The sequence below is a fragment of the Rhipicephalus sanguineus genome, chromosome 11 (assembly GCF_013339695.2).
Source record: "Rhipicephalus sanguineus isolate Rsan-2018 chromosome 11, BIME_Rsan_1.4, whole genome shotgun sequence".
Classification (NCBI taxonomy): domain Eukaryota; kingdom Metazoa; phylum Arthropoda; class Arachnida; order Ixodida; family Ixodidae; genus Rhipicephalus; species Rhipicephalus sanguineus.
Genome location: NC_051186.1, coordinates 136799853 through 136871941, shown reverse-complemented (window position 1 = coordinate 136871941; position 72089 = coordinate 136799853). Strand labels below are relative to the sequence as shown.

The 72089-nt window shown below is 48.7% G+C and overlaps 1 protein-coding gene and 3 pseudogenes across 1 annotated transcript; 2 read left to right on the top strand and 2 right to left on the bottom strand.

Annotated features, from left to right (window-relative positions):
• Window positions 1-4618: 4618 nt before the first annotated feature.
• Window positions 4619-4791, top strand: LOC119375712 (U2 spliceosomal RNA; annotated as a pseudogene).
• Window positions 4792-14242: 9451 nt separating this feature from the next.
• Window positions 14243-23404, top strand: LOC119375451 (putative nuclease HARBI1; annotated as a pseudogene).
• A 624-nt stretch (window positions 23405-24028) lies between these two features.
• Window positions 24029-32241, bottom strand: LOC119375448 (putative nuclease HARBI1; annotated as a pseudogene).
• Window positions 32242-34051: 1810 nt separating this feature from the next.
• On the bottom strand, window positions 34052-40455 carry LOC119375447 (uncharacterized). Its single transcript, XM_037645626.2, has 6 exons — window positions 40437-40455; window positions 38756-38890; window positions 36478-37014; window positions 35861-36292; window positions 34967-35775; window positions 34052-34210 (listed from the first exon to the last, which is right to left on the bottom strand). The coding sequence occupies exons 1-6, from the start codon at window positions 40453-40455 to the stop codon at window positions 34052-34054; spliced, it is 2091 nt and encodes a 696-aa protein (XP_037501554.2).
• Window positions 40456-72089: the final 31634 nt, after the last annotated feature.

The window sequence follows — 72089 nt, the reverse complement described above, 5'->3', positions numbered from 1 at the left end:
AAGGACGCCAACACGTGGGCAACAGTCTGCGGGTCGTGCGACTGGAAATGTCAAAACCCGTTCCCAACTTTGTCTGTGCACGGACAGAGTTATGTGTGACTACAGGGGCGTGACCACAGTTTGCTCCAGATGCGCCCAAGATGTCCACGTTAGAAAGGACTCCCACACGCCGCGATGTGCGAGGTGTGAAGCGTTTGGCCATGACAGGACCGGTTGCTCAGCCACGTGCCGCCGCTGCGCCGGGGAACACGCTACGGCAGGCTGCTTACAGCAAAGGTCGTATGCCGCGGCCGCGGCGGAGAGACCAGCAGCAAGTGGGAGAGCCGTTGCTACGGAAGGCGAAGCACGCGGTCAAGACATTGCGGCGCTAGACGAAGCACACGAGGTACAAGCGAGAGAGACAGACAACTCTCCTGAAGGAGCACCCGTCAAAGACTGGAGCACGTGGGCCGACGACTCGTCCTCAAGTCTACCAGTGGAACGAGGCACGGCACTTTCTACGGATGCGGAGTCGCCGTCCGGATTGAGTCAAGTCGTGTCAGCGGAATCTGAGAGCTCAGGAGCGTCAACAAGCCACAGCGCGAAAGTGTCGCAGCCACCCTCCCCATAAGGTGCCGATTCCGTGCCCAGCAAGCCCCCGACCGTGAAGCACACTGGTAGCCAGGTGGCCGCCGGGCGAGGGCACCGCGCGCACGTGGTGGATTCCCCAATTAGGTGGACCACTACCGAACCGGCAAACACGCCACACGACCAGCAGCCGCTGAGCCCGATATCTCAGGCGGTTAAACAAGGCCGAGGCCCCAGCCTGTGAAACCCGTTGTACCAAATAACCGAAGACTTTGGACAAGGAGATGGCATGCATGTCGATAAACCGGACCTGAAACGGCCACACCACTCGTCGTCAAGTGCTGACGAGCCGGGAAACCCCCGCAAGCTGACAGCGACGGAAACGTCGCGCCCCGGGGACCACCCCCCCCCCCCGGGTGCGAGACCCAAGACCTGTAACGGACGTTGTTTGACCAGCCGTTCGCCGACGGGAAGGTATTGTTTTGGTTCTTTGTCCGCTTGACCTTCTCTAGCGTCATGGTTAACGTACTAACTTTAAATGTACAAGGCTTTTGCAAACTGAATAAGCAGACGGAAATTATGCATTACGCTGGAGAATTTTGTGTCGCCGTCAGATATAGCCGCCTTTAAGAGGCGGTTTAATATTCCATGTTTTTTTTTCCTCGCTTCCACACGCAGCAGCGGGGTCGGAGTTGTGATAATGAACACCGCCCCCTTCTTCTCTGTCTTCAACACGGTTGATAGTGATGGGCGCGTGTTAGGTTTGAAATGCGCAGTAGGAAGCCTGCGCATGCGCTTCGTTTGTGTGCATACGCCAACAAGGAAAACAGATACGAATGCATTTTTTCGATCCCTGACGCCCTATCTGATAGAAGATTGTGCCACCGTTTTCTGCGGGGATTTTAGTTGTTTTTGATAGTGTGCGAGACGTCCGAGGCCCAGGCCAGGGCAGGAATACAAGCAATACACGAGAACTCGCCACCTTAGCCTGAGACTGGCTTTCACGACGCGTGGGTCTTTAAAAAAGGCGGAACGTTTGTTCGGACGTGGAAAGAAGGAGCCTCAGAAACTAAATTGTACAGGTTCTATGTGAGCGAAGGCTTAATTCCCGTTGTAGCTCACGTGGCGGTGGGCTCGTTTCCGCCAGAATCGGGTCGCATATCCGACCACTATACCGTAATCCTCTCTATGGCTTTGCCACATCGTCGCCTAGAAGGGAAGCGTTTCTGGAAGCTTGACCTCGCTGTACTAGCAGACGACGAAGCGAAAGACATCCTACGCGCGGGAATCAGCAGAACGGTGACAAACGCGAGCAAACCATCCCTGCAGTGGAACACCCTGAAGTCGCAGTGTCAGCACTGAGCGAAGGAAAGTGGCAGGAATGCGAAAATGAGGCTCCCGCACGATCTAAATGAAACGCTGAGAAGGATAAGGATAGTCAACGCCGGAGCCCCGCTGACCCCAACCACAAGAGAGTTTTTAGGGCAATTGAGGGCAAGGTACGATAGGCTCTTCCTGAAGGCGACTAAAAAGGCGAGCTTATATGCACAGGACACCATATCCCGAGACGCTCCGGAGCTTACTCGCTTTTTGCGATCGTGGCACTCACCAGACCAGCCGAGCGGCTATGTAATGACAGTCAGCATGCCGGACGGCTCCGAGTCGGAATGTGTCGCGGATATAGACAGACGCTTCTCCGAATACTTCGAAGACTTCTTCACCGAAGGAGATATGGCCGCAGACGCGGACGCGCTCAACAGTGAGCTAGAAGGACTGTGCGCGACAGTATCAAAATTGCCGGCTGCAGCGAGCGACAGCCTTTTGAAAACAGTGTTCGTGGCCGACGTATTTGCGGTATTACGGTCGATGAAGGTGCGTTCAGCCCCGGGCCCAGCTTGCCTCCCTACTGAATTTTTAAAAGAATTGTGGCGGGAAATAGGTAAAGGCCTTGTAGGAATGATCATTGGAGTCCTAAGCACTGAAAAGCTACCGGAGTTGTTGAAAGAAGGGAAACTGATTTTGATCCCCATCGAAGCTAAAAATCACCGACAAGCCGCGTCATTGCGAACGACACAGTGCTAAATGCTGACTATAAAATATTCGCGGCGGTTCTGGTGAGCCGACTCAAACACTGGTGGCCAGAAGTGATATGCACTCAACAAGCGGGCTCGGTCATCTGTAGAAACATCTTTAACGCCCTGACGCTTACCCGTGACCTTTTAGCCTACATGGACCACACAAAGATACCAGACCTCTGCGTTTCCCTCGATCAGGAACACGCATTCGACCGAGTTCGGCACGAATACCTCTTTGCCATAATAGGAGTATACGGTTTCGAGCCAAAGGTACTCGAACAGTTCCGGAACATTTACGGTAATATGACGAGTACCCTGGCGATAAATGCTGTGGCGAAGGGGCAGATACGATTAACCAGAGGCGTTCCACATGGGTGCGCCTTGAACGCCATGCTGTTCGTCCTATGTATCGACCCCTTCATTCGTTCGATATCGGCGGTTGCGAGAATACGCGGACTTCCCCTTCCGGGAACAGAGACGGTGACAGTATCTGCGTATGCAGATGATGTAACTGTTTTCGTCAGGTGACCTAGATAGTTTGTTCCAGGCACTGAGGCGCTTTGAAGATTACGGTAATATCTCGGGACCGAAACTAAACATCAGTAAGAGCAGTGCCTTGGTACTGGGCGACCAGCGCCAGACGGGGTCATGTTCGAGCAAAAACGAGTCGCATCAGATGTCTGGGACGATTTGGTACAGGAGGTAGTGGATTCGACACAAAAAGCAAAGAGGTGCAATATCTCGTTTGCCGAAAAGGTATATCTCATTAAGTGTATCTTTTTAGCACGCGTCTTCTCGGTTGCACGTGTAATGTTGCCCCCGCCACCAGTGCTGCACGTTCTCCACCGAACCGTGTTTTCCTTGTTCTGGGACGGAAGCACGGAGCGCCTCAACAGAGACCCATTACGCCTACCTCGGTGCCTCGTAGGCTACGGTCTCCCGTGTATAGAAACGATGGCGCAGCTGCTCGCACTTAGGACAGTGCTAGGAATATTGGATGATGTAAGGGCACCCGCAAGGCCACTCGCCTTTTTTCCTAGGCCCGCTGCGCAGAACACTCGTACCCAGGGCATTAGGAAACCTATACCCGTATGCGCAGATCACCCCCGCCTACTACCGAGCACTCGTGGCGCACTCTCGGGAACTCACGGTTTCGAACCCCAACCTACATCCACGGGAAGTTCCGCCAGCAAGGCTGTGCGAACTACTGGTATCAGCCAGATCGACACTATACAGCCCGCCACCAACGTTCCCCTGGCTGGAACTCACGTCAGGCAGGTAACCCAAAGAGGAAGCCGACCTAGAGTGGCGGAGGGCCTGGCGTATTTTGCCGACCCTGGATCGCCTCCACCGATGGGGGATAGTGCAGTATGCGAGGTGCCCCAACTGCGGCAGTACCGAAACAGTGGCACACGCCGTCTCGACTTGCGTGGTCAGAAGGACCTTCTCGCCACTTGTTCATCGATGTATGCCCAGTTTCCGTTTAGCGAACTGCTACACGAGAGACCGGTGCCCCCGAGGAGCCCTCGGCAGGTTAGTTAGAGCCGTGGGCGAATATGTGCTCTGGCGCAATCGCTACAGGGCAGCCGTCCGTCGGAAGCGTTCGTGGCTACAGTGGCAGTTCTTAGCTCAGTTTAGGAGAACAATATTAAGCTTTCTTGAGTCCCAACTGACAATACTTGGCGAAGTCGAATTCCTGGGGCATTGGTCCTGCCCGTTCTTGAGCGTAGTAAACGGCAAAGTTAGATTGTCGGTGGTTTTCGCCGACCAAGAAGTGTTTTGAAATGTACATAATTTCCGGCCGTGCCATGGTCACATGTGGGGTTTGTCGAGAATATTTTCTGTCACGGCTACAGTATGCCTTGATTTGATCGGTTGTGATGCTCATACAGTAAAGAAAACAGTCCTGTTGGAAGGTGTTTAGGTCTTAGTGCTGTATGGTAAACTGAGCATGGTAGGTTTCAGTGCCTGTTTGTAACACTGTTTATTTCCTCAATCTGTTCTGATCAGCTTATTATCTGATACGGCTCATATTTGGACCCACGATATTAAACATATTTTTGGAATGGGGCGGAGTGCTTAAAGCTTGCTTGACCTCCGCCATGGGTTGGCCCGGTATTGCACTATCTCCGGGATCGGCCCGCTCACCCCCTCGGGGGTGAGAAAATTAGTCTAAAATGAGGTGAAAGTGTGATTGTACTAATCGTGAAATGTATGCTTTGTCTGGAACAGTTTCCTCACTCTGGTGTTCACCCGCTCGCCCGCCCCGGCTTAAGCGGTTTTTGCGTGCGCTCCCTCGCGTGCGCAGTGAATGTTTCTCCCTTCGTGCACTCGTGCTGCTTGCTGCAGCTCGTTGTTGGTGTGAATGCAATTTTTGACGGTGCTGTTAGCGTTTTTAGGGGCGAAGCTCCGTATGCCATGGTTCTGTCCATCCTCCGTTTGTTTGTAGCGTTGTAGTAGGGTGTGTTCAGATAAGGACAGACCAAGGGGGGTCCCGACTATTTTTTGTTTTGCACGAAATTTTTATATGAGCTGGGCAAATGTCTCTATAGAAAGGAATGAACCTTCGTTTTGCGGAAATTATCACGGATTTCTAGGAAAAAATTCGCGTTTCACAACAGGTGGAAAAAGGCAATTCTGCAACTTTCAGATTTCACAACTTTGGAGGCCTATCACTAAAAACTTAACGCATTGTGGACATCAGTGTTAATTTTTCGTAAATCTTCAGCAATAGTACTATCGGCCTACGGAAATTTAAATTTGTGTGGCTGACAGTACATTTTTGAAAAATTGCCAAACTTTGATTTTTGAGCGGCTGCCTCTGGCTGACCCCAAATTCAAGGGTCTTTTTTCGCAGTTTTCGCTAAAGTGCTGAAGCTGAAAATATTTCTCACAAGTCTATGAAAGGTTTTTCGCTAATTAAGCAAAAAGTTATGCGACTACACTGCATATTTATTTCGTTATAAAATCCCAAAAATGCCATAATTCCAAAACTAGCGAAAATTGCAACATTTTAGGGTCGTTTTAAAAAAAATAATCATCACCGATTTTTATGAAAATGATGAACTATACCCGGCCATGACTGCTAAATATTGTGCTACAAAAATATGTTGCATTATTTTGTTTTAAGTGAGAAAATTGAGCTTATTTTATTACCCATGTGTGGTCTTAACATCAATGTGTGGCGTTCTTATAATAAAATAAATTTAATAGACATATTTAGTTCGTAGCTCGCTTTTCTGGTTTTAATAATGACGATTGACCCAGCTTGTGTCTTTTTGACCGTTTTGAGTCACAGAAAAGCTGAGCTTGAATTTTCAGAGCTCCTCTGTCTGTGTCCCTACCAGTATATTGAGGCAGCCGGCGCCCGAGAGCGCGTACAAATGAAAGCTCGTGGTGTAGAGTGCAAATCTTTCTGCACGTCAACCATTTTAGTTCACATCATACCACGTGTCTAACGCAAAAGAGATTTAACTAGTATTTCCCTAACAGTACGGGAAAATGTTATTGTTGCGTTAGTGTGCCTAGACCCAATTGCTCGCTGCTTGGTGGTAGAGAAAGGGGGCCCGAAATGTGAGGTTCGCGTTTGTTTCTTTAAGGAAAATGATTATAACTTGCCCTAAGACTACTTGAGGGCCATATTTCGATGAAAATCCTGCAAAAATATCTTCCTATACTTTATTAATAATAAAAGCCTTCGTGTTACCATCTTCAACTGCGTACTTACCCTGATTTTCTTCCATCAAGCAACGAAATTTATGGACTAGAGTTGGTTACAATAATGTACAGGTGGCTCGAGCATTACCATTGTATGGGAATATTAAGACCGTTGCGGTCTTAATATTTCGACGAATTTATCATTCGCAGAAACGGGTTGAGATGGTGGGAATGAGGGAGTTATGAATCTACAAGAAGCACGTTCATGTTGCGCATTAAATAGTTTATTCACGTCACCTAGAATGAGTAATATCCATTCGGGCAATCAAATTTTGCACACTGCAGATTCACAACTCCTTCCACTCTGTGTCTGCGCACCGCGCTACGTACAGGAAATTCCCTTGGTCCGATTTCATGTGTTTGCACATGTGGGTTGCCTGAATACCTTGAACCCGTCTGGCAAGTTTCCATTCCTTCTTCTTCAGTTCTCTGAAGGCTTCCACTTCATTCTTCTCCATATGCAGTAAAAAAACCTTTTTAAGTATACTGGCTACAGTAGTAACAAGATCACTTGCGCACTGAATGACCTCGGTGGCGGGTGAACGCAGATTATGTAGTGTGGCTTGGTGTTTCACAAGGCCACCGACGCCGTCGCAGGCATTTTTGCCGTGCCCCGTTGCCGAAAAATCCCACTTGGTTGTCTGAAGCTGACTGCATTGCAATTCGGGGAGTTGGAAGCGGTTCTTAAAAGGGCAGCTGCTCCATCACTCACAAGTGTTAGTTTCGTGTAAATTGGAGCATAATCTTCAATGTGATCCTTGATTTTTCTCAGGGACTAGCAAGCATGTGCAGAGTCGTGGCAAACGACATCGCTAATTATTGCGTAGTTCCATGTCGACTTTCTTGTCGATACAACGCAAGTAAAGATGCTAACTTGCGTACTTTGCCAATGGTAAGGTTGTACTTCATCTGGGAGTACGATGGACCAATTTTCGGCAAAGTCAAAGTGGAAAACAATAGAACCCTTTTCACACCACTGTTTTTCCTCGTGTATGGCATTTGCTTGCGTGCGCGTGAGGTAGTTTTGAGGGATCCATTTTATGGTCACATTTTGAAATTCCTTTAGGAATGCTGGAGGCATCGTGGTCTTCTTCATTAGTTCACCTGATTCCCAATTAAGTAGCAAATACAATTTCTTCGTCCGGTGCTATGCCAAGAGTTCCCAGGCTGAGACCATGCTTCACAGGACATTGTTTGCACTCGCCTAAGAAGCATTTGGTGCTAGGCTGCGTGCACACACAGAGCGCCTGCACATCATCAGTCGACATCAAAGACCCCGACGCATTTTTTATCCCAATAAGGCATAGTTCGAAATTTGCACAATATCCCCATACACACCCCTCCCAATGCGGTGAGCATTTGACCCATTCTGGGCGCAAAGATATGAATTTTGTCAGACCAACCGCTGACAGCGGATTAGCAAGTTTGTAGACTGAGTATGTCTCTCGTAGCGACCGCGTCATGAAACGCTTCGAAATGAATTCGGCTTTTCCATCGATGCGCACGCGCACCACATCTTTCTTGTTTGGACTCTGTCTTGAACAGTCCAGCTCATCTTTTGTGCAGTATTCAAGGATTTTGTTGGTGTCTGCTTCACTCAATTTTTCTCTGCAGTACGGCTCCAAAAGGCTCCACAAACCTTATTCTGCAGCTATCTTCCTGGCCTTTAGAATCGCGTGCTTCGTTGCCTCTGGAATGAAGCGTTGCGCCTCTTTTATTGTTAGGCTCAGATGTATCAAGGATAGCAGACGGCAGCGCTCTCGAAAAGATGTGCACTTGATGTACGCTGTGTGTAGGTTTTTCTTCCAGCTGGCACAGGCGCAGCAACTGAATTGTGATGGAATGTCTTTAATACCGTATGCTGTGCGAATTCCGCATCGAATGTTTCTTGCAGCTGCTCTAGTAATTCCATTTGCCTTGCGCTTTGCGTACGAGAGTCCCTTCCCTTTGTTTACACTCCGAGGAGGCTTTAGTGGCGACACTGCTGACGGGGCACGAACGACTGCCTTAATGCTTTCCATAACTTCCTCTGTAGTCTGGAAACCCTCATTGGACTGACTGGATTCCTCTTCCATATGCTCAATGTCTTCCTTAAAGTTCCTAAAGCAATTCTGGCACACAAAGTGCGATTCATGCACTCTGAGCGCTGTGTCAGCTTCCAACACTTTCTTTAGATTGTCAATTCCCAAGTCTTTGACACTGCGGAAATTCCTTTGAAACCTGATCTTCCGCTTGTGTCTCTTTAAGTAGTCGGCGCAGCAATTTCGTTCAGGAAACTTCGCCATCAGAACTGTGCCACAGTGAGGTCTCTCGGTGACACAGTAGGTTACAGTGAGTATAAGGTACAATCACTTTGGGGTGAAGGTAGCGTCCAAGGAAGTTCTTAGTGCAATAACGAAAGTTCAGTAGCCGGATCGCAGCTGATGTCTTGACCCCAGGGTTTACGTGAAGAGAGCTGCTTGCAGTGGGCTTCTTACTTACTCCGCAATCTCTACCTTATCTGCTTACGAAATAACTTATTATTAATAATAGAGGACGACACGACAGTAACTACAATGTGATGAAAAAACTGTCTCATTGACACACGTAGAAAACAACACGACTTCTTTGTTCGAGTTCACTATCCAGACTGACATATGGTCTACACCCAAAAAACTGCTTTTCAGGGGTGAGGGGAACGCTCTCTCCTGTCTGGGTCCGACCGTTGCAGGCGCACCGCGGTGCGTCTCGCATTTCACGACGGTCATGTGTTCTCCGTCACAGGTTCTCGGAGTGCTTGGCTGTTATACGTACTTTTGTTTCCCTCTCTTGCGGGTGGCATTCAATTACGCTCTGGTCTTGCTGTACGCGCTCTCGCGTGCCTGCTGCCTCAATGTGCCGTAGTATGGATACAGACAGAGGAGCTCTGAAAAATTCAAGCTCAGGTTTTCTGTGACTCAAAACGGTCAAAAAGACACAAGCTGGGTCCATCGTCATTATTAAAACCAAAAAAGCGAGCTACGAACTAAATATGTCTATTAAATTTATTTTATCATTAGAACGCCACACATTGATGTTAAGACCATACATGGGTATTAAAATAAGCTCAGTTTTCTCACTTCAAACAAAATAATGCAACATATTTTTGCAGCACAATATTTAGCAGTCATGGCCGGGTATAGTCCGTCATTTTCATAAAAATCGGTGATGATTATTTTTTTTAAAACGACCCTAAAATGTTGCAATTTTCGCTAGTTTTGGAATTATGGCATTTTTGGGATTTTATAACGAAATAAATATGCAGTGTAGTCGCATAACGTTTTGCTTAATTAGCGAAAAACCTTTCGTAGACTTGCGAGAAATATTTTCAGCTTCAGCGCTTTAGCGAAAACTGCGAAAAAAGACCCTTGAATTTGGGGTCAGCAAGAGGCAGCCGCTCAAAAATGAAAGTTTGGCAATTTTTCAAAAATGTACTGTCAGTCACACAAATTTAAATTTCCGTAGGCCGATAGTACTATTGCTGAAGATTTACGAAAAATTAACGCTGATGTCCACAATGCGTTAAGTTTTTAGTGATAGGCCTCCAAAGTTGTGAAATCTGAAAGTTGCAGAATTGCCTTTTTCCACCTGTTGTGAAACGCGAATTTTTTCCTAGAAATCCGTGATAATTTCCGCAAAACGAAGGTTCATTCCTTTCTATAGAGACATTTGCCCAGCTCATATAAAAACTTCGTGCAAAACAAAAAATAGTCGGGACCCCCCTTGGTCTGTCCTTATCTGAACACACCCAGTAGCCACCTCTAGCTCGTGAGAAGCGCGCGTTCTGGTATGCAGTAGAAGATGAAGACGACGTTGACGAGTGAGACTCTCGTGCGTGCTCGCCTGTGTGGCATTCTTTCTTCTTTACTACGTCTCGTGTTTTCAACGACACCCGAAGACAATATTTCAGAAGTAACGCGCCATGAGGCTCCCTCTTGGCACGCTTTCTCTTTAGCTCGGAGTCGCCAGATGAAAGACAAGGCTGCGGAACGGAGGGCACGGAAGGCGGCGGCAGCGCGCGCTCGCAAACAGAATACTGAGGTGAGAACCCGCGAGGCCGAAGCTGCACGTCGACGCCGCGAAGCAGATTCCGCCGTCCGAGCCCCCGAAGCCGAAGCTGCTCGGCAAGCTGCAGGGCTGCGGCGAGAAGACTCCGCCGTTCAAGCCCGCGAGGCCGAAGCTGCACGGCTGCGGCGCAAATCGGATCTTCAAAATGTGAAGGACCGTGAAGCGGTGAGAAAGCGCGCGCACCGGCAGGCAGAGCCCGAGGCCGTGCGTGCACGTGAAGTGGCTGCAAAACGCATCAGGCGGGCTCTGCCCGAAGGCGCCGACGCGCGCTTCCAGCGAGACTTCCTTGATAACAGTCTCGGCCATATTTGCGGTGTGTGCAACAAATTCTCGTTCTCAAACAATCTAGTCGCAATATCTTCCATCAAGAAGGACCACGCTGGCGCCAATGCTATCGCCGTGCTGCAGCGCGAGTTCGCTTCGCCCCACTCATCATCATTCACCACGTGGATATGCTGTGATTTTTTTTTTTCAATAGGCAGGGGGTTGACACAAGAGGACACCAATTTTGCCCTCTCGGGTTTTGAAGATCTTGTGCACAATGCGACAAATGAACGTTTCAATTTTTTTTGCATCCTTGTGCGTCTGTGTGTTTAGTGCTCCCATTTCAAGCAACACGCATATATCTGCACATGCAAGGATACACTTTTCATGGCCTTACGCTTGATGAAACCAAAGCAAACGACGGATGAACAGATATATGAAGGCCTGTAACATGTGCTGTCATCACCAGCGCAATGGCCGAGAGCACAAATTGATCAGGTATCAAAACGTGCGGTGGGTGCCAGCAACAAATCCCCCTGCCGCTGGTGAAATATGTGATCCAAGTCGGCGGACACAAGAAAAGGACACGAACACCCACACCCGGCGTTGCGCTTGAAACAATTTCACTCGTCGGGGCACCACTACACCGGGTGCGAGGTGCGTCTTCCTTTGTTTCTTATTTTTATACTTTTACAACTTTTAAACAGCATTCCCTCCAAAAATAAGAAACAACGAAAGACGTACCTCGCACCCGGTGCAGTGGTGCCCAGACGAGGGAGAAATTGTTTGAATTGCAACGCCGGGTGTGCGTGTTGGCGTGCTTTTCTTGTGTCTCCAGTAATGCCCGGCACAAACAGCAAAACAGCGCCTAGAAGAAGATGAAGCACAAGCTGCATGAGCAGGTACAAGACCAGCGGTGCGTAGCTTGTTCGGTAAAAGCATCTGTCAAGACAGGTAGGTGCAGGCTGCCACACTGTGCCATTCATTTCATCAACCGCCTCTCGAAGCTCGCTTGTAACCACTCTATTCACAAATAACTCGCCTGCATTCCACTAGAAGCCCAGGCGATCGCTTATTCACTGATTTCCGCGACCTTTCCCCGCTGCTTGTGCGGCCTCATGCCTCGCTCGGACGCGGGAGCGCCGTGCCGGCGGCTCGTACACGCCACCATAGCACTCCTACCCCTCGGAATTAGCAAAACTTCGATATCGCGGATATTTCAAGCTCGGAGGCGTCGCTTGCGAGTTAGGCAGTGTGTACACGTTCACTTCGCACCGTGAAATGCCGTAAAAGGAGCTTCACGACCCCACTCGTGAACGATTTCGCTGTGGTGGTGGTGTTTGGCGAAGTGCCGTGCACACCTCTGAAATTTAAACGATTCCCGTAAGCACGGCACACCACGTTCCATTACCACGCACCACGTCACCCCCATTCATCGGCAGCACAAAACACGCTAGTGACATGCCGCACGGCTTCACGGGACGGCCTCGCCGCAGGTCTTTCCTTGCCTGAGGAACGGCGCGCAGACTGCGGCGGTGCGGTGTCCGTCACGTCGGAACTGAGTAAGGCGGTTTCAAGGTATGCATGGAGTACGCTGATGCCGTCGGCACGACCTCTTCGCGGTGCTTGAGGTCGACGTTCCGGGGGCGTTGGGCAGCCAGCGTACCCCGGCAGAAGCCATGTTGAATGTGTGACGTAATGAATTTTTTTTCCAGGGAAAGAGGGGGGGGGGTGCTGTCGTAGTTGACGTCAAATCTGGGTGCCTGGCTGGCCACGAGCATTACAAGTAAACATGATGTTCGTGAAAAAGAAGTGCTGGCTCGTGTTGTGTGTGGAATCATGTTGCGACCGGCGTCGTGTGTGATGTCAGCGCTCGAGCGAGAGTACGTCCGCATGCGTTCGTTTTTTTTCGAGGCTTTCCGAAAGCAAGTTGATGATTTTGGAATTCTTTTATGCAGGGAAGGAATTTTTGTGGCGATTGGAGTAAAAGCAATGCAGTGCAGCACGCCAAGCCGTGCTGACTGCACACGCCAAGTTTGCGATGCTCGGAAGAGTAAATTGCTTTGCTGGTATTTACCTGGTGGTTTGCTAGACCTGTTTATGTGGTCTGAAATATTCGACTCCAATTAACCACCAATAATTCGCTATCGCATCTCGGCCTTTTGGCTAAGATGAAAGTGTGCCGTGCAAGCCGTCTTTTTCAACACGTTAACGAGTCTTACATGGGCCCTGTCACGCTGACTGCCGGGTCTCACCCAGACATAAGATCCTCCTCGCCCTTGGTGCTGCGGCCTCCCACGCACGGCACTGAGGCCCCCGGTCTCGGGCCTTCCAGCCCGACGCCCACCACCAGCCATGAGGAGTGATGACCCTGGGCGCCACTTGCAGTGCCGGAGGTTCCCGTCGCAACCCCTGATGCCGCAACAGATCCCGGGGTTCCTGCCGCGGCTGAGCCGCCCGTCTACGAGTGTGCAGCGCAAGCTGCACGTGACCAGTTTACAACGAGCCACGCCCCCCGGCTCGCGGTGCCGCCTACTACAATTGCTGCAAATTTTGAGCTCCTGGTGAGGGAAAACTGTTTTTTTTTTGTTTAGCGCGCCTGACTGCGACGTAACGATTGATCACCTTATTGACGCGATTGAAGCAACCGCGGGAGGCGATAGTGTATTCGTGCTCCAGCACATGAGGGGCTGGAAGTTCCTCGTGTACACCAGAAACGCGACTCAGGCCACGAGGCTTATGGTGGCCGAATGCTTTAAGATAAACAGCGAGAGGGTGGCGGTGGAAGCCGTGGGGCCACGGGTTACTTTCGATAATGTGTACCGCTACTCAGCCTACCTATCAGAAGAAGTGCTGACGAACGCCCTCGTCCAATACGGCAAGGTGAAGAGCGTCACCTTCGCCACCGTGGCTAGACGCCAGAATAAGTTGAACGGGGTTCGGATCGTAAAGATCGAAATGAGCAGGCCGGTTCCCAACTTTGAGACCATCGCAGGGCTTGGGGTGATGTTCGAGTACCGGGCCTGCGTCGGGTGTGCGCGAGATGTGGGGCCGTCGGACACATGGCCTCGACCTGTTCGGCTCCCTACTGCAAACGGTGCGGTACCTTCGGTAACATGGCACGAGGGAGCGCTTCCGCAAGCGATCGTACGTCGCGGCAGCACGCGCCTTCCCGTCCGCGAACGGGAACCCCCCCACCACCGACCAGACTGGCGGACCCGCCACACCTAACGCGCAGGCGTCTCCATCAGGCCTCCAAGTGCTAGAGCCTAAGACTCCGCCCCCTACGTCCAAGAAGGTGCCAAATTACTGGGACAGAGAAGGGCCTAGCGATGGGGACGACACGAGTGCCGCGACAACGCCACCCGCACCCCCAATAGTAGTTCTGTCGAGCGCCGACGATGCGAGCAGCACAAATACTGACAGTGAACAGACGCCGGGAAGCGCGACGGGACTCCGCTCCGCCAAGCCGTCACGCGGCTCGTGGTCAGAACTACAATCGGAGAGCGAGTGGCAGCAAGCACTCACCCCCGTATTCACAAACGCTCCTCGACTCGACCCTTCAGTCGAAACGCTCCTTGAGGGCCGTTTTCCGATTCACAAATCGCCCTTCACTCGAAACGCACCTCGACTTGAGGAAAGCTCGAGTGTTTCACTTGAGATTGTCAAGGTAGCGCGGGAGCTACCTTGAATCGCTCCTTGAGTCAAGTATCATGGCGGACTACGCTTCGTTTGTCGAATATGGGCTCTGCGTTGACGAGCTATTCGGTGACGTAGCGGAGTGCGTGGGCATACCGCGACCACTCTTCAGGGACAGGTCAAACCCCATGGAACATTTCACGGACAGCAAATTCCTCGCACGCTTCCGCTTCACGAAGAGCAGCGTGAAAAAGCTGCTTGAGTGCTTACCCCTTGAGGAGAGCTGCAACAACCGTTGCCACCCTATTCCACCAGTGATACAGCTTCTGATTACGCTGCGCTTCTATGGAGCGGGCACATTTCAAGTAGTGGCAGGCGACCTCGTGAATGTGTCACAGCCGACAGTGAGCCGCGTTATTGAACGTGTCGCGGCTGATCGCCACGCACTTGTTCCCCGACGTCGTGAAGTTCCCCAGCTCTGACGACGGGTTCCGCGAAACGATGGTGGGGTTCTACCGCATCGCCAAATTTCCCGGGGTGACAGGGTGCATAGATTGCACCCACATCCGCATCAAAGCGCCTGGTGGGCCGGACGGAGAAGTCTACCGCAACCGAAAGGGCAACTTCTCGATAAACGTTCAGGTAACTTGCTACTTCTTCTCTTTTATTGTTACTAGTTTTGCGTTACTTTTAAAAATAATAATTTAACATTCAAATTATATAATGTCATTACATATGCTTTTTGCGATTTAAATAAAAAATGCCATAAACGGCACATTGACAAAAGAATCAGCTACGGTAGTTATCAATGAACTCATTTAGGGCCCCGTTCAGGCTCTTATGAACGGTGGGGCGTCCTTTTGAATGCGCGGCGCTGCGGCCTTGTAAAAATGTATCCACACGGCGGACGAAGCCGCTCTTCGAGCCTGAGGATTACATACAACGTCACCTATTCCGCGCGGTCCTCCTCAGGTCCGCGCGCAGCGATTCGCGAAACGACGGAGGCCCAAATCACAGTTGGGATGGTCGACGGGAAATACCAAAATTCTGCCCTGTAGCGTCCATTCACCCCTCTCTTGTGAATGCTAGCTGCTGAGCGATCCGAATCACGTCACATGTCAAGTGACTCGTCCGCGATCACGCCCGTCGCGTGATTACAGCTTTAAGAGGCACACGAATGGAATAGTCTCACGTCTTTGACATTACTTGGCTGTAGCCAGAAATATCAGTGAATGCTAGTACACTGAAAGAAGATCACGCATGTATGATGTACGTAGTTTACTTTTGTTTCAGCAGAAAAACAGCACATGCAATATGTATTTTTTTTCAATAGGTGATCGCAGGGCCGAAGCTGCAGTTCTTCGACGTCGCCGCCAGCTGGCCTGGATCCGTGCACGACAGTCGTATATTCTACAACAGTCGTGCACGTGTTCTCTATGAGACCAAGCGAGTGCCGGGTCTCCTGCTTGGCGATGCTGGCTACCCGTGCCTCTCCTTTCTCATGACCCCGACGGCTGACGTGCCGCCGGACAGCCCCGAGAGCCGTTTAGTAGTGTGTGGACATTTAGGTTTGGTTTACTTTATGAAACTTGCGGAATTATTTCCAAGCTATTGTGCTTAAGGCCTTAATTAGAATAAGCATGGTACTTGTATAGCATTTTGTATTTTGTGCACTGATTATATCCCATATTACAATAGAATAAGAGCGCTGGCCGCAATAGTGGATATGCTTATGATGCCAAGGTGTAACGTTCCTCCTTGAGTATTGAGTGTGAGTTCAAAGAGCAACATATTTTTTACGTAGGTATCAAGCAGCTCACATCCGCACCCGAATCACCATCGAGAGGGCCTTTGGTGTGCGGAAGCGTCGCTTCCCGTGTTTGGACATGGCGCTGCAACACCTGGCGGAGCGTTCTGCTGTCATCACTACAGCCTGTGCTGCCCTACACAACCTGGCAGTCCTCAAGCATGACGCGGAACCACAAGCTGTCGCGATGCCACATCACTTGAGGCGGCCGCAGACTGATGTGGCGAACCAAACGGACACGTTGCTCGGTTCGCGATGCCGAACGCGGCTGATCGCTCGCGCATTTAACTAATGAACTAATTTAACTAATGTCACTCTGTTCTACTGAGATGACAAACACTTCAGCCATGTATGTGCACGTTCTAGGGGGTGTTGAGAGGTTCGTGGCTTCGTCACCTTTCGTTCAGAAATGAAACAGACATTTCAACCATATAAAAACTTGATACTTTGTCATATAATTGGGCAAGTAAGATATGCGGGGTTTAACGTCCCGCAACCGTAATATGATTATGAGGGACGCTATAGTGGAGGGCTCCGCATATTTCGACTACCTGTAGTTCTTTAACGTGCACCTAAATCTAAGTACACAGGCCTTCGCATTGTCTTCTCCATCGAAAATGCAGCCGCCGCGGCGGGGATTCGATACCGCGCCCAGTAGTACAGCGCCATAACCACTAGACCACCGTGGCGGGGCCTGTAGAAAACGTTTGCAAAGAACATTCACGCTGAAATGTCAGAAACATTGGGGGGGACGTGCCCTTACAGCTCATTCAAAAGCGGGCTCCATCATTTTAAGACATGACATTTTGCTTTTGAACATTAATCGCAGAGAGGCCTTCCAACATGCTCGAAAAATCCGGTAACAAGCTGTGCTGTCTACAAGCCGATTCTTTAAAATAGGTGAATACCTGCCAGAAATACAGCCCAGTATCTGGAAATCTTCTGGGAGCATGTAAGTGGATGCAGAAATGTTGGAACAGTCGGCAATGAACACTCACAGATGTCCCGAGTTGTGGCTGCCAAACTGAGGCCTTGTGTTCCAATGTGGCCCTGCATCGCTCATATTCACGTGAGCTGGTCCTTTACAGCTAGCGTATTTTCGAATAGGCAGCGCACAAAAGGGCAACGAATACGTACACATAAAAAGACGCAAACATGTCTATGTGTACGTATTCGTTGCCCTTTTGTGCGCTGCCTATTCGAAAATCATGGCTCACCAACTAGCCCATCCGTACATTTTAAGCAGCTACGATATGTTTGAAGATGTCATAATGATGTCTTGAAGAGACATCATTATGACGAGGTCATCATCAGACATGCTGCTGAGGGCTGTTTTGACGACCTATAGCAACGCTTCTTTTTAGGCAACTATAAAAGGTGAAGCAGCAGTGTAGAAGGGACATCTGCTTGAGAAGGAATTACTTTGAATAACTGCGCCTTTAAAGGTGTCACTCTACACTGTCTGTGCAAAACCAGGAACTTTTCAGCACTAGTGCAAAAGGTGGAATGCCATTGAATGTAAATCAGGACTTCTGCTTTGACGATATGTTTAACACATCCTTAATGTACACACTTTGGTCCTGTTTTAAGTTTCCTTTCCATGCTTGCCAATTCGCAGCATATTTTTATCCTTCACCAGAGCTGTGCCGTACGTCTTGCCCATAAAAACGATGTGTGTGACAGACAAGGGCCCGTATTCACACACGCTCCACGACTCGACCCTCCACCTCGACTCTGTGAAGTTGAGGAAAATGCTTCTCCTCAACTCGAGGGGCAAGGGACATTCAAGGATGTCCCTCAACGTTTTCTCTGACAAGGAGCCCTTCACGAAGGCGTCCTCCACCTCAACGCACTTGAGGGACGCACGGAGAAGAGAATATGCAAAATATGCTGTCTAAAGCATGTCTTGAGCCTCAAAACAAGAATGTTTCTTTTGTCAAGACGTTTATCAACGGGCACTCAGCGACGGCGCACGGCAGCGACAGTCAAAGCGGGGCCGACTCTCTGCACGAGGGGCGTGCTCTCAGAGAAGAGAACGACCCACTGGAAGGCGCTCGACAGGACGACCCATTACTGAGTAGGAATGCTTCGCTACAATTTCCCCGGCTACGAAAAGGGAGCCGCCTGGCGACCTAGCAACTTGTCACTATGAGCGGGTCATGGTAGGGCTTCAGGCGCGCCACGTTGACAATGTCGCGCCCTCGACGGCGCATGTCCAAAGATGGGTCGGTGGGTTCGATGAGGTAGTTCACCGGGGATGTGCGTTCGACGACACGGTAGGGGCCTTCGTATTTGGGCAGTAGTTTGGAAGAGAGGCCAGGTGCAGTGGTAGGGACCGAGAGCCATACGAGCGCTTCAGGAAGGAACGTGGTCGCAGAACTGGTGGTGTCACCGCGAATACTTTTCTGCCGCTCTTGGCTATTCGTAGTAAAGGTCTTGGAGAGCTCGCGACACTCCTCAGCAAGTCTGGCTGTGGCAGAAATAGGCGCACATTCAGATCGATCCGGCTTGTAGGGAAGGATTGTGTCAATGGTGTGCGACGGGTGCCTGCCATACAATAAGAAAAATGGTGAGAAACCAGTAGTGCTCTGAGGAGCGGTATTGTAGGCGTACGTGACGAAGGGCAGAATGACATCCCAATTCGTGTGGTCGGCGGCGACGTACATCGAGAGCATGTCGCCTAGCGTGCGGTTGAAGCGTTCGGTGAGGCCATTCGTCTGCGGGTGGTAAGCAGTAGTTTTGCGGTGAACAACGTTGCACTCTTTGAGAATGGCTTCGACGACTTCCGACAAGAAGACACGGCCTCGATCACTGAGCAGCTCCTGGGGTGGACCGTGACGCAGCATGAATCGGTGGAGCAGGAAGGAGGCCACATCGCTCGCTGTAGCCGCAGGGAGGGCAGCAGTTTCAGCGTATCGCGTGAGGTGGTCTACAGCGACGATGGCCCAGCGGTTACCAGCGGACGTCAGGGGAAGTGGCCCATATAAATCGATGCCAACGCGCCCAAACGGTCGGTCAGGGCAAGGTAGAGGTTGCAGACCTGCTGGCGACAGGTGCGTTGAAGTTTTGCGGCGCTGACAATCGATGCAGGAGCGAACGAACTTCTCCACGTAGCGGTACATCCCTCGCCAAAAGTAACGTTGGCGAATGCGGTGGTAGGTTTTCGATACCCCAGAGTGTGCACACTGCGGATCAGAGTGGAACGACTCGCATATGTCATAACGCAGACTGCAGTGCATATATATATATATATATATATATATATATATATACCGGGTGTCCCAGCTATCTTTAGCCAAGGGTTAAAAAATACAATATTAGAGGCAGGCGAGCGAAATGACTTGCAAATTGCTGACAGCCATCTTGCGCACTACAGACAATTTTTTGTTGTGTAATTAACTTATTTGTTAATTAGGTCGATTTAACTAAATTGCTAAATATTGACTTTAGGCAAGAAATTCTGTTTGCAAAGTTCGAGAGCGTCCTCAGAAACCCCAACTGCATTATTTGCGATAAAGAAAGTCTCACGTATACCATTTTTTCTAAGCTTCAAAGAAAGCCCGCGAAATACAAAAAGAACCACGTGACTAACGCACTCGCGCGCCGCAAGAATGCTGCCCTCAGCCGTGGTTTGAGCGAACGAAATCAGCTGCGGCCGCGACTCGGCGTCTCCGTTGCAGCGATAGGCCGATAAGTTAAAGGTGGTTTCTTGGCTCGCGCTCGCTACAACTTGCACCGTCACGCGCGCAGCTGGCTGGCAACGGGCCAAGAAACCACCGCCCACTTATAGGCCCACCGCTGCAACGGAGCCGGCGAGTCCCGGCCGCAGGTGATGTTCGTTCGTTCAAACCTCGGCTGAGGGCAGCATTCTCGCGGCGCGCGAGCGCGCTAGTCACGTGGTTCTTTTTGTATTTCGCGGGCTTTCTTTGCAGCTTGGAAAAAATGGTATACGTGAGACTTTCTTTATCGCAAATAATGCAGTTGGGGTTTCTGAGGACGCTCTCGAACTTTGCAAGCAGCATTTCTTGCCTAAAGTCAATATTTAGCAAATTATTTAAATCGTCCTAATTAACAAATTAGTTAATTACAAAACAAAAAATTGTCTGTAGCGCGCAAGGTGGCTGTCAGCAATTTGCAACTGATTTCACTCGCCTGCCTCTAATATTGTAATTTTTAACCCTTGGCTAAAGATAGCTGGGACACCCGGTATATATATATATATATATATATGCCAGACCTCAACCATTAGACGCGTTTCTTGATTCCTGTCCATGTACAAAACTGCACATTCATCGAGATTTGGCATGCAGAAACGCAGATGGCGTTGAGGGGCACGACCTGTTAATGCGTTAACAAACAAAGCACCTCATCCTGCTGCGTGCCGGCACGCGATACTGCCATCTCACAGACTCGACAAGCCTGTGAACGAATCCTCTCGGAATGCGGCGGGAAACTGTCGAGCAACATCAAGAAACTGTTGGAAGGCGCTCGACAGGACGACCCATTACTGAGTAGGAATGCTTCGCTACACTTTTTATTTTCCATTCTACAATTGTTCGTTTTTTTGAGTCGGTGGTACAGCGGAGGAGGTGTTATCGTGTGTTGTGGCGACTGAGCTCCTGACGTTGTTGTGTCTGGCAACATAACAACCTAGTATGCGATCGAGCGGTAGCAGGTTACCATATTACTTCTTTACACGCATCGAAGATCCCAACACGTGTACGTGCCGCCCGCATATTATTCTGCAGGCAATGAAATCAGTAATTGGTCGCCCGAGACGACGACCATTCGGAAAGGGGACAGTGTGCTCTTATTTTAGTTCTGGCACAGAAATATTCCCCTGTCAGGTGGCAAACAATAAAATGGTGTAAAACAGAAGACCACAACAACTGAATCTTACCTTGACCTGCTCAACTTATATTTCGCGGCATAGATTCCATCGCACTGAAAATGTGATGCAACGATTGCTTCGCAGACGAACGAAATGTAGCAGACGACCAAATCTTGCAGACCACCGCATTTGTCTGCGAGCGCCGTCTGTTTGTAAATGAGTCGTTCGCACCTGTATTTCATTTTGGTTAGTTTTAACAGCAACAAAAGAGAAAAGTCTTAATTTACTCGACGTACTTATTATAATACAAAAGTTTATTTTAACTAGCCACTTCCTTGCGTGCTCGATGCTGTGCAAGGGCCCTTGTGTATGGCAGACGACACAACAGTCGGCTCGCTGTTGCGCACTGCATGCGGTCAAGGTTCCTGCTTTTATGTTTGTGCGCACTTGGTGTCTGTGTACTGCATTTAGGCTCAACACCGATATGAAAGTAAGCGATAAAGGCACCGCTAACAAGGAACACTCAGCGCGCTTTGTGTACTGAGAGGAGGAGCGAGAGCTTCTGCGGTCACTAGTGCAAAAGTGCGCACGCGTGATTAACAATCGTCGAACAAGCAGCACTTCTGTGGAAGCAAAAGACATCGCATGGAGAAACCTGTGCGCCGACTACAACTCCCAACCGCACATCAGGCCACGAGAAGAGAAACAGCTCCGCAAACTCTGGGACAACCTTAAGAATCGGTGAAAAAAAGGACTCTCAAGAAAAGAGGGACATCCACGCGACAGGCAAGTAAATTTAGGTTATGTATATCTCGTTTTCTTCTTCTTCTTTCTTCCTTTCTTCATGCATTGCAGCTGCCGCAGATCTACTCTTGTGCACTGTTGTATTAGTACTGTACATGTATATGGAGAAGCTAGGAGAGGCAACAACAAGCGGTCGTTTTTGGCGACCGTGACATCAAAAAATAAAAGGAGTCAATATAGTCCTTTCCTTTTCTGTTTCAAAAATTTTAAACCGTACTTCTGTGCGCTTTACTAATGTGAGAACAATTATAAGCGTACGTAGGTACCAAAAAAATTGCAGAAATGATAGAAAAATATGCAATAAGGATACAAATATTTGAATGGCAATAAAATAACATTCCGAGCGCTTAAGAAATTGCTCGAATGATATTTATGTGGATTAGTCACAAAGTGTAGTTTTCACTGTGGTGGAGCTTTTAATACGTAAGAACAGCTGGTCATTGTGGTGGTGCTTTTGACACACTACCATTAAAAACGACCCACTGCTTGTCTCCCTAATGACATGAAGTTTTAATAATAAAGGCGCAATTTGCAAAAGCAAAAAATGAAACTTTTACGTGTTTTTTTTTCACCCCGCCTCCCCGCGGACCAACCTAAATGACGTGCAATTCTGTTTGTTTGTGGCCCAGGTGGGTGACCCCGTACATGCAGCCCCATGAGCCCATCGCTCGCACTTGTGGGAGCAGTCGCATCACATATGACGACACGACTTCCCAACCCTTTCGACAGTGACGAAGCACACAGAAACCAGCCTGTGTTGACACTGCCACCTGTTGCCATATTTGAGTTCATGGTAAACCAGCGCCAGGAGAACAGCGCAGCATCACTTGGTATTTAGCACATTGTACTGTTCGCGCATTTTACAAGTATTGCGGGAAATGTTAAAGTGTTATCCTCTTCTCTAAGTATAACGAAACCGCCGCGGGGTTCTTCTTTTGTCTTTTCAACCTAACCATGTTGTGCCTCCTTGACTATGGGTCATTCGAGGTCTCACTTTGACTACCTTGAAAATATGGGTAATGGCCCCCGCGGTGTCACATTCCCGACAGTTTATATATAAATAGCTATTTGCCTTATAAAGCAGTTAGTGAAACTATTCTTGGGGTTCAATCACTGTGTCCACGTGTTGGTGTCCGCCTCCAGAAATATATTTTTCTTCGATCCAATGTCAACGGGATTTGTTTCACTTTGGTGCCTCCATTACTTGTTCATGAGCTTTTTTGTCTGCATGCACGTTTCATTTTTCTTTAAATACATATGTCACATTACTGCGTATGGTGCTGTCCAATATGGTCTACACCAGTTCTTCAACTGTTTCTTCCTTCACCTCCTGCCAATGAATGTCCATTTTTTAATTGTTTTCATCTATCGGTTCGCTATAGAATAATATCCAAATCTGGGTATATGTGTATACGTAAGTAAATGTTTCATTTCAAACGTTTATACTTCTTTCTGCTGCTGTAAATCTGCTTTGGTGAATGCAATTACATGATGTGCTTTCGCTTTTCTAGGCTCACCACCATGCGACAGGCCCTTGTCATCGGTTCCTTCATTAGCGTCTTCTGCGAGTCCTGCCTCGCTTACAGTCTGTATGGAACCTGCAGCTCCTGGTAGTGTTACTGCAGAACCATATGAACTGGAGGAAGCACCAGTGGTGCATCCAGCTGCGTCTGTGACTAAACGAGCAAGCCGGTCTGGCTCCCGCATGTCTGCGGTTGAGCGTATGCTGGCTCCAGAGGCAGAGGCCCGGATCGTTTTACTCCAAAACGAAGAAGACAGAAAGCAAGAAAAGCACAAATTGGAAATGCGACTTCTTCGTGGTCAGAGAAGAGCAGATCCGACAACGCCGATATTAAGAGAAAAAAATAACAAGCTTGATCTGGAATTCCTTCAGCTTGAAAAAAACATAAAAGAGCGGCAGCTGTCTACATTAAGCTCCCAGAACCATTTCATTGAGGCAATGTACGAAGTGTAATTTTAAAGAATGGTTGTCGAACATAAAACTTTTGAAATTTTGAAACCAATCTTTACTTGTTTTCTGGCCTTGTACAGCTTACAACAGGGCCGCGTTCAAGTTACGCGAAGAACTGTATGCTACATGGAATATATTCAATAAAACATGGACTCATATGTTCAAACAAAAGCTTTCGTTTAAGCAAAGAAACAACATAAAAGTGTAATGATGAAATTAACTACACTGTACATACGAATCTAACAAAAGAATAAAACTACAAATATTTACGAAAAGCACATGGCGGTAAGACGAGCACGTGCTCTGCTGCCGCTTAAGGTATCGACGGGAGCCAGCAGGGGCAGATGGCGCTGCGGCTGCTGTGGCCGTTGTGTAGCTGGAAACGATATGATGGGAGGGCATGGCTCGTTACGCATTCAGGCTACATTGTGGAGAGCAGCGCACGCTGTGATTATAAGCAGTGTGTTGTCAAGCCGGTTCTGAAGATCCATGTGAAGACACGGAAAACGTCGCTTCCATATACCGAACGCTCGCTCCACTGTGTTCCGTGTTCGTTTGTGGGCAGCTTGGTACCTGCATGAAACAACCGGTTTGTCATTACGAGATATGAAACAATAATATGCTAGCAAAGGAAGCCCTGCCTTGGCAAGGGATCTTGCCACGGCAATTGGGATGTCATTCTCCCTTTCGTGACGTACGCATACAATACTGTGTGATGAGGTTTATTGGTGTAATGAAGTCGCGACGAAAAGGGACCGTACGCTGACACAGTGCAAGGCTGGCAAAAGGCGGCACAGGCTCTCGCGCAATCAGAACGCGGGTCGTTTCTCGTCCTCCTTCACAGGCGCATACTCGGTCGTGCATCTTCTCCACTACAATACCCCCGGGGTGAAGCGTAGCCATCCTGGCGACTCAGGGAGCACGTAGAATGAGGGGGTCGTAGTAGGGCTTGAGACGGTCAACGTGTACGGTCTCGCGTCCTCGACAGCGCAAATCTGGCGATTGTGTGAGGGGCTCGACGAGGTAGTTCACCGGCGAGGTGGCACGAATGATACGGTAGGGACCATGGTACCGCGCCAGAAGTTTAGAGGAAAGGCCAGGGACGTGGGGGGGTACCCAAAGCCAAACAAGGGAGCCAGGAGAAAACGTAGGCGCTGGGTGATGAACGTCGTCATGTCGCGTCTTTTGTCGACCTTGTGCTTCACCTGTCAGGGAACGAGCCAACTGACGGCAGTCTTCGGCGTATCTGGCGACTTCAGAAACTGGAGTGCACTCAGAGGCATCAGGTCGGTACGGGAGTATGGTGTCCAGTGGGTGGGAAGGTTCGCGGCCGTACAACAGAAAGAACGGGGAAAAGCCGGTAGTCGCTTGCGTCGCGGTGTTGTAAGCGAACGTAACAAAAGGTAGTACAGTGTCCCAGTTGGTGTGGTCTGAGGATGTATACATCCTCAACATGTCGCCGAGTGTGCGGTTGAACCGTTCGGTGAGACCATTTGTCTGTGGATGGTAGGCGGTGGATTTCCGGTGAACGATGTTGCATTCAGCGAGGAGGGCTTGGATGACCTCCGACAGGAACACGCGACCCCTATCACTGAGTAGTTCCCGCGGAGCACCGTGGCGTAGAATGAAGCTGCGAAGAATGAAGAGTGCAACTTCGCGGGCGGTCGCTGCCGGGAGAGCTGCAGTCTCAGCGTAGCGCGTCAGATGATCGACGCCGACAATAATCCACCGGTTTCCAGAGCCACTATACGGGAGGGGGCCGTAGAGGTCGATACCCACGCGGTCAAATGGGCGAGCCGGGCACGGGAGCGGCTGCAACGTGCCAGTAAGGTGTCGCGGAGGTGTCTTGCTTTGTTGGCATGTAGGGCAAGACTGAACGTATTTCTGCACAAAGCGATACATTCCTCGCCAGTAATATCGCTGACGCAGCCTTTCGTAGGTTTTCAGGGCGCCGTTGTGAGCACTTTGGGGATCCGCGTGGAAATTCAAGCAGATGTCAGAGCGCATATGGCTAGGGACAGCAAGGAGCCACTTCCGACCATCTGGCATGTAGTTGCGGCGGTACAGAATGTTGTCTCGCACGGAAAAGTGGACTGCTTGACGGCGTAGCGCTCTCGTCGAAGGGACAGCAGACGGATCGGTAAGGTAGTCGAGCAACAAGGCAAGGTGTGGGTCTTTACGCTGCTCCGAAAGCATGTCATTGGTGCTGAGTGGTGACAAGGTGGTAACGTGGGGCGACAGAGAAGCCACATCTGGGGTTATTGGCGAGCGGGAGAGTGCATCAGCATCCGCATGCTTGCGGCCGGAACGATAGACGACACGAATATCGTATTCCTGCAACCGAAGTGCCCAACGGCCCAGGCGTCCCGACGGGTCTTTCAAGGTGGAAAGCCAACATAGGGCGTGGTGGTCTGTAACCACGTCGAAAGGACGGCCGTAAAGATACGGGCGAAACTTCGTCAATGCCCAGATGATCGCCAAGCACTCCTTCTCTGTCACGGAATAGTTTAATTCAGCCTTCTTTAGAGCGCGACTTGCATAAGCGACAACGTATTCACCTTGGGTGCCTTTGCGTTGTGCCAAAACAGCGCCAAGACCGACGCCACTTGCATCGGTGTGAATTTCTGTGGGAGCGGTGGGGTCGTAGTGACGAAGGATAGGTGGTGAGGTCAACAGGCGGCGCAACTGGCGAAATGCGTCATCACATGCAGGTGACCACGCAGATATACCTTTGGTGGTGGCAAGCAGACTCGTCAAAGGTGCGATGATGGACGCGAAGTTACGCACGAAGCGGCGAAAATAGGAGCAGAGGCCGACAAAACTTCTTAGGGCTTTCATCGTGGTGGGCTTTGGGAATTCGGCGACAGCTCGAAGCTTATCGGGATCCGGAAGAACGCCGTCTTTGGAGATGACATGTCCCAAGATGGTTAGCTTCCGTGCTGCGAAGTGGCACTTCTTGGTGTTAAGTTGTAGGCCCGCAGAAGTTAGGCACGTAAGAATTTCGTGCAGACGAGCAAGGTGTGTCGGGAAATCTGCGGAGAAGACTACTATGTCGTCCAGGTAACACAAGCAAGTCTTCCACTTGTGGCCGCGAAGGATGGTATCGATCGTGCGCTCAAATGTTGCAGGCGCGTTGCAGAGCCCAAATGGCATGACGTTGAACTCATATAGGCCATCGGGCGTTACAAAGGCTGTTTTAGGGCGATCACACTCAGCCATTGGCACCTGCCAATACCCAGAACGCAGATCCAAGGATGTAAAGTACTCGGCGCCTTGCAAGCAGTCAAGAGCATCGTCTATTCGCGGTAGCGGGTAGACGTCCTTTTTTGTAATCTTGTTTAAGCGGCGATAGTCGACGCAAAATCGAATGGTGCCATCTTTTTTCTTCACCAATACCACAGGTGATGACCAAGGACTTTGAGAAGGCTGTATGACTCCACGTTGAAGCATGTCATCCACTTGCTCCGTAATGACGCGGCGCTCTTCGGCGGAAACGCGGTAAGGCCGCTGTCGCAGGGGCGAGTGGGAGCCGGTGTCGATAGTATGACTGATAGTCGTGGTGCGGCCTAACAAAGGTTGTTGAAAGTCGAAAGTAGAGATAAACTTGTCAAGGAGAGCAACAAGTTGGCGGCGATGAGAGGGGGAGAGGTTTTCGTCAATGGCGTTGTCGAACGCTGACGAACTTGATGGCTGAGATACAGGAGTGATTGAGGCAGTGTGACATGTGGTGTCATCGGGAAAATCAAGATCATCGATGTGGTCGACAGGTTGTACAGATCCTAAAGTTTCACCACGGAGTAAGGCAATGGGGTAGGTGCAGGGGTTTGTAACCAGCATTATGGTTGACCCAGAGGCAATTGTGAGTACGGCAAATGGGAGAACGATGCCCTTGCGTTCAGTAAACACTGGAGATGGCGTAAACACTACCGTGGCGTCAGGTTCAGAAGTACACGAAAGGGTAATAGGGACTGAAGCTTCCGGAGGCAAGGTCGTGTCGGTATCAACGATGAGTTTGCAGGGAAGAGGACGGTCGGGCGATGACAAATCACATGTTGGCACAAGGGACACTTCCGCACGGGAACAATCGATGATAGCTTCATGACGTGAAAGGAAATCCCAACCCAGGATGAGGTCATGAGAGCAAGATGGCAGAACAAAAAATTCAACGATGTACATAATGTCTCGGATGACGACGCGCGCCGTACACACAGCTGAGGGATGAATGCGTTGCGCGCTAGCTGTGGACAGCACCATGCCAGAGAGAGACGTTGTCACTTTCTTGAGTCTCCTACAAAAGTTCGCGTTCATCACAGAAACGGCGGCCCCGGTATCTACAAGCGCTAGTGCGGCGACTCCCTCAACAACGACATCAATAACGTTGTGCGGCGAAAATGGAGGACTTGAGAATTGCGCACAAGTTGCAGTTCTTGCCTCCGGAACTGCACTGATTAGTTTCCCTCACCAGAAGGTGGTCGACGACGCATAGGCGATGGCGACCGGCGACGAGGAGAAGGGAAACGAGCACTTTCTGAGCGGCGATCCGAGTTGGAGTGCCTCTGTTCAGACGCTGATGTGGTGGCATGTGGCGGCGCGTAGGTAGGATTTCCGAAGGATGCGTACGCAGGTGTGGGACGGCGGCGGCAGACGCGCGCAATATGGCCAGCGACGCCACACGCGAAGCAGATGGGGCGGTTGTCATGAGTGCGCCACGCGTCTGATTGACGGAAGAAGTGTGGTGGGGGCCTGTAAACTGGAGGCGAGGCGCGATGGGGTGGTGCCGATAAGGAGCTTGGATGCGGTGGGGGCCGCGCAACCACAGCTGCGTAGCTGAGAGGTGGAGATGGAGCAGGCGGTGCGTAGCCGGCGCTCGAGAGGGGGGACGGCATGGAAGTGCACGGGTAAGACCCCGGAACTGCAGGGAGGGCCCCACAAATTTCGGTGCGTATGGCCTGCTGCAGTGTCGGGGGCAGGCTTGCGGTGGGCGCGTCGCTATGAGGCAGCAGGGAGAGCTGTCGGGCCACTTCCTCTCTGATAAAGCCCTTGATCTGGTCGGTAAGTGTGCCCTGGCAAACGTTGCCGTTTGCTACTGCGAAGGCCGAGATCGAATCTGGTGGTGGGAGACTTTGCCGGGCGATGGACCGCTGACGGCGCAATTCGTCAAAGCTCTGGCACAGGCTTACGAGCACTGCCACAGTGGTCGGGCTTTTCGCCAGCAACATCTGGAATGCGCCATCTTCGATACCCTTGAGGATGTGTCTGATCTTCTCGTCTTCCGGCATAGATGGGTTAACCCGCCTGCAGAGGTCCAGCACATCCTCAATGTAACTGGGAAATGTCTCGCCAGGCTGCTGTGCTCGGTGGCGGAGACGCTGGTCAGCGCGGAGTTTGCGCACCTCTGGTCGGCCGAATGCTTCGGTGATGAGAGTCTTGAAGGCTGACCAGTCGGCGATGGCGGATTCGCGGTTGGTGAACCAAAGTTTAGCGACGTCAGCCAAGTAAAAGATAACGTAGCCGAGCTTAGAGTCGTCATCCCACTTGTTGCTAGCGCTCACGCGTTCGTACAAGGAGAGCCAGTCTTCGACGTCGTGCTCACCACTTCCGCTGAAGATGGGCGGGTCTCGTTGACGGGTAGAGCCGGGGCAGGGGGTCGGGACAGCCGGTGGTGCTGGCTGGGCAGTGACTGCGTCAGTCATGTTGTCCGGTGGTCGCTCGGCCAACTTGCGAGAGCGGAGCTCCAGGTCTGGTTGGGAATCTCAGCAACCTCCACCAAATGTGATGAGGTTTATTGGTGTAATGAAGTCGCGACGAAAAGGGACCGTACGCTGACACAGTGCAAGGCTGGCAAAAGGCGGCACAGGCTCTCGCGCAATCAGAACGCGGGTCGTTTCTCGTCCTCCTTCACAGGCGCATACTCGGTCGTGCATCTTCTCCACTACAACTGCGACACAATCCACAACAGGTTTTTCCCCATTCTTTCTTTTGTATGGCCGTGAGCCATGCAGCACCCTCGACACAATACTGCCGTACAATCCCGATGCCTCGGAATTCAGCCCAGTTTCCGAAATGGCCGAATATGCTGAAGAGTGTAGTAAGCTCGCACGCTCGTTCACGGCGGATAATCAAGCCCTCCAAAAAGTTCGCCATGACCGTGATGTGGCCCCGGACACTTTCCCCGTCGGCTCTCTCGTGTGGCTTCGACTGCCTTTTCACTCTCCTGGCCTGACTCCCAAGTTTGCACCGAAGTATACCGGCCCTTACCGCGTCATCAAGTGCCCCTCTCCTGTTACCTATGTGACTGAGCCGGTCCAGCCGTCCACGGACAAGCGCCGTCTTGGTCGTGAGACGGTACACGTCAGCCGCCTCAAGCCCTACTACGACCCTCCTGTCCTCTCGTCACCTTGAGTCGCCAGGATGGCTCCTCTTCGTCGCCGGGGTATTGTAGTGGTGAAAGAGGAAGGCATTCACCAGTGGGTTCAGCTCTTGGGGCAAAGGCGCGAGCGCTGATCGCGAGCTGTGGTTGCAGAGCCTGCTTGTTTCTCGCTGAACCTGCGGTCTACCTGCTACCAGACGTCGTCAATAAACCCCCTTGCGAACGGCCATGGCGTCATTTATGCTGTGTAATGAGACATACCGGGCCTCGGGGCTGTTTGATGGTCCTGGTTTGGAGAACGGCGTCATCAAGAATGATGTGCAAGCATAGCCTGCATCGCCAAGCAGTACACCAGGTAGCATTTGGGTCTCGAACAGGACTCTTCCTCGACTGTTGTAAGATATTCTACTGTCGTGCACAGATCCCGGCCAGCCGATCACAACATCCAGAAATTCAAGTTGGGGCCTAGTGATGGCCTATAAACAAGAAATCAGTATGGCTCTAGCGCGAACTGGCTCAACTATCAAAACACAATAAGAAAACTTAAAGACGTGTTCCCGGTCGTGGTGCGGACCAGTCTAAAAGCCCTCTATGTAGCCTCTAAAATTTTAAGCGATTCAGTAATTCAACGACTTTCTGATGAAATAGCGTGTACAATAAACTGACATCACATGTTTTCCGTATCGAAGGACACACTTTGCGAAGTAAGCCAAAATTCACAACTGCGCTGCTCTGGATATGCTTATTCACATGAAGACAACTTAGCAAAAGAACATATTTCGTAAGTATGCGTAAATTTTTTTCTGTTTCCGAGAATAATTGAAGTATGTTATCCCGACAACTTGAAATGTCGATATAGCTTTAGTCTAAGATTGTTTGATGTGCACAGGTGACATCTGACCAAGCAACATGGTGTCTACTTGGGCTGAGTGGTACTGCATTCTAAAAAGGAATAACATTTTTCTTCTTTTGTGTGTGTGCAAAACACTTGAGAAAAACGTTTTGCCGAGTGTGTGAGTGCTCCGTATTTGAACTTCTCAGATAATCAACATCAGCACATTTTAGTTAAAGAGTGATTTCGTCATGTGAATGAGCTGTTTTGCACAGACGCCGTCCTTCGCTCATTCTTTGTGTTGTTTCATTTCCTTGCGCACCGGGTATTATATACCCTCCATTTGAGCAACAATTTAGTTGTAAGTGCGCGCTCTTCCTTATGTGACTTTTCCCCCAAACGTATTGCGCACAACAACAAAAAAAGGTTTTTCTTTGGTGAGGCCAGTGGTTACGACGGACCCCTTTAGGCGGTCTTGTCAGTAACTCCTCAGGATTCAATAAGGTTCACTGCCTGTCTGTCTGTCTGTCTGTCTGTCTGTCTGTCTGTCTGTCTGTCTGTCTGTCTGTCTGTCTGTCTGTCTGTCGGTCGGTCGGTCGGTCGGTCTATCCGTCCGTCCGTCCTTTTAGAATGCAGTCTCACTATGCGCTTCAGCAGATAAAAATAGAACGACATGCAGGGACCTTACCTGCACGTTGATCGAGAAGTAGCCTTTGCGATTTTATTAGACCTCTGCATTTGGTCCGCCGGGGCTCTTTATGCGAATGAGTACAATCAATGCACCCTGCAACGCATGGAAACGCTCCGATTTCGTAGAATTTTCTCATCGCTTCCTTGCATTCTACAGAGGTCTGAGGAAACTTCACAACAGTAGGAAAGAGGGAGCTTGCAATGAACCGTGAGATGCGCCCTACAATACGGCTGACTGTGGACTGTGACACATTTACCAAATCTCCAGAGACGACTTGGAATGTACCTGCGCCGTAAAAGCGCAGCGCAATGACAAGCTCCAATGTGGGAGGCAGTGGCTGACCGCGGTTGTCCATGCTCGACATGAGCGGGAGAGATGTCAGGAGACTTGCTACGGTGCTCTTCGTAAAGCGAAACCCTGAGAGAAACTCCGTGTCACTGTACTCTTCTAAAGGGTTCAAGCAATCCCTTAACCAGTGCCTAGGCACACAATTCGTGGCACCTGACTTGCTTGCAAGTTCGTCGGAAGCATCATGAACATGAAAAGCGAATTCCAAAAAGCAGTATGGTGACGGTACGTCTGCCATATTTACCTGCAAACTCTTCTGAGGAGCGCACAAGGGAGCTTCGGACCTACCTCGAGACTCTCGAGGAGCACACTGAGGATTCTCTCCATTCGAGGGGCGTTTCGCGTCGAGAGTGATTTCTGCAATGCGAGACAGTCCTCAAGGATCCCTTGAAGTCGAGTTTCGTGTCGAGGAGCGTTTGTGAATACGGGCCAAGGAATTATTTATGTTTCTGCCTCCTGGCTTTCTGCGTGCTGCTGCTGCTTCTGGCGCTCCATATCAAAGCGCCACTTTTGCTGCTCCAGCAGCTACTCCAGAAGCTGCATCTGAATTTTATGGAGCTCCTGTTCCTGCTTCATTCGCACGGTGTGCAGCTGTCGTTGATGGGACAGCTGCGGCCTACGCAAACACAGCTCCGCGGCGTGCAGCTCCGCTTCGCGTCGCTCATCATTTTTAGTGCCTCCATTCGGGCAGCAACTTCTAGGGCGAGCACCCGCTCTACCGCTGCTGTACCGCTTCGTGCCGATCTCGATGGCAGGAGTGCATCTGCGCCAGCCAAAGCGTTCCCGTTTCCCTGTGGAGCAGCTGTCGGCGCTGTTCGTTGCGCGTTGCTCCCTTCAGCAGGCACTGTGTGAGCGCGTGCAGTGCTACTTGCAGGGGGATCTGTCATGGATGGTGGCACTGCATGCAATACTGTAGAGGCAGCACCTTCCGTTGCTGGCAGGACTGGCTCAAATGACACGTCTGCACACATAATAAAAAAAAACAATTGCATAAGGGTTCAGAAAGTTCACGAACGTAAGCGGTGTTGGTTTCACTGTTTGAAGTAGGTACGAGTATAAATGCCCAGACATGCACGCATCGTATTCAGACAGCTACTACAAATCAGCTACGCACGTAAATGGAAGGCACTTGTGACTCCAATATGCCACTCAGGCCAGCAAGAAAAATAGAAGTGTAGCAGCTGGCCAGTGTTACTTGCAGATATAAACTTGAATACTGCATTCATTCTAACCTCAGCGTTGCCACAGCAGCAGCTACTAACGCTTTACTACAGCGTACTTGAGAAGTATTTCATTTGAAATAACTGTACATCCAGCATCTTTCTCTGAGGTCTACGAAATATGTTAATCACACATATCTAATATCAAAAGGTGGCCTGATTTTACACAGGACTTCTTAGATAAAAGTACATAATACTAGCTACATGAACAACCGCAGTAACAAACCACTTCGATTAAGTGGAGAAACAACTTATCTGCAATACGCCTGCTACATGTTAGTCACACAATCCAACTTGAGAGACCACATGTCGCCAGCACTACTGGAGCAGCGTGCAGCTGGGCTTTATGACTGAGGGCGCCTGTACTGTAGATGTCGGCAAGCCCATAGCTCCTGGTTGAGCGGAGACTTCAAAAGCTGGCAGGGCTTGTTGCTGAGCTAGTTGGTTCATAACTTGAGGGAAAAACTGTTCGTGTCTTCGCTTCGTCCCCGTCTTCTTTGCGTCATTACGTTTTTTCCTTCAAAAGCTGGCCATGGTGCGATATTGGTAATGTCTGCATACACAAAAGAAACAGAACTGGTGCCCTACCGGCATGCTATGTTATCAGAAAGGTATTTTAACACTGCAGCTTTTCGGTACAGGCAGACTTACTTGTGTGTTTCCATGCTTCTACGTGAACACACAACACTGGAAATAACTTTGTTCATAATGTAATTACGAAAATGAATAACAGGTGCTAGTTGCATGCAACAATGACACCACACAAACATCTTGATAATAATAACAGTGAGGACAGCTCCTCAACGTACATGGAAGCATGCAAGATAATCAATTTACGAAAAAGAAACTGTCCTTCATGAACCAGTGCTTCAATGGCAGCACAATGTTGAGTTGACTGGCGAGCTTTATATCTCGCAGTTGAAATGTACTGCCTTTTTGGCAAGTCAATCTTTTGCTGCCCGGGGCGTGGTGCTGGGCAAAGGGCATCTGCACACAAAGAACAAAGTTGAATTACAAGTACAAAGGTGTGCTGGCCATGACGCGAAACATGTCGTGCAAGTGCATGCTAAACCTCACAAAAGTACATGAGAACGGTTTGGGGTAATATCAGTCAGTTTACACAGCATTACTTTCTGTGAACAGCCCGGTATGCTCTCTACGGGAAGTAATTAGCATTATTTCGTACAATTTTTTGTATCCATATCTACTACTGCATAATTGCGTGCATGCATAATGACTGCACACAGTTGTGAACCAAGTCCTGGAAAAGTTCCTGACGGGATTCACAGTATTGCTAAATATATACAAAATAATTTTTGACACGTAAATTCTAGTAAAACAGACATGCTAATGGGGGGAGTGTTTTTTGATGATTGAAATGAAGAGAAAAGTGCACCCCGCAATTGTCTCTCACAGGGGAGGTCACCTCAGCAGTAGTGCACGGGGGAGGAGAATGGGGGGGGGGTTAAGATAATAGAGAGAAAAAGGATAGAGGGAGGAGAAAGAAAAAGGGTTGGGGATTCGCTATTTCTGCTTTAAAAAATTAGATGCGGTTTCGGAGGCCGCTGCCGCCGAGGAAGTCAAGCAGTGCTGATAGCGCCCGCTTGACCGAGTCTCGGTTCCGCCAGGAAAGAGGAGGTGCGTGGCGCTGGTCCGCGGAAGACCAAGTCTAGCGTATACGGCTAGCATAGGAGTCCTACTTGTGTCAGCAGCCGGACAGTGTAGTAGGAGGTGCTGAAATACCTCCGTGTCACCGCAGTCAGAGCAGTAGGTACTGCCACGCCCGGAGAGGCGATGTAGGCACTCGGCCGCGCGATTGTAGCCGATTCTGAGCCGGAGCAGCAGGCGCAGGTCAGCCCGGGAGAGCCCTTTAGGTGGGAGGCGACGTGGGGGGTTGCCACTCGCAACACGAGCATCCGGTGGTTGCTCGCGAACGTGACGGGCGACTAGGAGACGCCCGACGTCGGCAGAGGAAACGAAACCGGTAATTGCCGTTCCGGGGTCGTGCGCAACTTTCACTGCACGATCGGCCGCCTCATTGCCAGGTATCCCAACGTGAGATGGGACCCAGTGGAGGGTAATGTCGCATCCATCGTTCCGCAGAGCATGGAGTTGGCGGGCGATCCTTTGTGCAAGATGTCCGCCGAGATCCTCGCGTGAAATTGCAGCCAGTGCTGAGCGAGAATCACAGAGAATCGCCGCTGAGTTGACTGCGATGTGTTCGCCAAGGAGCTCGGCGGCTAGGTTGATGGCCGCGAGTTCGGCAGCCGTGGAAGAGGCGGGGCAAGGGAGGCGACACTTGCGTACTTCTCCGAGAGATGGCGCGACACAGGCCGCAGCCGAAGAGCCGTCGGAGAGGACAGAGCCGTCAACGTAAACAAGGGTGCGTCCTATCAGCTGGTCGTGCAGGAGAGCGGCACATTCATGTTGAATCGCTGGAACGGGGGTGCGCGCCTTGGTCTTGACACCCGGAGGGGTTTTCCGCACTTCGAGCGGGGTGTGGCGATGGGGAGGGATGGCCGTCCAGTTGCGGTAGGAGTGGTCAGGCACAACTGAAAGAAGCTCGGTTGCTCGCTGCCCGATACCAGAACGAGGCAGAGTAGAGCCTCTCGACTAGGTGCTGTCCCTGGGTCGTGCCTTTCATCCGTAGGAGGTGGTGGAAGGCTTGTTTGGCCGCACGAAGGGAGATGGGCATTTCCCCCGCTTCAGCAAGGGTGGGGCCAATTTGGGTGCTGCTGGGGAGGCCGTAGAAGGTCCGCACCGCGGCTCGGTGGTCGGCGTCAAGTTCGGCCCACTGTCCCTTTCGGAGAGAGGCCAGAGGCAGGCCGTAGAGGACTCTGGCAGTAGCGACGCCGTTGTAAATACGCAGGGCGAGCTGGCGTGCAGCCACGCCTTCGGGCAATGAGGCCGCGGCCGCGCAGAGAACTTTTCGGTTCGTGTTGCGCAGCTCGCGAACCGCTGGTCGCCAGGAAAGACGATGATCTATGACGACACCGAGGTAGCGTACTTTGGTGCTCCAGGGGATCAGGGTGCCTCGAAGTGAGAGCTTGGGGCTCTTGAATCGTGCGGCTGCACAAGGGTGTACGAGGAGAGCCTCGGTTTTCGTGGCTGAGAGGGAGAGGCCAACTCCCGAAATGTATCCGTCTACGGCACTGATGGCGCACTGGACTGAGTCGAAAAGAGCGGCACGCTTTTTCTCGGAGCACTGGCGAAGATGGCAATGTCGTCCGCGTAAATAGGCGTACGTACCTCACAGGGGGTGCGGCTAGGGATGAAGTCGGGAAGTCTGGCGAGCACAAGATTAAAAAGAAAAGGGCTCAGCACACTTCCTTGTGGAACGCCGGCAACGAGGGGGCGGGGTTCACTGCTCACGTTTCCGATGCGCACACGTAAGGAGCGTCCTTTGAGGAAATCGGTGAGGTATTCCAACATGCGGCCGCACACGCCGAGGTCACTGAGCGCGTCCAAGGTGGATGCGTGCGGAACACTGTCAAAAGCGGATTTGACATCCAATAAAACAAGGTAGCTAACCTCGTCGTTGGCCTTGGCGTGTTCCAGCGAGGCAATCACATCGGCGAGCGCATCGGCAGTGCAGCGGCTCGCACGAAAACCGCTTTGCGTGGGGGCGAAGTAGTCGAGTTCGTCGGCGATCCAGTTGAGTCGCCTTAGCGCCATGGCCTCCATCGTCTTTCCCACGGAGGACGTGAGGGAGACATGGCGGTAGGAGGACGGCAAGGAGGCAGGCTTACCCTTCTTGCGTATGGGCATAACAAGGGCCTCTTTCCACGCAGCTGGGATGAGTCCCGATTGCCAGACTTGGTTGTAGGCGCCAAGAAGCCGCGATAGTTGTCTCTGAGTCAGCTTGCGTAGGTGACGCCGTCTCCACCGGGTGCGGAGCGACGTTTGCGGCGGTCAAAAACAAGGGTGAGCTCACTGATCGTGAAGTCCGCGTTACATAATTCACGAATCTCGACGAGGATTCCCTCAGTAGGGAAAAAAATCACAGCATATCCACGGAGTGAATGATGATGAGTGGGCGAAGCTGCGGAGGTTCATCGGTAAACCGTGAATCTTCCGTGAATTCTGCCCAGTACATCATCACCGACGTGAGATCGGGCGCGTTTATACTAAAGGTTCGATGAGTTATGACGACTTGCAGCTCACTTTAATTTTACATGTACGCTGTGAATTTTCATTGTTTAGAAAACCATTGCTTTAGAAAACATCTGGCGTCTATTGTTAAGCAGCTGGCGTCTTTTCGTTTTGCTTTAGAAACATCTGGCGTTCTTTCGTTTTGCTTTTAGAAAACATCTGGCGTCTTTCGTTGGTTTATTTCATCAATCAACGGCGTTTTGAACACAATTTTTATTGTTTAATCACGCACAGGAGAAATCTCACCAGGCACTACCTTGGAGGTAAACAATGGCTGCTAATGGGAATGAGAGACAGAAGAAGTCGGCTTTTAGCTAACACTTACACATCTACTTCTACTAACGTTTCCTACTGGAACATGCCAATGGCTGCTAATGGGGAATGAGAGACAGAAGAATTCGGCTTTTAGTTAACGATCACGCTGCGAATTTTTTTTGTTCAACAACGCACAGGAAAATCTCCCACCGGCACCACCTTGGAGGTCAAGATCTGGTACTAGCGTTACGACTGGTTACGCACTACTACGAGGGACGAACGGGTGCCGCCTTAAGGAGCTTCGCCCCTAAAAGCGTCGAGGCGCGTATACTTCAGGCCTGTTGCCGATGGGAAGCTCAGGTAGTCGCACACGTTGGAGTGGCTGCTGGCTGGGTGGTGCAAAATTGTCCGCCATGAGTTCGGCGAGGGCTGAGGCAGTTATGCCCATGGCAACCGCAACGGAGAGGACGGGGTATCGAGCTGTTCTGGGGTGCAGTGTTGCCGCGAAGATTCTCCACGCACGGCGGGTGTTTCGCGGGTCGTGGAGTGACACTCAGAGCCCCTCCCAGCTCCGGTCTCTTCGCTGACGCGCGTGGCGGCGGCTGACAGCGTCAATACGGTTGAAAACCGTCCAGTGTTCATCCTGTAGTGACCGCCTGGCTATGTGTTGCGCTCGTCTACGAGCAGCACGAAGGTTGAGCGTTTTCATGTCGGGAGCAGGAGTTCCAGCGGGAACCGAGCAGCGGGTGGTTGCAGTCGTGAAACAATCGGTTAGAGCCGCGATAAAGTCACAGGATTCGGGGATGGCCCCGCATAAATATCTGAATCGCGGCCACTGAACCGTGTTGTAGGTGCGCATGATGCGGCGACTGCTTCCGGGGGGCTCCAGGGTGATCGGATAGTGGTCCGAACTCTGTGTGTCGGCGGCACGTCTCCAGTCGTAGTGAACTCCGTCAGATGCGAGTGCGAGATCAATCGCACTCGGGCGAGAGCCACGTCGCAAAAAGGTGCTCGCGCCGGTGTTTAGGATAAGGAGACCGCAACGTTGGACGACCTCCAGGAGTTCCCTGCCTCTGGACTTGGTCTCGGCACAGCCCCATACAACATTGTGAGCATTAAAGTCACCACAGATGACGTGGGGTCCGGGGAAGCAGGCACTCCGTCGGGCCACAAAGTCACAATCGAAGTTGTCACCAGGGTTGTTGTGCTTGGCGTAAACACTGGCAACGCCTGTGTCCGTACCACCGACACGAACCACAACTGCAACACATTCCACACGAGCACCCGTGGCACCACTGATGTCCACTACACTCTAAAAAATTTTACACCCTTAAGGGTGTATTTTTTTTGTCCCATGGGCAACACCCTTTTAGGGTGTTTAGAAACACCCTAAACATAAGGTGTTTAGAAACACCCCTTAAAAACGTAGGGTGTAAGGACAGATTACACCCTACTTTAATAGGTGTTTATGAACACCCCTAAACTATGGGTGTTACAATAAGTTACACCCGTTCGAGTGGGGTGTAATACACAAAAACACCCTTAAAAGGGTGGCTGTAAAAGGGGGAAGCACACATGCTACTTCTTCCGAGCCAGCCCCCTTGGGGCATTAGACATCAGCGTGATGCGATCCCTTCAGGTGCAGCTGAGAAAAAATTCTCCTGTTAAGATGATTTAGAAATGCGCAATACCTTGATAAAAATGGATTGATAAAAAGTTCCAAAAACTGCAGCAGTGCCCATACCAGTGTGGCTGTATATAGTCGACTTTCTGAGCGCTGTCACCCAACAGCTGTAGCTGATACACGAGCAGCGATTCTCCATAACTCACATAACTCATGCGACACGATAAGGACTCAGAATGACGCTTTGCTCAGCAGGCTTCCATTTTCTCTTTTTTGGGAAAGCACATGAGTGAAGTAAAAGACTGTGCACATTGCGGCAATGATGAAACTTTTCCCGCCTACTGAAAAGCAATGGATTGCGGCTCTAACAAAAACAGGTGAGCAATCTGACTATGGCGTGCATGTTACAGCTCATACTGAATGCCATAATATGCAGGAAATACATGTAATAGGGATGGTTTGATCACAACCGCACTGCAGAAACATGACCTGCATCACAGCAGTAGAATGAAATTTTATATAGGCGTGCTCAGACAAATTTTAAGGATTATCCCTTTCCAAGCAAAAACAACAGAATCATTGGTAATTGAATGAAATATGAGTATTTATTTGTTTTAAGAGAAATCGTTGCAAAACTAAAAGATTGTCATAAAACTAACATAAATTCCAAAACAATAGTCGACACACTAATTTTACTGACAAGTACTGGCAGTTTTGTTATGCTAAAATTTCAACAGCAAATGATCAAGGTTACTCTACATGCTGCAAAAAGTCACAAAGCACTGAGTCAAAAAGACCTGTGAGAACATGATGAAAATCCGCAGGAACAAAATGACTCATAACATGTCACAAGAAACTGGAGCAAAAAATAAGTTGAAATGAAGTGCCAGTATCACTACAGTAATCTTTTCTGTATATTCAAAAACAAATAACTACACATTACATGATGAAAAGATTACTTTTGTATAAACTAGATTTTGTCACATGTGTCACATGTACCACACGCGATAAAATTGAATTTATACTAACAGTAATATTTTCATCATGCAATGAGTAGTTATTTGTGTTTTCAATATATGTTTTTTGGATTTTGTCCCTGCGGAAGCTAAGGCCTATTTTGTAGCTTTTTTGACACGTTCAACAGCTTAACAACTGGTGTTCTTGGTGAGATTGATCGCTGACCGAGTAGCAGCCATTCCATGGTCACAAAAACGTTGAAGGCCTTCCGGGCGTACTCTACGTTCAGGAGCCAATGTGCTGACATCAGTACAAGTACCCTTTCTTCACCGTTCGACGTACGGAACATGAGTTCTTTGTCTGCATGGAGCGAAAGGTTCCTTGCATATGGAAGATCAGCCCCATCGTACAAAATACAGGGTGTTATTGGAACGCTCCCTCCCTGCAAAAACAGTAATGAACTAATTACACACTCAGTACATTACTTACCAGTTGTTGCAGCTTTTCTTATCGTATTTTTTTCATATCTATTAACAAATGTTTTCTATTCTGAAAAAAGGATTCACACTCCCAAGCTCTACAACTCAGTAAAAGAGCATTTCAATCTATAGTAAAGAACGAAAACAATGGATGGCTGGTGTTACATTTTACAGCGTGTAATTGTGAGCCCTTCTTAAGAATAGAAAGGTTTTATAAACTAAACTAAAAGAGATGAACTAACGAGATCAATAATATAAGCGGCAAAAATGGGCAAGCAGGTAAATGGATGTGCATGCGCTAGGCTCTTGTCTTTAACAGATAAAGAATTGACATTCGTGAAAGTGAAGAAGAGCGAGTTGTAAGTCTTTTGTATATCTTTAAAAATGATACATATCTCAGCCCATGGCATTTTGGTGCAGCGTGTAAGCAGAACTTGTGTATAAATTTGTTCCTTGGGTGCAATAAACTATGTTGTTGAAAATTAGTACACATCTTTCTTTGTTAATCCTTGTGCTGTTTCTGCACTAAATGTCAATTACATTATTATCCTACGCATAAAGCCCAAAGGGCGCATGCTTCATGGGAAACATCATCTTACCATCTTCGCCTTCTTGTTCCTTCGGAGTTTGTCATCCAATTCCCTTGTGGATGTCTTCTTTGTGGCAAACTTCTGTCTATTCTCCTTTAGGCGCTCATCTCCTGTCATATGCCTCCTTGCATTCTTGAATTTGTTTCCGAGCGCTATCTTCCACGAGTCCTGATAATGTTAGGTAGAAAACAGAAACTTTACTAGGTCTTTGGAATTAATGTTCACTACCTACTCAGGCTAAGAGAACTAAGTCACCTTGTTTACTTATATGGCCTACAGTATCCTACATGTCACCAATGTAAATTTAACTTGGGCAGTTTACTTGTCTTACATTCCTACATTAACTACTTATGTCTTATGCCTTACATTAACAGTAGTGTTTAAAGACCCATAAGTGCATGGCACACATAAGAGAAACAGAAACTTCAGAAACTCTATGCTGATGAACTGGCTTTGTATCGTTTGCTAAATACCAAAATAGTGTATACTGTAGATTAACATGTAGGAATTGCAAGATTTTGAGAAGTCTTACATTTCCAGTCCCTATCACATCTCCCAGGTTTAGATACTTTTAAGAGTGATTCTCTTACGGTTCAGTACGTTCGATGCCCGAAGCTTCTTGAAGAGAGCTGCTCTCTTCAGGCCCCTATAACAAGTGATAGCATACTGTGCAGGTTGCGCAATACTTTTTTCAAGTACGTGTCGTAAGGTACACGAAAGAAAAAAATGCAGCTGTCATGATTTGCACAAAAGTGAAAACTTTGATTACCTGCTCTTCAGCATTCTCAACGTCACATGTCGATGATGACGAGCCATCCAGAGGTGGGCGACTGAAAGGCAGCCAATTTAATCTTTGCCATGTGTGGTATATCATCACCAGGGCCAAGGTCGACGTACTCATCAAAGTTCATGTCCATAACCTATGTAAAAACATTTCTTAATTTTGCTTCCAGCTTTGTCACAAAATCAGTGCGTCAGCACACACACTCGTTAGTGCAGAATGCCGTTTGGCACAATCAGCATAATATATACGAGAAGAGAAACATCACAAAGTATCAGGGCGCGAACACTTGAAACTTTCGAATAACCAATCAAATGGTGCTCTATTCAACGTTTTCATGTCAACCCGTGCTAGCGCCGTAACCGGGGGGGGGGGGGGGTAGAGAGCAACCGGTGCGAGCGCACGAAAGGAGACTGTATGGTTCTATGCCTGTCCAGAAATCAAAACGAGTAATAATCCTTCCTCTTATCGCCAACGAGACGGAATTAGTTTTTCCGAGTCCCCAAAACACGAAACGCAACCACGGTGGCATCGTTCGTGTAATTTAGCACCGCATGGAAACAGGTGTAATCGCGCCCCGGTGAGCAATAAACGAGAGAGTAACAAGCGGTCACCCTTTTAAAAAGTTTAGAAAGCACACAGTCGGCTCGAGAAGCGATAACCGCCCGAAGAACTCATCTAAAAGCACCGCGCGCGCGCTCGAAAGCGCAGGCGGCAGGCGGCGTGCCGCTGTAGAAAAAAAAAATATTAATAAAAACAAAGAAACATCGGCGCATGAAAAAAAATTCTACGTACTTCCGCAGTGTACATGCCAAGAAAGAAAAATAATCGGAAAAGGTGCGCATTTTGAACATACAGGCAATGACGTGCCTCCACTGACGTAAAATATAAGCAAACAGCTACGTACTGCCTTTCTTCGAAGCGCGAATTGAACTAAGTACGTTGCGGCAATTAAAAACTAAGCGCATGCTAGCGACGTTCATTTAGCGACACAATCACCTAGTTTATCGCTGAAATCCCGCACAGCAATGCCAAGGAGTGCATCTTTCACACAAACACTTTACGTTTCACTCAGGATCTGAACACGAAAACACTCACGTACGTACGTACCTGAAAATCTAGACGTAGACAGCGCGACGAGGTTTCCCAAGATGGGGCACACCGCAATGGCTTGTTTAAGGTCCTCAAATGTGACAATGCTCAGGGTGTACGGCCTCTTCATGTAAAGGTGAGGCTCGTCGACCAAACATTTCACGTGTCACATTCTTCTCGCTATTTGGAGGCAAAGACCGCAGTGGCAACAGGCAACCCGCGCGATTCTTTTATCGAAAGCGTGTCCTTGGCGTGTCAGCGTATATGCCGCACGTGTATCCGAACATCCGCGCGGCGCAATCAGCGACGCCTAGCCCTGGCAACACGAAGCTCTGCACATGCGCAATTGATACTTATTGCCGTCAGCTCTCAAGTGTATGGAGAGAGTCTGGTGAATCGGCGAAGCAGTGACGTCACGCCTTGGTGATGACGCCGGAGATATCATGGCGCTTCTGACGGCTGCGCGGCTACAGTGTACTAGCGCGACTGCGCTGAGTTAAAATGTTGCGAAAAATGATCGTGTTACCTCGCCCATCTTGTTCCTCCGGCTCTCTGCAGACGCGCCGTAGGGATCATCTGGCGGATCGCGTGGCGCACGCTCCACGCTTCCGTGTAATTAGAGTAGCGTGCTTTGCGGGAGCTCGCGCAACTACGTGGGACGCAGGTGTTATCGCATGTTGCCTTACAACGCGCACAAATAATTATGGCGTAGTGGGCACATAAAAACTGTGCGTATTCTATAGGATAATTTTAAATGACCCGACCACGCTGTTGCGTTCTACTCTTGAATGCGAAGCTCAAGCGTCCTCCAAATTTTGGAGAGTATGAACTGAATTAGGGGCGCGATAACATTAAAATTATCGAAATGCTGACTTTTATAGTTGCATAAGCAGATTTCTAGGCAACAACGTTCTATGGAGAACGCGGCGATTTTTGTGCTATGAGAGCTTGTTCAGTTTGCGTGTGTTTAGCCTGTACAGAAGTCCGCCTGCGCGCCTAATATTGTGTAGCAGGTGCACAAACACGCTGCTGAGGCCTCCCGCCATCTAATTTCTGAAGAGGTCATGCTCATAGGTGTGCGCAATGTATGGGGCAGACTTTTCGCACTTCTTTCTTAGGTAACTAGAAAAGACGGCCGCCTCTAGCTCTGCGGGGGGGGGGGGGAGGGGGCAGAAAGGCGCACCCCCCCTACTGTGCTCACGCCGTTGTTTTAACGGAACGAAAACCAAAAACGAAAAACAATTAAAAAAACGTCATTTTTCACCGGAACGAAGACGTAACCGAAACGTTATCTATTGTTTCGTTCGGGATTGAAACTGAAATATTTTTTATCGGTTTTCAGTTCACAGGAAAATTTGGCTTTCTGGAACAACCGAAGTCATGTAAAGTGAACATTAACGCATATCTCGGGATATAGTGTGAGTGCGTATCTGAGGCAGGAATTCTAAAGATACTGAAATTTTGCGAGAAACGATAAGTGTGAGAACGAGAGCTGTTTGTGTTAACGCATGTAAGCTGTCGTGTGCCAGTCACGTTCTAGCGCGGAGAGGGCATTCTCGACGCTGAAGTTTGCTTGATTATGCCACACTCGTTCGTATTTTTTGTCATTGTATACCCACTGCAGCTTAGCAGTCAGGGCATTTGTACGTGTGCATGATGTACAGGCTCATATTTTCTTCATTTGACATGATAATTCATGTTGACCCAACTTAAGAGCATAGCCTGCCCAAAATTGTCATACATTTGCATATTAATTCGTTTACACGCTTCTGGTGAGGGTGTAAATGGGGTGTTGCAAGGGTGTTTTCTTTACGAACACCCCAATTATAAAAATATGGGTGTAATAAGGGTGTTCACAAGGGTGCCTTTAACTCATACACCCGTTTTACACCCTTTAGGGTGTAAAAATGTTTACTGTGTAAGGAGTGGGGAAGGGAGGCGCGCACATAAATTGATGCCTTGGATTTGCCGACGGGGTGGGCTGGGTTGTGGGAATGTTCGGAAACACAGGCATCGTTGCGGCAGTTGGTTCTGCTGTCATAGGCCAAGAAGCCAGAGAGATTGCATTCTCCGGCACGAACGTTCGTTTCTTGCAAAGCAATGACGTCGTATTCGTGCCGAAGGAGGTGCTCGGAGAGCTCAGCGTGCCGGCAGCGGAGGTAGCGGATATTCCACTGTAGCACCCGCGGCCGAAACACCTTCTTTTGGCTAGCCATGATGAGTCAAAGGAAAGTGGGCGGCCAGGGCCGCGTCGCAAAGGTGGAACGCCGGAGAGCTCTGTGGAATTGTCTCCATCAGGGCCTGAACGGCAGCCTCAAGAGCCGCGATAACTGTGTCCTTTTGTGCCTCGATGTCTGTCGAGGGGGTTGGTTGGGAGGTCGTAGGCGCAAGAGCAGCTCTGTACGTGATTCCCGGTTGTACTGCCGAAGAAATGGGACGGGAAGGGGCACCTGGGGGTGCGCCTTTTTCTTCCGTCTTGATGGTTTTCTCAGCAACCCGTCGGTAGACGGGGTGTCTCGAGAGGCCATCACCTCGAGGATTTTCCCCTCATGTTGCCATCGAGGGCAACGGGGCTCGGTGGCAGGGTGATTGCCGTTACAGTGAAAGCATTTGGCACGGGTTTCCGTGCATTGTGCTCGTGCGTGGTCGCCCCCACAGCGGAGGCAGCGAGGCGAGCTGGTACAGGTTGTGTCACAGTGACCGTAGCCTCCGCATTTGCGACACTGAAGGTGACGGCGGCGACGCGCGTGAATGGAGCGAGCGTGCTTGAAGAGGGCGACTTGCGCCGATGGGGCGCTTCCCGCGAATCTCACCACAACGGCGCGACCGTTGCGCGTGCAGGAGATGACAGGAGCAGTGCACTTGAGGTTTTCGAGGACTGTTTCAGTGTCGAGAATGGGGTCGACGCCGTAGAGTACGCCCGCGCAGGTTCCCTTTGCAGCCACTTTTGCACCAACTTCTACTTGGCCGATGTATTGCACGGTCAGGAGGGGGCTGTGCGCGCCTGGTGTGCAGTCCACTGCGACAACATTGCCGCGAAAGTTCACTCTGACACGCTTAGCTCCAGGCACTCGAGAGAGTTGGGCAGCTATGGCGTCACGTGAGAGACCAAGGAAGTTATTCTTCCGTCCCTTGGGGCGGTAAAGAATAGTGGGAGCGGTGCCTTGAGGCTCTTCTGAGGCAGCTTGATGTACCCTCAGAAAGTCGAGTTGGTGCATGTGTCGTCCACGCGCACCATGTGTCGTCCACAAGGAATTCTTGCTCGTTCCCTTGGGGGCAGGCTGCAGCGCCGTTTGTTTGGGGATCAGCGTTGGAGTGAGTCGGTTTCGGTTTCTGTTTACCGAGCTTGTTTTTGCGGCCTTGTTCATTTCGGGCTTGCTCTTACTCGGAGTTCGAAAAGGCATCCTCGACGAAGGGGCGCATAGGTCCGAGAGCAGGACACTGGGTGGTTATTGCAGTAGCGCCACAGTTTGCGGAAGCGCGGTTTGTAGCAGACGACATAGCAGGCGACGCGGCAGCTTGCTCCGTCCTGCCGGGAGGTGGAGAGGGCTGGAGCGACCTCAGAGACAGGGGGGGGGGTGCTCTCAGTGTTAGGTTCCGTGGCGCGGTTGGGTGAACGAAAATATAGAGTCACCACTTGTTCCGGTGCCGAGGGGGTTTGTTCAAGTTGCGTAACAACTGAAGAGGCGTGCTGGGTGGATTCTTCCACTTCAGGACAAGGGGGAGGAACGCTCTTCTGTTTTTTTTTTTGGTTTTAGCGGCCTTGTTCGAGACAGGGCGGCCTGTGGTGCGGACCTTTCGTGTAGAGGAGATCCTCTGAGTAGAGAGGTGCTTGCCGTTGTTGTTGGCACGTGTACCGATGATTCAGCTGGCTTCCCTGAGTAGCGTCTCCATTTGACGTGAGCTGCCAGCTGGCAGGGAGAGGCCTGGGGCTGTGTCAGGAACGCTATTGTCCATGCGGACAATAGGAGGGAAATGCCTAGCTCTACATAATGCTTTGCCCCCCTGGGAGCCTTAAGAAGGGCTACGCTGAAGCGCGGTCGTAGGGACAAAGCAGAAAAGAAAGGCGCACGGGTGTGCGTATTAGATAGAAAAAAGAACCACTCGGGAGCGGCGGAGAGATCGACCGATCAATTTAATATCAAGAGAGCGAATCGACGTGCTAATCATTTCGACAGTTGCATTAGTCACGGAAAGATCGAAAGGTGGGCTAGTTGATAATGTTTGGTTCAGCGAACTGGGAGCGCAGGGACAGACAACGAACAAAATAAGAACCACACCGCACTGTTCCTTCTTCTGTTGTGTGTTCCTGCGTTCCCGATTCGCTGAACGAAAAAAAGATTAGTCACGGAACTGAATATCACTGAAATATAACACATCACGTTCAGTATACATGCATGCTGGCATAGCACAGCACAACAGCTGCGACACGCTGACAGGTTTTGCCAATTCTTCCTTCACCGAGCAGGAGGAGGAGGAGGAAGAAACAAGCGGAAAGATAGGGAGGTTAGCCAGTTCTTAGACCGGCTGGCTACCCTGTGCTGGGGGAAGGGGTAAGGGGGATAAAAGATGATAGAAGAGAGATGTTAGAAAAACGGAGAGCCAGAAAAGGAAAAAGAAAAAAAAAAAAGATGGGGAAAAAAAGGAAACGAGAATATGTCACTTCTTAGAGTCTGTCTCTAAGACCAGTTGTCCGCAAGAAGCGCAATAATGCTTTTAAAGCCTTCTGTGCTGACGATGGACTCGGCCAGGGTCCCAAAACCCTTTGTTCCGACAAAGGGCGATTATCAAGTTTATCTAGCGCATTGGAAAGTTCTTGTCTTGGCGCACTGAAACGGGGACACTCACACAGAAGATGGGAGATCGTTTCTTCGCAGCTGCAGTAATTGCATGTGGAGTTGTTGGCCATTCCAATCAGACAGGAGTAGGCATTCGTGAAGGCCACGCCAAGCCACAGGCGGCACAGAAGCGTCTCCTCAGCTCGCGATATTCCTGACGGAAGACGGAGCTGGAGATTGGGATCCAAGCTGTGTAGACGAGCGTTGGAGAATTCAGCCGAGTTCCACTGGGCAAGTGTGAGTTCACGTGCCAGCGAACGAAGTCTGCTCACCATGGCAGTGAAGACACCATGGAAGAGCTGCTCACCGAGCAGCTCTTCCATGGTGTCTTCACTGCCAGTCACCATGCTATCGAAGATGCATGCCGGCGGTAGAGACAACACCGGGTGGCTGGTGTGTGCTCCATCGCTGTCGTCGGGGTTGCAGAGCCGTGCCGCCATATGCGAGGCTGCCGCCCCTACAAGTGCCAACGACGGGCGTATTGGCCGGCAGGTCGATGGCCCACCCCCTGAGGTGCGAAAATACGGTTACGTGGGTTCATAAATACTACAAGTGACAGCACAAACAAAACGTTTAATAAAGGCAACACATATAAAAATACACCACTTTCAAATAGGGGAATCATTAGTTCATAATAATAATAATAATAATATGTAGGGTTTTACGCATGAAAATTACGATATGGTTTTGTGGCCACGATGCAGAGGAGAGCCCCGGAAATTTCTACCATCTTCTGCTCTTAACGTGCAACCATGCATAATTAGTTACGTTGCCATAAAGTACTCAGAATATTTATTTTTTAACTAACATTATCGGTGTGAGTTTCAATGTTTCATTCAACAATATTACGACAATAACATAATAAGTCGGGACGACAGCGCATTTTGTGCTGGCGAAGGATTGTGTGCGTCAGCGGTACCAAGGTATCACACAGAATTTGTTCTTACAAATTTCGTTTAACCGCACAAATAAAAGCCGAACCTCGGTACTTCTTACCAGTAGTAAGCAAACGTAAAGCAAGCACTTACATGTAGCGTACAAGTTCCGCCTTTCGTCAGACTGCATTTTTTTCCACTTTGATTTGTCGTTGTCCCACAGGGGCCGCAACTGCGAAACATTCCCGCGACGAATGCCTGGTTGGCTGTTGTATTCTTCGGTAACTTTTTCCCAGCCGACGTCCTTGGCGCGCTTCGACACGTTGTCGGTTCTGTTGTTTTCGATGACGGACCTGTGCCGCATCACCAAATTCCGAAGCAGCTCGCGTTCTTCGGCCGTATACGCAATCTTTGGTGCGGTGGTCTTACCCCCGTCACGCATGACGCCGGGGACGTTGTTCGCGCTCATTGCAGTGTCAGACACCACGGCAACACAAAGAGCACAATAGACACCAAAACAAAATGAACGCACTCACAACACGAGAAAAAAGAGCGGAGTGGCAATCGCACAACCGGTCGGGCATGTGACGGCATGTGATCTCAGCGGATTCGGCTCTGGCGTGGCTTGGCTTAAATAGCGTCGCTTGCTGTCGAAACTAGCTGAAAATGTTTCGAATACAGCTTGTAAGTTTCAACCATTCGCGTATTTAAATATCTGATCCTTTTTAACCCCCGTTTGTTCCCTGACCCATTCTGCTCTCTTCCTGTCTCTTAAGGTTACACCTACCATTTTCCTTTCCATCGCTCGCTGCGTCGTCCTCAATTTAAGTTGAACTCTTTGCCGTATAAAGCATTTATTGTTTTCAGGCAAAGGTGATCGAATTGTTCCGCAACATTTACTGAAGCATGACGAGTACCCTGGTCGTAAATGGTGTGGTGAATGGCACGATACGGTTAAGCAGAGGCGTTCGGCAGAGGTTCGCCTTGAGCCCCATGCTGCTCGTCCTCTGAATCGACTCCTCCATTCGCTCGATATTGGCGGACGCGTAATTACGCGGACTTTCCCTTCCGGGAACAGCCACTGTGAAAATATCTGCATATGCAGACGACGTAACTGTTTTCATGAGAGACGTGGAGAGCTTGTTTCATGTACTAAGGCGCTTCGAGGAATACGGAAGGCTTTTGGAAGCGAAATGTAACATGAGTATAAGTAGTACCTTGGTGCTGGTGATCAGCACCGGTCGAGCCTACCTTGCAACCTAAAAATAGAAGATAAAGGTTCAAGTGGTTTTGTTCGAGGAATTAGGTGTCGCAGCAGAGGTCTGAGACGAATTAGTCCGGGAAGTAGTGGACTATATGCAAAAGGCAATAAGATGTACCCACAAAACACAAAACATCCCGTGGATGTGACGGTAAGATCCCACCGTCCAAGCCCATTGCGGGACGGGCTAAGGACGTCCACACAGCCTTGCCCACAACAGATTGTAAACGAAAGAACCAATGATGCTTGACCTAAATCCAGCCAACATCCTCGGCAGGATGGGCTCAGGACGTCGTTTGCTATTACAAAAATAATTATTCTTTTCTTCTGTGCAGTGTGTCAATCTTTTAAACAAAGCGATGAATAATAATAATAATAATAATAATAATAATAATAATAATAATAATAATAATAATAATAATAATGAGATTTTTTTGTATTAATTGTCGTTGTTCTTTGCGTCCAAAGCAAAATTTTTTCACAGCTAGAACACGTTTCCGTAGCTCACGACCTAGCGTCCGTTCGATCCTTTATTAAATAAACAAACAAAAGGTCACACAAGGGCATTAGCTTGAATGCATTATTGGCTTTTCTGCACGGCACTCCCAGTACGCACTAATTCATGACCTTCGATTGGTAGTGTCTAGACACACGACGCCAACATTCCGAAGCCGCTACAGAAGTTTGTTTATTTCCTGTTTGGCCCCGTGCAACATTTTTAGGGGCGAAGCTCCTTAAAGCGGCACCCGTTCGTCCCTCGTAGTCGTAGTAGTCGTAGTGCATAACCAGTCGTAACGCTAGTACCATATCTTGACCTCCAAGGTGGCGCCGGTGGGAGATTTTTCCTGTGCGTTGTTGAACAATAAAAAATTCGCAGCGTGCGCGTTAACTAAAAGCCGAATTCTTCTGTCTCTCATTCCCCATTAGCAGCCATTGGCATGTTCCAGTAGGAAACGTTAGTAGAAGTGTAAGTGTTAGCTAAAAGCCGACTTCTTCTGTCTCTCATTCCCATTAGCAGCCATTGTTTACCTCCAAGGTAGTGCCTGGTGAGATTTCTCTTGTGCGTGATTAAACAGTAAAAGTTTCGTTCAAAACGCCGTTGATTGATGAAATAAACCAACGAAAGACGCCAGATGTTTTCTAAAAGCAAAACGAAAGAGCGCCAGATGTTTCTAAAGCAAAACAAAAAGACGCCAGCTGCTTAACGAAGGACGCCAGATGTTTTCTAAAGCAATGGTTTTCTAAACAATGAAAATTCACAGCGTTCATGTAAAATTAAAGTGAGCTGCAAGTCGTCATAACTCATCGAACCTTTAGTATAAACGCGCCCGATCTCACGTCGGTGATGATGAACTGGGCAGAATTCACGGAAGATTCACGGTGTACCGATGAACCTCCGCAGCTTCGCCCACTCATCATCATTCACTCCGTGGATATGCTGTGATTTTTTTATAACCAGCTGAAAAACTCAAAAGCTTTGCTTTTAATTCTGCACTGCAGGACGAAGTTCCATTTTGAAAGGCGAAAACACATCATGGTCGGCATGTTCTAGTCACCCCGTATTTCAAAAAGAGCAAGCATGCAAGCAAAGTGGGCGACAACCAGGAAAACCGAATCATGAAAGCAAATATTGAACATGCGCTAGTTACGCAGGCTTTGCTCAAGAACTAAACCGAAATTGCTTCATAGCAGATATTAATGCTTCGTTAAGCCAAGTCAGTGCCATCGCCAACTTGCCAAGCCATCTTGATAGGAAAGTAACGAGAGCCGGGTTTTCAAGAAAGCAAAGGCGAGCAAGCGAGATTACTTTTATTTTTGTGTGACAGAAATACTCCCGAAATGCTCTATTTTTTACAGCGAAAGCTGTTATGAGATCATTTCACCGGCCGTTTTTGGCGCCGTAGTTGTCCGCCGCCGCCGCCGCCGTTGCCGCCGGTGTCCGTAACCAGTATCGATCGAAATAAGAAATAAAAACGAAATAAGAAAAAAATTCCAGGATGGAACGAGGTTCGAACCTGGGCCCTCTGCGTGGGATCTCAGTATTCAACCTCTGAGCCATGCCGGTGCTTGAAACTGCTTTGCAAAAGGGTCCTATACAGGCTTCATGTCGGGAGGGAACCACATTAGCATATGCAATATAGCGTGGTAGAAGAGTAAAATAAGCACCAAGCGTCGCACAACACGAATTCTGTAACCAGGCGTCACACAATGCGAATTGCGCAAAGAGTAGGTTCTGAAATGCTTCCAACCCATTACAAAGATCTCTGCCATAATTCTTCGTCGTCATCAGGCACAGCATCAACAAAGTGCGCTTAATGCCTTACATGCGTTTAGCAGGTACCACTGATCTCCGTAAAATGACGAAAAATGGCACAGTGCCTGCTGCCCTACTTCTCAAAAATTAGAATGATTTAGGGCGTAGTGGGCTCCTCGCAAGTGCACTTGTATTGGTTGCCAAGTAAGCCTATAAGCGCAGATCCATTTCCTCGGGGTCTCAGTAAAATTACAATGCTTTGTAGCGTAGTGGGTTCCTCGCAAGTGCACTTGGATTAGTTGCCAAGGAAGCCCATGAGCGCATGATCCATTTCCTCGGGGTCTCAGTAAAGTTCTTCGCCCCCCCCCCCCGTCTCTCTCCCACGTCAATGTATGTTATACAGCATGACGGGAGGGCGGGAAATAGCGAGCGGGCGTCACCCAATGCAAATTACATAACTGATGGGCCGTTTAAAGCTGCCAACCCATTACAAAGGGCCGAGCCATAATTCTTCATCGTCACCAGTCGTCGCGTCAACGAAGTGCACATAATGCCTTACAGACGTTTAGCTGGTGCCTCGCTTCTCCGCAGAATGACGAATAATGGCTTAGTAGGTCCTTCCCAACTTCACAAAAATTGTGATTTATGGCGTAGTGGGTACCTTGCTAGTGTACTTGTATTGGTAGCCCCAAGAGAGCTTACAACGGTGCTTTAGAAACGCCGCTCTTCCAGCTTTCGCTGTGACTGTGCTGCGGTTTCAGCGCAGGCCTGGCGTTTTTTCTTCGAGTGTATCAGAGGGCACACTCAGCGAGGATGCATTAAGGAGAAATGATATGACCGTGGTGATACAGTCTGGCGGAAAGTCACTGAGAAGTACCGTACAGATTGCCGAGGAAGAATCTTCCAAAAGGAAGGACGGAAACTAAATCTGTCTATTCAGCGCCTGAGGCGCCGGACGCGGCGGTTTCTCACGAAGAGACCATCCACACTGATCAGGCATCAGCCTCAGTTGGCGTCCAGGTCACCCCCGTGTCGCAAGCTGTTGTTGCGTGAGATGCGGCTGCCGTGTGCGGACGTGCCGGCGGCAAAAGCAGTAGGTCAGTTGGAGGGACATGGGGGCTCGGCCTGTGAACAAGTTGACAAATTGCAGACTAATAGTGAGTGTGTGTGCGTGTATGTGTATGTGTGCGTGCGTGCGCGTATGGTTATGTGGATCGTACATCATTTGCGAATTCTTCGGCTGGAGCATATGACTTGCGCGCTCGATGCGCAATGGCTTAGCAGCAGTTCATCATTTCCACATTGGTCGTCTGGTTGTGGAAGAAGCACGACTTTTACTGATGACGAGTCCCCGTGCGTAACGGTGTGTCCTACTCACGTTGACACACCACTACGACGGGTTCACGTAAGCGATGCTTTAAAATTGCGCCATACAAGTAATGCGCGACGGCGTTGGCATCGCTATGCTACGGAGTGACGGCGTGTTCAAAATCGTGCTGTATCATTGAGTTGCAAACAGGGCTGGGCAAAGATACTTTTCAATTGTATCGCGAAACGACATGAGATACTCAGACAAGTATTTGTGATACAGATACTAGATACTACCGGAATGGTTGTATCCGATGCGATACTTCCCAATTGTATCTTAAGATACTTCGATACATTTGCAAATTTGTTAATGTAGATCTATATAATGAAGTAGCAAACGTCTAGGTACAAAAATGTTTCCTCGAAAATTTCTTAACTGCGAACAACTTTGTTTACTTTTATAAAAGATCTGTTAGTATCGCGAAAGTTCTGCCTTTCTTGCTAAAAGTATATTAGTTTCATTCCGAAACAACCTATTGATATTGCTTTGGCTGCTTAACTTGGCAGCTCTTTATGCTCTATTCTGTCAGCGTTTTTGCTTGACACGTTTTGTAATTGATGGGTGTCGCTGCTCTACTTGCCCACGAGCTAGCGGGTTGCCATCTACTTAGAAGGGAGTCAATAAGAAACCTTCGCGCGATGGCGCAAATAGCTCTGTGTAGTTTTACCTTATTCGTAAACGTATCACCGTTTTCGCGATACCGGATACGCAATACCGAATACAGCAGCAACAACACTGGTAGCGATATTTTTTTGTGACCCATCGTGCACACATAGAGGACATAAAACTGGAATGACTTTTCACATTCTACATACTTGCTGGCGTAAAGCGTTCGTTAGCAACATATTCACTAACGTGCAATGTTTCCGAGAGAACTTGTGCCGCCCAGAAACGTCTCAGACGTATTGTAGTGACATAAAGCGTCGCAGGATAGTACTGTTATTTATGCCATTGCCACCTATAGTTCCGATTACCTGGTGATTTGTAACAATAAATGAACTTTACGATGACCCAAACTAGGAAAACGAATATATCTAAGTAAAATATCAAGGCAGCTCTGTATCAGCTGATCACAGTGACTAAGAATGCAGGGTGAATGAAGGAAGGGATGTGTGAGGGCTCGCTTCTTCGTTTGACACAACCATGATGAAAACCAGCAGAAATATGCTGGTTTTCATTAAAGTATAGAGGGTGCTTCACTTAGCTATACCCAAATATTAAAAAAGAGTGGTTAACCGCGACAGATTAAAACCAACGGCATATGGTTTACCGTCATGTGGCGCTCGTTGTGGCTTGTGTATATTGCGCTTAATCGGTTAATTAACTAAAGTTATTGTGCCAAATTTTTAATATTCACTTGAGGGCCACGTGCGCTTCGTCACGTCGTAGAGGGCATTCCAAGCCTACCGATCCAAATTTCCTTGGCGGTGTACATATTGCGTGGTGATTTTTCCGGCTTTTAAAGTAAGCCCGCGAAATATGAAACAAACCCACGTGACTCCGCTCATGCGCCACCGTACAGCAGCGCTCTCAAACGTGATTCGAGCGAAACAACCGGCGCGCCGACCGTCAGCCTGTCGCTTCTCAGGGACGATGTCGGTTCCTTATCATGTGCGGCCGTCAAAAACGCTGAAACACGGGGAAGCCGAAGTCTAGAGCCTCGGCCGCTCATTTCGCCGCGGTCCACGTTCCGGTTGTTGCTCTCGATGCACGTTTGGGAGCGCTGCAGTACGGCAGCACATGAGCGGTAGCATAGCCAGAAATTTTTATCGCAAAGCGGGGGAGAGGGGTTAACCATACTTTAACCATACTGCCCAGCACTGCTACGCCAGGGCCCACGAGCGCAGTCAGGTGGTCATATTTCGTGGGCTTTCAACGCCGGATGAAAACACGAAGCACGTAGGTTGCACAAAAAATTCCATCTGTTGTTTTGCATGCCCTCTAAAACGTAACGAAACGCACCTGGCCCTAAAGTGAATATGAAATTGTTTGCATAGTTGCTCTTAGTTCATTAACCAATTAGGCGCAATATAAAAGTACCCTAACGAGTGCCACACGATTTTTAATCATATGTCGTTCAGATAGAACAGTCCTTGAAAGATACAGTACGTCAAGATATCTTCTGTCACGTAAATGCTTGTTCTATTGCATCTGGAATCACCACCAGTGGTGCTATAGCTGTTAGAATCGCATTTGCATATAAGTCAATCTCATCCGCGTGTAAGTCAAACTTAATCGACGAGATCTTTGCAATCGCTGATGTGTTAAAGCTGCGAGACGCAAAGCAGCCCCATTCTTGCATTCTTCAGACTTCGTAACGAAGCATCATGCAAGAGAAACTTCGATAACGACACTATAGCGGCATCGAAATTTGCGCGAAAGGCGCCGCACGCATTACAGTGGCTACGAGCAAGTTTCATGGCACCGACATAGCTAAAATGAAAGAAAATATCGAGAAAACAAAAGGTCGGCTGCGCGTAGACGTTCGCGAGCTTGTTTTTGTCGAGATGGCGCGAACGCCACCAGGTGACTCTGCTCCACTAGAGGAGGCGTTGGCTCCACCAGAAGGGACGCGCAGACCTCATCGCTTGACCTCGCTGGTGGATTCTGGCGGAAAGGTAAAATATAGTTACTGTCTTTAACTTTATTCAGGTGGCTCAGTTGCAGCAGAATCAACTTAAGAAGTGGAGTTCAGCCAACGCTTACTGTTTCGCAGGGTGTAGTTGTTAGAGAAGCATCTTGTTTCTTAAGATACACAATACATTATTGAATGTATCGGAAATACAGATACAGATACTCCTTTTGCGAGACGTATCGCGATACAGATACAGGATACCCAAGGAGTATCTAAGATACATGTATCTTCGATGCTGCCCAGCACTGGTTGCACAATTGAAAACTTTCCAGGAGAAGCACTCAAATTATATAGCGAGACTATGATGTCAGAGGTGCACCCAACCTAAGCAAGAGAAATACCGATAGATAAAATTAGAGCTTGGCAAACATACTTAAAACGACAACAGCACTACGTGGACAGTAATTCCCAGTCTAGCACACGAAGTTGTAAATAAAATGCAGCCAGGGAAAACATTTACGCTGGCGGGAAAACCTAAGGCGCAGCAACCACCACACCCAAATTTAAGTTAGTAAACTTGTGTGTCATCTTCTTTCCATCTCGTCGCTGCTGTGCTCTAGGCTTTACACTGAACAGAAGACTTAATCGTGACATGTCAGATTGTATAGACGTTTGCTATCTAGAATAAGTGCGTATGTTCTTTTAGAGTCTTCCCAGGAGGTGTTCTTCATGCCGCCGAGCCAAGTGACTGCGGGAAGCGACGGCAACTTAGAATACCTACTAGTGGACAGCATTATCACCTGAGATTGCACACTATGCACTAGGCCGCTCGGTATGATTGAACTTTACTTAACTGCAAAATAAAATGTGAGCGCGGAGTTACGCGTATTGTGCCACGATTGACGCGTACTAGGTAACAGAATTGTGATGGTTCTTGGTCCGACAGTATCGTCGCCTAATTACTCATCTATGAACACTAACTCATGTATGTTGACGCAAAATAACTCATGCTAACACAATGGTATCAACTCGTTACTACGGTATGTTATGTAATCCCCTTTAAAGGAAAGCTTTGCAATATAAAACGGCGATCTTTCACGACAAATTGCGACTTTTCTCACTTCTGAATGTTCATTTGTCGATGCTGTTAATGCATGAATCTTTTTTTTAATATTGAATTGGATTTCAGTTTCGCGTTTCGTACAGCTTCTATTTAGTAAATAGTAGACACGGCACACCTTACTAGCGTACTAATTAGCAATACATACGTATATTTCCACAACAGTTAGCTCCATGCAGTGTCACACGGCACAATGTAACTTTTTCATTGAATATGACGAACTCATCACTGGGTTTGCAGTAAGAGAGGGAAGCTGCACATTAATCTAAGGGTGAATTCTGCTTTATTTGTTTGGCCTGATTGACACACTTAGAGAAAAAAATCAGTTGCCCCATCGGGGTAATGACGGCTTGCACAAATATAAAGAGTGCACTTCCTGTCTTGAAAGACTGCATGCCTCTTACATCTGAGCTAACGGCATGAGGCTTCAGTCTATTGATCCAGCGCAGTTTATACAGACGGGAGCCAGCTGCTTGCCTTAAAGAAAACTAACTTTTCTGCCGGCTGTGTTAGTTTGTCGCCACCCAGGAAATACTGAAGTGTGACTTTTGACAATATGAAGTGACTACAAGGTTCATTACGCTCTGCTTCATTTATCATAGACTATTATTATTATTAGGTTCAGAGACGTCTCGGCAATTAATGATGTTTGTGTTTGAATAGCGTTTTATATGTATTTGTTAGAACACGGTTTATCTATTCTAAGCTTACCTATTCTACAATTTACAGCCTACCGAAGCTTCAGGGAGCAATGAGCCACTGAGATGGAAATTCATCTTCAGGTGATGCTCAACTCTACTGACACACACACCCACAAGAGATGATGGAGTAGCAACTTTTCTACGTTTGTTAGGACGGCGCAATATTATAAACGACCGGGGCATCTCTGGGCAATCTATTGGTTGTGAGCGCACTGTGAATTGTAACTGGATTTCACGAATGCAGTAGTTAGATCAAAACACTAAAAAGTGTCGTGGCACTAAGGATCCCGAGTAGGGCATCCAGAATATACAGTGATGACAATTTACATGAGGCAACCATCAAACTACAGTTTGTTTTAGTCAACAGACATGTAGTCAAGAGAGATGTTCAATGGCACATTGCCTTCTTATTTATCCTTGAACAATGCAGATGATGTCCACCAAATGACTTGCACATTACAAAAAAGCTATCAGAGGGCAATTGAAATGTCTCGTACGCAACTGATAACTATGCAATGTCTAGCCACCATGACAGCTCAGACAGTGTCAACTACTGGCACGGTCACACATGAGACCTGAACAAGGTCAACTGTAGCTGCGAAAACAGATGAGCATAGGCAGAAGCATTGAGTACAGCCTAGAGCACTGCACGGGCCGTGATTTTCGGACCGGGCCCGTAACTCGTCCAAGTTTACCCACCCGAGCCCGGCCCGGTGATTCAATGCGCGACCCGGGCCCAGCCCGAACCCAAGAAAAAATTTTCCCTACCCGGCCCGGCCCGACGGCAGATCGGGCCCGACAGAGGCCCGATCCAATAATATAGGTGGTGTTGCCAGAACATGGAATCTACAGCAAAGTGTTCAGTAGCAAATGTCTACGCTTTGATGGCGAATGTTTGGCTAACAATTCTACTTTAACCTACGGTAATTTCGTGTACAAAGGGGCTCACGATGGAAACAGTTGAGTGGACATACTGTGTACAACGAATGTTTGCTCGGCAATGGTATACTATAACTGTTTCATATTTCTGTTTAGTGTTTTTTTTTTTTGCAAATGCAATTCGGATCATCAAGAGCGTTTTGTAGCAGATATTGCAGCAAGCAAAATGATTTGTAGCATGAGTTCAGTTTCCATTGCAAGTGCAATAAAAACAGAGGAGACAGAGAACAGAACGCTCTCTTCAATTTGTTTTTATTGCGCTCTTTACTGAAACTTAAAACATGCTCCAACGACAAATGCAATCGCGCACCCGACTTCTGGCTATGTAACACCTGTCTTCAGCATAGTAGCACCTTGCCACAGCAAGATAGAGGAAGATAGCCGAGTTTATTACCTTGTTGTAAATACACTAACCTAGATAAACATTTTAACGAACCGTGTGCACCACGTGTTTATTTAGAAATACGTATAGGCAGCCGAAAGAACGGAACAACATTTATGGTAGAATTCTTTTCATATAATAAAGAACACTGACCTCTGAGGGGGCGATAGGCTTAACATACCGAGTGTCAGGAAATTTTGTGGAGCCAATGTCCCCCAAATACGAAAAATCCAGTTTGAAATCCGTGACGTCTTGCTCGGAGTTTCGGAGCGAATCTAAAAAAATTTGAATTTCGACCTTCATCTTCTCGTCTGATAATAAAGTTATGATGGTGAAATGAATGACACTCGAGTTCTTAGAGTACACTTCATCAATCTAAAACGATTCAGTGCTTCACTATAGTGTCCATTTAAGAACCGAACAAATTCCAAGCCCGGCCCGACCCGAGCCCGCCATCACAAACCCGGGCCCTTCCCTAATCCCGGAGCTTCAGGCCCGAGCCCCGCCCGGGCTCGCTGTGAAAGCTACTTTACCCGGCCCGACCCGGCCCACGGGCCGGGCTGGGCCCGGGTAGGCCCGAGCCCGTGCAGTACTCTAGTACAGCCTCGAGATTAGCAATGGGAATAGAATAAATCACAGTAAGCATGTGTGGCGCATATGCCTGGTTCGCTCATCACAGAAAAACTTTTCAGGGTGCCTTTGGGCCCATTGACACCTGCGACTAACACCATTCGCGCGAAAAAGCTAGTCGCAGAGCGACTGAAGTACATTTGCTCAGTCGCTCGCTGGTGAATTTTTCTGTCGCGCGACTGCAGTCGCAAACCGCTGAACCAATCAGATGCGCAGCGACAGGCCGTCAGCTTTTTTGTAGGACAATAGCAGTGCTGGGCAGTATCGAAGATACATGTATCTTCGATACTATCTTAGATACTTTTTGGGTATCTTGCATCTGTATCGCGATACGTCTCGCAAAACAAGTATCTGTATCTGTATTTCCGATACATTGAAGAATGTATCGTGTATCTTAAGATACAAGATACTGCGATCGCACCACCACCGTGCGAAGCAATAAACGTTGGCTGAGCTCGAGCTTCTCGAGCTGATACTGCTGCCACTAAGTCACCGAAATAAAACTAAAGGCAGTGACATTATTTTATCTTTCCGCAAGAGTTTTCCATCGAGGATAGGCGATAAGCTCCGAGCGTCCCTATATAGTGGTTGTGCAGAGTTACGAGGTGGCGCTCGCGTCGTCTCGACAGACAAGCGTGCGAACATCTGCGCCCAGCCGAGCTTTTGTTTAATCATTTTTATGGTTTTGTCAGTGCTATGACACTCGGCACTTAGACACTCTCCCGTGCCGCATACTACAATGCGTGCGGCGTCTTTCGCACACATGCTGATGCCGCTATAAAATCATTATCGAAGTTCGTCTTCTGTGGTGCTTCGTTACGAAGTCTGAAGAATGCAAGAATGGCGGGTTGCTTTGCCTGTCGTGGCTTTCACACCTCGGCACTTTGAAGGATCTCGTGAATGTAAGCTTGCATTACATGCAATGAGATTGACTTATATGCACATAAGATTCTAACAGCTTTGGCACCAACGGTACCGATGCTGAATTTAACAGAACAAGCATTCACCTAACAGACGCTATCTTCGCGTACGTCTGTTTTTCTTTTATTCAAAGAGATTTTAAAATCATAATTTGATTGTTAGCAGAAGTTATTTCTTAGCTGTCCTTTTCCATCCCGTACATTACCTATGTCTCTATATGGTTTTTTTTCTGCCGGTCTGCTTACTGCAATATGCCTTTAACGTGCTGCCAATGTAAGCTCTCTGCTTTAGTGCTAGTTTTAACTGCCTGCGTCATTTGTGCTTCTGTTCTTCTTCAAGTGGAATATAAGTTTATATACTTATATTCCACTTGAATTTACTGTTATGTAAAGGTGATGTTGAGAACAAATATATAATAATCCGGGCGCGCCTGGAGTATACAGTAACGATAATTCTGCTTACTGCTAAGTAAATTTGCAAATTTGAGTTTGCATTATAATAACATAAATTATTAGGCGCCATATTTTCACGTGGTCGTGACGTCGACGAAGGCAGCAGTAAGCACGTCAGAGATGAAACTCTTTATTTGGCCGAACTTCTGGCCGGGAAACTGACAGTCAAACTACAGCAATGCACTGACAGCGGCGAACAGAGCGTCGACCGTCGATCAACTGACAAGCGGTGAAGCGCGTCGGCATTTATACATGTGACGTCGAATATTCCAGCGTTATCGCTGGTTGTCGCGCAACGTCTTGAATAAGCTCGAGTGTTCGCGTCTTGCGCGAAATCTTAACAAAACGATCTACAAGAATCGCGAAGCTTCTCGAACAATGATGTGCGGTTTACGCTGAGCGTTGCTGACAGTCTTTGCTGGTCAAACCCGAATACATCAAAATAAATCATGAAGCGGGCGTGGCAATATTAGATACGTTGGCAAAGATATTCGAGAAACACTGTTATACCACATGCTCCGTTTTACTCATGAGCGTCCCAAAGAGTCGTTTTATGCCATTTTCCATAGGCACTGAATTTAATTGTCGTATCTATTAGTGGTTTCCCGCCGCGGTGGTCCAGTGCTTATGGTGCTTGACTGCTGGCCCGAAGGTCGCGGTAGCCGGATATCGATGGAGGGAAAATGGTGGAGGCTCGTGGGCTTATCTGTAGGTTTTAGAACCCCAGGTGGTAAAAATTTCTGGAGCCTTCATACAGCGTCTTTCATAATCATATCGTGGTGTTTCGACGTAAAACGCAACAATTATTATTAGCTCTTGGGGGTGCCTCCTGTATCGTTTTTCTATACTTATTCGCTGTGTTCATACGGAACCGCTTTTCTATTTCACTTAGATATATTTCATTTTTTTGTTTAGGCTTCCCTGAATCCTTTTACTGTTGCTAGTCACCAGGTAATCGGATCTATAAGTGTCAATAACGTGAATAGCGGCGGTGTCCTGCAGCGCTTTGCGCAACTGTTCAATTCGTCTGAAACGTTTCTGGGCTGCACATGTTCCTGGTGACGTGCACCCGTCCGGTGATCCGTTATTGCGAAAACCGTTATATGTTTACCGGCAAGCTAGAACTCCACAGCGGTATTTGCACCATCGTGCGGAGGCTTCTTATTGAAGTTCATATGGTTACTTAGCAACCTGCCTGCTGGTCAGCAAGCAGAGCAGCGACTAGCTCCCATCAGTTACAAAAGCTCCAAGCAAGAACCGCAGCGAAATGTATAAAGAGCTGTCATATTAAGCAGCTAAAACAGCGCCAATAAGTTGTTTCGGAAAGAAACAGATATACCTTGAACAAGAAGTACAAAACTTGTGAGATACTAACAGAGTTTTCATTCAAATGAAACACACTTGTTGAAGTTAATAAATTTTCAAGTGAACACTTCTGTGCATAGGCATTTAATGCTGCGTTATAGAGATATATATGACCAAATGTGAGAATGTATCGAAGTATATTAAGATACAATTGGAATGTATCATATCGGATACAATCCGTGTTGCAGTATCTTGTATCTGTATCTCAAATACTTCTTGCCTGAGTATCTTGTATCGTATCGCGATACAATTTCAAAGTATCTTTGCCCAGCCCTGGACAATAGCAATGCAAGCAGACGTGATTTATGCGTGTGACTTCGCGTTCCTTATCGTAACTGCACACGGACACAGCGAATAGCGTCTGACCGTAGTTGAGGCAAGCTGCCCTTTCGTCAGTACTTCCAGGGTGATTACCACAGTGCCTACCATAAATGTCGGCGATGTAGAACTGCATCATTGGACCTTAGTATTCTGAGATGTGCTGGGCACATTCATTCCTTGAGGTTAAAAAGGTCATGGAAAAGAGCTGTACTCTAGAGCGCTATAAATGATCTACAGCTAATTTATCGCGCATCGCAAGTATTATTTATTTTATTTATTTACAGGATACCTGCGTTGCCTCAAAGGCGTTATTGCAGGGGAGACCTCTAGGATCATATGCTACATGTTTTACAGTGTAAATAAGCAACAAAAATATATGAAACAAGGTTAACATCAAGATAAACAAGTGAAAGGACAATAGGTTAGCATGTTCAAAGGTAACATAAAGTTGAAACAATAACTAGCACAATTACACATTATTGTAAACACAACCGGGAATAAAAATTATGATTATGAGGTACAGAAAAGTAGTCTTCCGGTAACAGGTTCCAATCTCGTGCAGTTTGTTGAAAAAAAGATCTGGAAAAATGATTTGTGTTGCAACTGTATGCGCGTACTTTCTTGGAGTGGTCGTGCCTAGTCGAGGCGTAGGATGGTTCCGACAAGTAGGTGCGGCTGTTAATGCCTGTTTGATTATAAAAAATACGGTGGAAAAATTTGAGCCTTAAGTTTTTTCTTCTAGCTGTAGGGTAAAGTGCGGGTAAAGTGCGGGATTAGGGTAAAGTGCGGCAAAATGAGACGCGGGGCAAAACGCGACATTTGGACTTTGCGCCCTCTATAACTAATACAAAAAGTACCTTTTCTTTGTTTCTCTATTTCGGCGATAGGTACAGGTAGTTATCGACATTTTATGTGTAAAAGTTGATGATTGCTCACAGCGTTCGCGCGGGAATTATTGCGCGGCTGATGTCAGTGTGTTCGTGACCCGCCAAAACGGGGCGAAATTCTGCTCGGCCAAATTTTCGGATCCGTGCATGAAGCTACTCCGGCATCAGTACAACAATGTAATCATTTATGTGGTTACTTTATACTACTAGCTACATGCCACGAAAAGTTTAGCTCATTGGTGCCGTGGGCCAAAGGGGATTTTTTTTTTAATGCGGGCATGTGAGAGGGGGAAAACGCGACAAAAAGGCATTGAATTGCCTTAGAGAGTGTCTTATTTAGTGAACCATTTATTTACTCTGATTATATATGACATTTTTTTGTTAAGGACAGTGCGGACGTACAAGAGAATATCATCTATAGTTTCCTGGGAGGAAAACGAAACGAAAAAAAACACTGAATGCTTTTCAGGAGTTTCGGAGCAGCACAGCGCCGTGTTCTGTGTAGATTCAATGCGTGGCGTGCTACGACTGGGCGCATGAAGACTGCGTGGCAGCGCACGGACTCAATTTGAAGTGCTTCTACTGCAAGATCTGAAAGGATAACATTTTTTCGCGCTCTCTCGTGTTGCCTGACGCAGCGTCTCGTTTGGCCCCGCAGGTTGGAGCAAAATGAGACATGTGGTGCATTTATTGTTTCTTTTTAAAATAATATTTTGAACCGTCACAGCATGGTCATATTTATGTAGCACATACCTTGTACCCAAAAGAAAGTTCCTGTGTTGACATTTTATGGTAATGAGTGAAATAAAAAAAGATATTCACTACTTTCAAATTTTTGTCGCGTTTTGCCCCGCCTTACCCTATATTACTTTCGTGCGTGAACGCTGTACACGCATATGTATCCCTTGCCCAGGGATGGAATGTTATATTAGAGATTCCGGGAATAAAGAGGAGGGGATGCGGGATCGCGCACTCACATCCACGCTGCTATTCATGATAGTGTTTGACACTTTATCAATAAGCTTCAAAAATGGATGTCGCGAAAGTTACGGCGCTAGGGCACCCTGTCGATGCTTTCGTCTCATTCACCACCTTGCTGGCCATGTGGTGAGGAATTATCCATTGGTGCGTACCATGTTATACGTCTGCGTATGTATGTCCGTGCTACCAACCAGCAGCCACCTGTTCCTAAATACTGATCGGACTATCTGCCCGCATGGTTACCTCGCCGTATCTATTTGTAAGCAAGGTCTATTTATCATTACTTAAATTTCCCGCGCTGACGCAACAGACATGGACCTGTTCACGTGCGGCACTGCGGAGCGCAACGTTCAGGACGGCCTGGTCGATCTCGGGATCGCTTAGATCCTGGGACAGCAGTTAGTCGACTCAAGATCGGCGAGCGATTATACTACGAGCACGAGCGATAGGCCGGATCTTTCGCGCCAGGAGGGAAACGCTCTCCCGTTGGTTCGAACGCTGGAGGGGTATCCAGCAAAGTCAAAGTGCGAAATCTATAACGGTCATGGGGCGCATTGAAAACGAGGACTGCGAAAAGGTGTGAAAAATTGAAAAGCGCCTTGTCAAGATTGAAGAACGGAAAATATTGATGGGATCTCGGAAAGGAAGTTTTATTGGAAGTTATAGAAAACTTCAGAAGGACGTTTTGCTGGGCGAGTTGGTAATATTCCATAATTAAGCGTAGCGCAAAACAACACGGGCAAAGTAAAGTGGTAACATACACAGCGCAGACTATCAATTGAAATTTATTGAAGAACATTGACACATATATACACAATGAACAAGACACGTGATGAAAGAATAAAAACGTGTTTTAGTGACTAGCACTCAAGTAATCTATTTCGATAGGGTGCAACACTATCGATGGCCTCGCGACACATGCTTCACCACATCTGTAGATACAGAACGCTTCCTCAATTTCTCGCTCCGTTTTTCCGTTAAACCTTGCCAGCGCACTTGCTTCCGTCAGCCTGGGCGCGCAGCCGCAGTCCCTACAGTGTAGCGACAGGTTCGAACATGGTGGCCCATTTAAAGAGGCTCTGTGGTCAAATAATCTATTATTTAAGCAGCGCTCTGTCTGCCCGACATAGCTTTTCCCACAGGACAAAGGTATGTTGTAGAGTACTTTCTTACCATACTCCACTAACTTTTCTCGATGCTTGATGTCGCACCTATTGTTCTTCCGACCTTGCCTCTGTAACTTTTATGCACTGCCGGGCAAAGCTGGCCAAGCTTCCTTCCACCTGAAAAAACCACATTACACCATACCTGGCCCCTACCTTTTTCAAACGTTGAGACACACGGTGAAGGTACGGAATACAAACAAAAGGACCCCTGTCGTTTTCCGAACGCTTTTGTGACTTTCTCATTTCCTTCCTCAATACAGTGTAGATGAATTGAAGAAAATGCTCTTGACAATCCAACACATCTTCCAAAAGAGAATGGTTCATGAACATAGAGTGCAACCACAGCACAGCGTTTTTACGCATCTATCGGCCATCACATTTCTTCTACATCAATGCAGGAAAGAATGCAAGCGAGGAGGCAGTTGCGCACGCTTGCATTGGATCACGTTGAGGATATTAGCAGAACAGGGGAGCCATCAAAAAACACCATAAGCTTTTTTGCGCGCTACGCACTGATTGCCCGCATGAGAGAGTTGCCACGTGATGCTGGTCAAGATATGGATGATGACCTTGCATGAACGAGAACTTCAGTGGCTCCCTTAGGTGAGCACACTGTCCGTGGACAGCCTCCACCTGAACATCCGGGTTGTCGCACTGATGGCTACACATATAAAACAGCTACGCTTCTAGAAAAAGGTTAACATGGTTTCTTCCTCTTGGCTGGCCCATGTGCCCAGCTGTCCCATCAAGCAGGCGCCTTCATCTCTCCACCTTCAAGTGGGCTGCCTCTGCGTCAGCCATCCACCAAACTGCCTTCGCGCGAGCATTCACCCACAACAGCTTGATTTCCGTTCATAAACCAAAAAGACGCCTGCATTCGATACGAAAAACTCCTCACAATATTCCTTCAACTCACCAGCATCCCTTAACAACAGCTACACCTTCTCAGCATGTTCTGATAACCATATAATCGGAAAATCCTAGAACCGTGGATTCATAAGGTTTAGCAAACGTCGGATATGATCAGCACGCGTCTACGCTAAATTGTAACCTGACTGCCGCAACTACATCTGCCTTCCCTTGAACTAACTGGTCCGAAAATGTCACGACCAAACTCGAAAAACACAATGATACTTTAATGGAGGCTTAAGTAAGCCCTATGCGCATTAAATATCTCGTTTCCCATACAATACCATATGTACAAAGTCTTCGACATTGCGGACTTCGGCGGCCATGCCATATTTGTCGCACAGCTGTAAGCCGCCGTCCTGCCCTTGCTGAAATACGCACTGCAGAAAGTAAACAGGTAGATTCCCTGGAAACACAAAGTCGACAATTAAACACAGCGTGAGTAAATAAAAAAAAACATGAAATTAAATCCGCCAACATCGAGTCAGAATATGTGCTCTGCACGAAGGAAACGAAAAATTGCGAATAAATTAATACCAAATTGAAACTGCAGTTCTGAGCCATTTCCATTATTGGTCACCGCATAGTATTCCGCACTAATATTTTCAGCTTTATCGATTTTCGTTTTATATTTTTCATGCCTTCCGTGTGAGCCCTCTTTGCTGTCTATCTCGGTAAGAAATCATGAATCTAATATTATACGATGCTATATATCATGCAACAAAATGGCCGGAACACGTGGTCATAAAAAATTACACCATCTCCCACTAAAGGGGACCATGAGGCGATGCGAAGCCGGAGCACTTGCACGATCGCATTCCGTTGGCGTTCGTTGGGCATGCTATCGAACTCGCGTCGTGGAACGCAAAGAGGAACGCTACGCGCGTCTTGTCTTCCCTCTAGCCTTGCCGTTAATTCTCACAGGGCAAGCGGGGAACGCGGTCGTCAGCCGCGCGAAGGGGGAGCGTGTGAGGGATATGGTTCGGGTAATCACGGCAACTTAAAGAATTGTTGCCGAGACGGACGAAGACATTTGCATCTTGAGTAATAAGGCTTTAATGCCACAAAAAAAATGATGATGAAGTTTGGCGCGTTACAATGCAACAGCGAAGAACTGCCCTATAGCTACGAGCACGACGCACGTTCTTGCAGGACTCAAGGTCTGACCCTCAGCGTAGTCACCCACTGCACTACACAAGATTTTTGTGAACACTTCACCGTGTGACGGTCGAGGCAGATCAGTCGATGAGTTGCGTTGCGTCTTACGCCGACAGCAGTGACACAGGCATGGTTGGAGCGGGGCGTGCGGCAAAGCCGATGTGGCAGGCAAAGACGTCCCGGACAGCCAGTAGTAGGCCCAGGTCTGGAGTACGCCCGGGTCCAAGAACAACGGACCGGCGCCGGCTGCTGGAGCGCCTGGTAGACGGGAGCCAGGCTCGAGCGGTCACCAGGCACAGGGGTAGGCTTCGGGACCAGGACCCGACGAGCGCTTCACCCTGCGACTGCTTCGTTCGGTTTTCGTTCTCCAAGCTCTCCTCGTCTTCTTCCACTTCTCCCTCTTCCACACGGCTTGGCTTGACTTGGACGACACGATTTCGCCTTTTCCATGTCTCGTCGTCGTCTTCGTCGGCGCACCGCACATCACAAAACACCAACGCCACGCACCAGATGGGACTACCGCGCACATCATGACAAAAGCCGCCCCTTTCAAAAGTTTTTTTTTTTCAAAAAAAAACTGTCCAAAGTGCGCGGGAGACAAGACCTATGACAAAGAAATGTAGGCAAACGGTTGAACTGTGACACTAGATCTATCCTCTGAAGTCTGCAAACAATACGAGGTCTGTATATGGCTAGCGCCTGCATCTGCAACCTACACACATCCACCACATTATCATTCCCTGAACCTATGATATCTTCCAGGCGGAAGGTGTCTTGAACGTCGTGCACGTTGGAGTTGTTCGATACCGAGTGTCTTACTGCCTTTGCCCTCATTCACATTACATGTACGCAGGGGTGATTCAGATTTTCCTTCTTGGACCACGACGACTGAAGACGCCTGAGTCACGACTTGTGGTTGACGTTCGTCGTAACGCTTGAGCATGTTTATGTGAAACAGTTTCGTGGCGTGTCCGAGGTCCAACCAATAGTCGTGGTCACTTCTCTTTCCTGTAACCAGAAATGGCCCTTTCCAGTGCACGAGAAGCTTGTTTTCGCTGGTTGGGAGTAATATAAGAGCCCGGTCACCAACTTCGAGTTGTCGTGTTTTGGAGGTTCGGTCATAATACTTCTTCTGCGAGTTTTGAGCTCGGGAGAGATTCTCTTGAGCCAGCTTCAAGGTGCGTTCAAGACGTTCTCGCAGATCCAGCACATATCCGTAGGTAGTCTTGATATCTTCCTCTAGGTCTTCTCCCGTCCAGAGTTCCTTAAGAATATCCAGGGGTCCTCGGACGTGCCGGCCGTATATCAGTTCAAAAGGTGAGAAGCCCATGCTGGTCTGAGGTACTTCTCGGTAGGCGAATAACAGAGGCGCAAGGAATCGGTCCCATGACTTCGGCTTCTCTTGGCACAACTTGCGCAGCATCTGTTTCAAGGTGCCGTTGAACTTTTCGACCAAGCCATTGCATATAGGGTGGTAAGGCGTCGAGCTTAAATGTCGAATAGCAAGCAAAGCATTCACTTCCTCCATCAGGCCTGACGTGAAGCAGGATGCTTGGTCACAGAGGATCTCCCGTGGAAATCCTATTCGGGAAAACATCTCCAGTAGCCCATCTGCTACTGTTGCCGAATCAATTGCGGGCAAAGCCACCGCATCCGGGTACCGAGTGGCGACATCCACAAGGGTAAGAATGTATCGATTGCCCTTCTTTGAAATCGGCGTCAGTGGTCCAATGATATCAACGGCCACACGTTCGAATGGCGTGTCAATCAAAGGCATTCATCCAAGAGGCGCTTTGCCTACTTTGCCTTTGGGACATATCCTTTGGCATACGTCGCATGATTTGACGAATCTTCGGACCTCCTCCTGTACACCGGGCCAATAAAACGACTCCAAAACTCGGTCCTTCGTCTTCTTGATACCCTGGTGACCAGATATCGGAGATTCATGTGCCAAGTTCAACACTTGGACACGCAACGCCTTTGAAACCACCGCTTGTTGAAATGATTTACCTGCAGCCAAATGGTAAACGCGGTACATGATTCCTTTCTCAAACATAAATGAGTGGTATATGGCTCCTTTGCCGCGGATGATGGTGTCGACTTTCGCCCTACAAACATCCAGCGACCGGTCTTCCTCTTGTTTTTGGCGAAAGGACTCCTGTGTCACCTCTAAGTTTCCAAATTTAGCAATCGTGAGCTTCCGGCGATGTCCTTTGCTTGAAACACCAACTATGATTGTGCTATTCGTCCCGAATCTATCCTTGGGTTTCTCTTCAGACTTGAATGCCTGATTAGTCACCGACTTCTGGTTCGCTGACTTCTTCCACGTTGAGTCGGGGTCATTAGCGTCACGGGCGCCAGGAACATTTCCTACGATGACATCGTAAAGTGGTGACGTCATGCATTTGACTATCGCATTTCCGGTGAAATAGGGCGATAGAATCCGTGCTTCTGCTTCCGGTACCTCGATGCAACTACCATCAGCCAATAAAATCGTGGCGGTAGTACCCGTCAACGCATCATCGGGAACAATGGAACGGCGCACGACCAGGGTGTTGCTTCCAGTATCCCTCAAGACTGACACAGTGTGTCCAAACACCTCTCCCTCTAACACTGGCAAGTTTCGTGTAGCTGTTGCGGTGAGTGTTGTGAGCGCACTGGCAACGTAATCATCTTGTGACGAATCATCGGCGCATCCCGGTGGCTCCGACTTCTGCTCGGTAGACACGATGCAAGATGTCGTCGTCTTTGATCCACCGTTGTTTGGGCATGCTCTTACATCATGGCCTGGTTTTCGACAGTGCCCACAGAAGACTCGTTGGGGTTTCGTGCGGCAATCAGATGCTCTGTGCCCAGGTCGATCACAGACGAAACATCTAAGAGGAGGCTGGGTATATGTACATTCATCTTGCTCCTTGGTAATGTTTCCGGACTTGTTACGAAAGACCAACAAGTTTGTTTGCCGCTGGGCCTCCAAGAAGGTATCAGCCGCTTCTGCCATCTCTTCTACTGTCTTGCATTTCTTGTCCCTTAGGAAAAGTGCCAGGCGATCGTGACAGTTATTCAGGAACTGCTCAGCTACAATAAGGTTGCGCACGGATGCAAAGTCCTTGTCCGTTTTCGACATTTCTAGCCATCTATCGAAGAAGCTCTGTAATCTCGTGGCGTACTGTTTACCAGTTTCGCCGTCTTCCGGCTTGCTTTGCCGAAACTTTTCGCGATAGCCTTCGGCTGTGAAACGAAACCTCTGGAGCAAGGCCATTTTCGTACTCTGGTAATCCATCGAGTCTTCCGGCGACAGACGACCGAAGACTTTCAACGCTTCCCCACTGAGGCATAAACTAAGCGCTTTAGCCCACTTCTCCTCAGGCCACTCTTGACCAACAGCTACGCGTTCGAACCCCTTGAGATACGCATCGAGATCGTCACGCCTCTCGTCAAACACTGGAATCAGGTTGTGAGGATTGATCAAGCACGGGCGGCTTTGACTTCTCTCAGGTTCTCGGTCCCGCGCTGCTGGCTCTCGGCTACCTTCGACCTCAGCTAGTCTAATTCGCAGTTGAAGAGTTCTCTCTTCTATCTCCAAACGTTCCTTCGCCGCCTGCCTTTCCGCGGAACGCTCTTGACGCGCTTGCACAGATTCCTCATGAGCCCGCTCTAACCGCGCATCTACCCACGTCTTTAGCTCAGCTCCTTGAAGCCCCATGCGTTCCGCTAGCGTTATAAGCTCTTGCTCACTCATCTTCACTACAAAGGTTTTAACTCAGTGCAAACGGCTTCGTCCTGTCGCGGACGCCAATTGTGAGGGATATGGTTCAGGTAATCACGGCAA

What these genes read in the sequence shown, in the direction of transcription:
- LOC119375447 (XM_037645626.2), bottom strand. An exon ending in CGGACCCCACGTCATCTGTG is followed by an intron (nt 37,015 to 38,755) that starts GTGACTTTAATG and finishes GACTCATCCCAG; the next exon opens with CTGCGTGGAAAGAGGCCCTT. An exon ending in CTGACTGCGGTGACACGGAG is followed by an intron (nt 34,211 to 34,966) that starts GTATTTCAGCAC and finishes CTTTGTGTGCAG; the next exon opens with ATGCCCTTTGCCCAGCACCA.